Here is a 51,938-nt window from a genome sequence, read left to right on the forward strand (position 1 = left end):
ACAAGGCTGTTTCTTTTTTTACTTTTCTGTTTGGTGAACTATTGGAGTTTTTTAAACTCTCTTTCATTACTTGGGATAAATGAATACTAAAAATTTAGGGGTTAGGGATATGTAGCTGAGTCAGTAAAGCACTTGCTTTGTGAGTATGAGGACTGGGTTCAACCTCCACATTAAAAAAAATCGCAAAAACCATGGTGGTACGCATTATGCATTTTTAATCCCAACTCTGGAAGTTGGGGGCAGGTAGATGCTTGGGCCTGGCTGGCCAGCCACTCTAGACTGCTTGGTAAGTTTCAGAGCAATGAGAGATCTTGGTTCAGACAAGGTGGACGGCATCTGGGGAATGACTCCTGGGGTTGTCCTTCACATGCACACACACAAGAAAAACTGAAATGACAGCCTAAGCTAGGGTATTCTGTCCCATTCACCAAAAGTAAATTAGCAGAGACTACAATTTCTAGATCACTGCTGTCTACAGCCACAGTGAAGTGAAATTGAGGCTTTGATGCCGGTGCAGACATTTTTTCGTTTTTGGTCTTTCAAGATAGGGTCTTGCTCCAGCCCCAGGCTGACCTAGAATTCACTATGTAGTCTCAGGGATGGCCTCGAACATGTTGATCCTTCTGCCTCTGCCCCGAGTGCTGGGGGGATAGTTCAGTAGTTAAAGGCTCTTACTTGCAAACCGGCAAGAATTCAGTCCCCCCCCCCACCACCACCACACACATGAAGCCTTAACAGCATACATCTGCAGAGGCAAGCGGCCCTGGCATCTGTGTGAGCGCGCACACACACATGTGTAAATAAATAAATAAATAAATAAATAACTTTTTAAAAATAGCTCTGATGTTCTAGTTCAGTGACAGAGCACTTACCTAGTATGCACAAGGCCCTAGGTTGGTTTCCCCTTACCCACTAACCTCACCCTCAAAGAGAGGAATTGGGCAGAGGGAAAAGATGAACTGAATCACAGGTCTGTAGGTCCCCTGCATCAGAGGGGAGGGCTACAGTGAGGGTCTGCGAAAGTTGCCCCTCACTGATGGCTGACCTGTGCAGGCTGGATACAGAAGGAAGGGCGTGACCTCTGCTGCTCAGAAGAGGTGCTGTCAGCGGGAAGCTGCGTGAAGTTCACCCTCGCCACAGCTCAGAGAGGCTCCCATGCCGGGGAACACGTGCGGCATGTCTTTGGTCCTAATACACCACGCCGCTGATCTGCGGTGCTGATGTGCAATAACCATCTGATAGAAAGTGTATTTTGTGGAAACTATGTGTGGTCAACTGAGCATGCTGTCGGCTGGGCTATGCTCCACAGAAGCTGGGAGGAATGGCTTTGCTAGTGGATTCAACAATCTGCTTCTGCTCAAGAATTTTGTGAAAATCCACAGCGTCCATTAACTTGGGACTAGTCTCTTGTCTACTCCTAGTGTCAGTACATCTTCTCTCTCCCTCTCTCTCTCTCTCTCTCTCTCTCTCTCTCTCTCTCTCTCTCATGTGTGTGTTTGAAGGTTTAAAAAATTTTTTTTGTGGGCTGGAGAGATGGCTTAGCGGTTAAGTGTTTGCCTGTGAAGCCTAAGGACCCTGGTTCGAGGCTCGGTTCCCCAGGTCCCACGTTAGCCAGATGCACAAGGGGGCGCACGCGTCTGGAGTTGGTTTGCAGAGGCTGGAAGCCCTGGCGCGCCCATTCTCTCCCTCTCTATCTGTCTTTCTCTCTGTGTCTGTTGCTCTCAAATAAATAAATAAATAATATTTTTTAAAATTTTTTTTGTTTACCTTTACTTATTTATTTGAGAGCGACAGACAGAGAGAAAGAGGCAGATAGAGAGAGAGAGAGAGAATGGGCACGCCAGGGCCACCAGCCTCTGCAAACGAACTCCAGACGCATGTGTCCCCTTGTGCATCTGGCTAACGTGGGTCCTGGGGAACTGAGCCTTGAACCGGGGTCCTTAGGCTTCATAGGCAAGCCCTTAACCACTAAGCCATCTCTCCAGCCCGAGTGTTTGAAGTTTTTGAGGGGAGACTGACACAGAGTTTCTCAAGGTTGGTCTTCAACTCCTAGCTCTCCTGCTTATGCTTCCTGAATGTTGGAATTACTGGCATGTACCACCACACACAGCTGGCTTTGGTTCTCTACCTAGACTCACCTGTTTCAGACAGTTAGATTGTCTTAGGATGATACTTGAGCAACCCTACCAATGGTTGTTCAAAAGCTGCAGACCAAGGTCTAGAGAGACGGCTTAGCATTAAAGCACTTACCTGCAAAGCCTAACGACACAGGTTTGATTCCCTAGTATCCATGTAAAGCCAGATGCACAAAGTGGCACAAGTGTCTGGAGTTCATTTGTAGTGGCTGAACACCCTGGAGTGCCCATTCTCTCTCTCTCTCTCTCCTTATATTTTTCTTCTTGAAAGTAAATAGATCATACATACATCCGCACATACACACATTTATATGAGAGAGAGCTGCAGATCAATAGACACGTCCCTAGTGCCCTTCCTCACAACCTGCCTTGTGAGAAGCAAGGCCTCGCACGTGCAGGACCACTGAGGCTGAACAAGTCAGGGAGCTCGGCTAAGACAAAGCAAATCCATCTTCAGCTAAGGTCGGTTTGGAGGTCACGACACTCAAGCACTTCCTCAGCAGGTGCCTGGGCCTGCCAGCTCTGTTTTCCTTACAGGAACCACTGCACTTTCTCAAGTCATCCGCTTGATGAGCATCACTCACCTCTGCGCACCTGAGGGGGTCACAAGGTCCACCAGCCCATCTGGATGTGGTGATTGGAGCTGACAATAAACTTTGCTCCAGTTCTACCAGAAAATATTGAAAACTGCTTTCTCTGCATGAAGAGTGTTCAGTGTCCAGCTATTTTAAGCCTTGATTCAGCCATGCCCAAAATGGACATTTCAACCGCAAGAGTCAGTAAGCTTTGCCTACACTAACCTGAAATGAGTGTTTCTATTTATGCTAAAAAGAAAAATGTCCGTGTAATACGAATCTTTCTCTCCATCTACTGAGTGCCAGTCTCATTAACTTGATGGGAAACTCACTGCTTCTTCCACACAGTCAAAACCTCCCTGATAGGTCTGCCCCTTATTCTACCCTGCAGAACCATGTGGGGTATAGGCGTCTGTCCAAACATTTCTCTACTTCAGTGGTTCTCAAACTTGGCAGCACATCAAAATGAACTGGGAAAGTTTAAGCACCAAAGATTCCAGGACCACACCCTAGGCTTACAGAATCAGGAATTCTGGGAATTCTGGGTTTATAGCTAAGGAATTTGTGTTTCTAAACAATCTTAGATATACAGATTTAATTCACTGTCAGGTTTGAGTTGCTGATCCACATCATGCCCGGTAATTGTTTTAGTGGATTGAATAAGTTGGCTGGCTGGCACACAGCCATGCCCATGTCTCCTACATGTTTGCATTGCATTTTTCTACAGATCTAGCGGAGTTCAAGACACAAACGTACCAGCTGCTGAAAGCAACAAGCACGTCTAGAGAAAGAAAATCTGAATTTAAATGAAATGTGGAGTTAACCTGAAATTAGTGAAGCTTAAAGGCCTTTACTTGAACTTGTAAGGGCTCCCCTAGCCACGAATTCTAAAAAAGTATTTGGGGGCTGGAGAGATGGCTTAGTGGTTAAGCGCTTGCCTGTGAAGCCTAAGGACCCCGGTTCGAGGCTCGGTTCCCCAGGTCCCACGTTAGCCAGATGCACAAGGGAGCGCACGCGTCTGGAGTTTGTTTGCAGAGGCTGGAAGCCCTGGCGCACCCATTCTCTCTCTCTCCCTCTATCTGTCTTTCTCTTTGTGTCTGTCGCTCTCAAATAAATAAATAAATAATTTTAAAAAAAGGATTTGGGAAAATGATGGTGTTTAACTGCAAATGCTTGAGATCATGGTCTATTTCCATGTCAATTTCCTCTTGGCCTTACATCCCCATGTTACATGACATGGGAGCTACCAAAGGCGTTTTTGGGCTGTGGCTAAGGACATGGTTGAGGTTAAGTGTAGTTACTGCTGCGTCCAGGTTGCAGAACAATTCCCAATGATACTCCACTCCTGTCACAACCAACCCTACAGAATGAAAGTGCCAGTTCAATATGACCTCATAGTGTGTCGCAGCTTTAGAGACAGGGAAAATCTGATCAGTGAGCACTATCTATTCAGGGCATCTACAGTGACTTCCTGTGAGACTGGGGAGATGGATCAGTGGTGAAAGGCACTTGTTTGCAAAGCCTTCAGCCTGGGTTCAATTCCTCAGCACCCATGTAAAGATGAGCACAAAGTGGTGTATGCACCTACAATCCCAATGCACGTACAGCAATGAGGGGCAGAGCCAGGAGAAGCTGAAGCTCCAAGCCAGCTAACCTGACATTTATTTGCAGTCTGGCATTTGGTGGCAGCAAGAGACCATGTCTCAAAGAAAGTGGAGCGCATGTGTGCACATGCGCACACAAGCACACACACACACACACACACACACAAATAAAAATAAAACTAGAAAAACATTACTATCTGTAACAGATGATCCAACCAGTGATTAGCTTTGACATCTTCCAGTTCATATATTAAAGTCAATTGAGAGAAGTGATAACAAGGCGATTTTCACACCACATGGGAAATCTAAGGCATATGGGACTCACCATGCCACAGGGAAGCTGAGTCTCTGCAGAAAGCATGACAAAAAGGCATTGTTGTGAATGAGCAATCAAACAGTATGCAGACAAATACTTGTACTGAAGGGTGTGCCAGACAGATAGGCAATCAACAATTTTTTTTTTTGATTTTGAGATCTTTCCAAAATTGCTCAGCCTCAAATTATTTTATGATTTCTGTAAACATTTAATTTTTTCTTACTTAGTAATTTGAATTATTTTTAAAAGGCCTTCAGAATTGTATAAGCTTTAGGCCCACAGGCTTGTCATGGCTCAAGTGAGAACCTCACCCCCGCAGTCTGATAATGGATGTGAAAGACCCTAATGGATTTGCCCTTTCCAGCTGCCTCAGTCTCCTGAAAACCAAATCTCCTCATTATTAAGTCAGCAAATGCACTGTTGATGGATTATAATGACTCTGAAGGAATCTGTGTGGGCAGAAAGATAAATAATACATCGTTTAAAGGGTTTTGAACTCTTACAATGTTTTGGAAGAAGCCATTCTCTAGAATAAAAGAGAAATTAGGAGTAGGGCTATATCATGGTCAGGGAGAAATACGTGTGTGTGTGTGTGTGTGTGTGTGTGTGTGTGTGTGTGTCTAATTGTTATTAACCATGTAAGATGAAAAGTGATTTATCTCAATCCAGGGGAAAAATGACAAAATCAGTTATGTGTTCATCACTTAATCAGATTCCATCTCACAGACCCAGGCTGACTCTGCTCAATTCACCCTCAGAATCTTGGGGTTCTTGTTCTGCAAGCAAGTGAGAGGGTAAATGGCTTCCTGGAGAAGATGGGAATAGCATGGGAAGACATTGTCCAGTTTCTTTTCTTGCTGACCCATCCAGGTCTACACGCATGGCACATCTCACTCCCAGTTTATGACAGCCACAAAGAGAGAAATCAAGTTTCCTTATTTCCCGAATCATTTTGAGCATTCTTGGTATTTTCAATACTCCAGCACCAGAAAATTGTTCATTTAAAGTTCTCTGCCTTTGGTGCCTTCAGTTTTATATTAGACTTGTGAGATTTGCTAAAAATAATTTGTGTTGCCATAAAAGTTTGTTATACACTGGATTATAAGACATTGAGCTGACGTTTTTTACATCTCTGCAACTCTGAGCATTTCATAATCAATCTTCAAATGCAGAATGTAGAATGTAGTTTGGAATGTTTCCCAAATTGCTAAATCACAAAAATATTTTTTGGCGGAATTAACATTTCAGGGGCTGTAACTTTGGTAAATGCCACTTTGGATCACAAAAAAATGAGATAATGGGATGTGAATGCCTTATATAGCATAAAAAACAAACAGATTATGTGATATTATGGTAATAACCATCATTATTATTACCAACTCCATTATGGTAAATGGAGTTAATTATTCTCTGATTCATTCTTTTCTACTGGGGCTCATTTGAACTATCTGCTTAGATCTGAGAAAAGGGTATGATAGGACAGTTGTGTTTATTTGCATAATTTTCTATCATGATAGTTTTATTTTATAATGAGGTTGAGAAATATTATCCATGTTTTTACATTCAAGCTTTTATCTGCTGCTTCAATAAAATTCATTACATTTTTATATTCTCCACTACACTTATTAAAAACTTCAGAGATTGTTAAAGCAACCACTATAAAAATCCCAATTGTATTTTTTGAAAATAAAAAAATCATCCTAAAATCCATATGAAATCTTAGGAGACACCAATAACCTAAGCAATTTTGAGAAAGGATATACTTGGAGGACTTGTGTTCAGGGGTCGTTCCCGATTCAAAAGCATAGTCCAGAGCTACAGAAGTCAAATGTAATAATTCTGGGCTAGGGATATACCTCAGAGGCATAGTGTTTACACAGCAGGTATCAGGCCCTGGGTTCAATCGCCAGCACTGCCCACACCTCTAAAAATGTAGTGTTAGAAGACAAAAATACTAATGTAGAATACGGAGCCCAGAAATAGACTTCTATACGAATAGTCAGATCATCTTTGGCATTGGCAAGGATGCCAAGACCTGTAATGTATAAGTGACAATCTCTTCAACAAACTGTGTTGGGGAAAGTATAATGTGTGTGCATAAAATGAATTTGGACTCATACCATATATTAAAAGTAAATCAAACTGGATTAAAGACTCAAGAATTTATATATTTATTTAACTTTTAGTGAAAAGACCGAGCCAACACCTCACTCTAGCCCAAGTTGATGTGGAGCTCACTCTGCAGCTACAGGCTGGCCTTGAACTCATGATGATCCTCCTACCAGAGCCTCAAGAGTGCTTGCATTGGGCTGGAGAGGTGGCTTAGCAGTTAAGCGCTTGCCTGTGAAGCCTAAGGACCCTGGTTCGAGGCTCGATTCCTCAGGACCCACGTTAGCCAGATGCACAAGGGGGCACGTGTGTCTGGAGTTTGTTTGCAGTGGCTGGAGGCCCTGACGTGCCCATTCTCTCTCTCTCCCTCTTTCTCTCTCTGTCACTCTCAAATAAATAAATAAAACAAAAAATTTTAAAAAATAGTGCTTGCATTAAAGGTGCATGCCACCACACCCTGCTAAGACCCAAGATTTTAAAACTCTTAGAGAAAAACAAAGAAAATCACGACATTGGTTTTGGCAATGGTTTCTTGGATATGATACCAAAAGTATAGCCAGTAAAAACAAAATATATAAACAATCTGACAATCCATCCAACTTAACAACTTGTGAAGCAAAAGGCTTAACAGAGCAAAAAGGCATGTATCTGATAAAGGAGCAGTATCCAGAATACAAGAACTCCTATAACTCAACACTAAAAAAAAAAAAAAAAATCAAAGAACCCAGTTTATACCTGGGTTATTTGGGTGTCCAAGTCAGAAATGCTATACTCAGGGCCAGCAAGGGTATAAAAGATGTCAAAAGTCATTAACTATGTAAGAAACATATATCAAAACTGGAGATGTCATTTCAAATGAATCAGTATGGATGCCACCACAAAAAAATGGAAATGGGGTTGTAGAAAGCTACAAGACTATGGAAAATAGTATGGTGTTTCTTCAAAAAAAAAGGTAAAAATAGAGTTGCCATATGACCTAGCAACCCCACTTCTAGGCATATATCCTAAAGAGTAGAAAATAAAAATGTTGAGATGTGTGCACTTACCATATTCACAGTAGAGTTATTTATAGCAGCCAAGAGGTAGAAAACTCCAAACTACCCTTCAACAGAAGAATGGATTTTTAAAAAGTAATATGGACATAGGATATAATATTACTTAAGAAGGAAAGAACTTCTGACACATACTATAATACAAATGAATAACCCGTGTGGAAACCTACTCTTTTGGTCAGTGGTGCACCAAGAAGCCCTAGATTGTTACTAGAAAAATTTCAGTGCCAGAGATGGGATACCTTCCAGTGAGTTGTTGGCCATGGAGACCCTTGATGCCCCCAAAACATTACAGGCTATTGCTGAGGTTCTTGGTTTTCCATCAGGAATAGATGGTAAGACCCTAATGCTGAACACTTCACATGCTTGGGCTGCAAAGTCACTGAGAAATCCTGCTGGAGCTGAGCTGAAAATCTCCTTTCTGTAGACTAGCTGACAAAAAGCTGGAAAAAGCTACACTGCATGCAGTTCTATGGGAGAGAGAGATAAGTCATAAGCGGAGATAAAAAACAGGAGACACTGCAAGCCTTAAGTTTGGCCAGGCCAAGTGAGCCAATGGTTGCAATACTGGCATGACTGTTATGTGGAAAACAGCCACTCTTCAACTGTGCTGGAGGCCTGCTCCACTGGAGGGAATAAATGGTTGGTACTGAAAACCTATGGCAGGGAGGTCATGAGCCCCAGGGCCGTAACGTCCGCTGATGTCTGGCTAAATGCATGTGTTATACTCACCAGACTGCCCAGTAAGCGCTTGTCTTTACATACGTTCTCACACATTAATGCTACTCTCACTTTAGGTGAGAGAAACTTCTGTTTTCACATGGCAGTGACCTCTAGAATGACTCAAATGGCACCATACGGCTGAGAAGAAGTGACAGAGGAGTGCTCAGCACTGAAGCATCTTTATCACAACCTTCAAAACTCAGGGTGCATTGCAGAAGATGAGACAGAAAGAATGTAAGAGCCAAAGGAGGGGTAGGAGTGCTTACAATGTATTTTTCCAGACACAAAATGGCCTGGATGTCCATGACCTCACAGCACCTGGCACTACCTACAGAAACCGTCATAAAGGAGGAAAAGATTATGACATCAAAATAAAAGAAAGACTGATTGAGAGGGTGTAAAGATGTGATGGAGAGTGGATTTGTGAAGGGTAAAGTGGGGGAGGGGAGGAAATTATCATGTATATCTGTAATTATGGAAGTTGTCAATAGAAAGATATCAGAGGGCTGGAGAGATGGCTTAGCGGTTAAGCGCTTGCCTGTGAAGCCTAAGGACCCCGGTTCGAGGCTCGGTTCCCCAGGTCCCACGTTAGCCAGATGCACAAGGGGGCGCACGCGTCTGGAGTTCGTTTGCAGTGGCTGGAGGCCCTGGCGCGCCCATTCTCTCTCTCTCCCTCTATGTGTCTTTCTCTCTGTGTCTGTAGCTCTCAAATAAAATAAAAAATGAACAAAAATATTTTTAAAAAAAGATATCAGAAAAAGAAGGGGAAATGATTTTTTAAAAAAAGCAGAAAAAAAGGACTGTTTGAGTCACTTGAACATGAATGTTGTGAGATGTGTGACAAGCAGAGGTTTCTAGGGGGAAGTCAAGGGGAAAACCAAGTTTAATGCTTATGAGCCTTTGGAAAACTTTAACACTGGGATGGCCCCTTATCACCGAGGTGGATGATGGAGATATCAGTGAGCCCACTGTGCCAGCTGCTGTGGAGGAAGGAGCGCTTGTGAATGGAAACCACAAGAGCTGAATCCCTAGCAGGGTGGCCACAGCTGTCTACAGGATAGGATCGTGCAGGGCAACTGGAGGCTATATGCTGTATTGCAGATTTACTGGTCCCCTATTAGTGTGCAGACTATCTGGGCTTGGGGGGATTCCAGAACCAGTGTGCCTTGGTATCTGCCGAGAGTTCAAGGCCACCCTGAGACTACATAGTGAATTCCAGGTCAGCCTGAGCCAGAGTGAGACCCTACCTCGAAAAACCAAAAAAAAAAAACAAGTGATGGAAGACTGTACTAATGTTTTTCTTTAATATTCCCTTAGCTGCTGACTCCTGAGACATTAGGGATCCTGTCCACGTTTTGGGAAAAGGTTTCATCCCATGGGTGTCTTCAGGCTGACCTCCAAGTGTTTTACAGACTTGTAAAGACATCTGAAGGAGTGGTAGAAACAGCAGTTTAGAACTTAAAAGAAGGCATGCACATGCTTGAAAATGGGAGCATTCCCAGGATCACTTAAGATTGTTGGATGCAATAAGAGGTGGGCTACCTCCCCATGATTTTTTGCTCAGGGAGGCTCCCGAGACTCCACAAATCAGAAAGGCTACTGCCACTGCTGTTGGTTGCATGCCAGAAGTGAGTGGTGGGGCCCACTGCCGGAGCTCTGGTTGAAGGACACGGAAGAAACAAAGCTGAGACTGAGCTGAGAGCTTCCCTCCACACTCAGCCCCACTGGCTGGCTGTCGTTGTGTGGAGGGTGCCATGTCCCCAGAGCTCTGCTCCGTTATGGACTCTTCGTATGACACTGAACTACATTGTCAGCACAGGAGGCAAGACGAATGCACAGGTACAACAGTAACACAAGCGCTATGGGTGCAACCAAGTGCTTCCTGGTTGGATTTAAGACCCGCTCCACGTGAGGAACCTGCCATCTGGTACTGAAAGCCAAGAGAGAATCCTGTGGCTGGAGAGGTCATAGAACCCAGTGGGGAAATAGTCATTCTTTTATTAAATGGATGTAAAATGCCTGTCAAGTTACCTTGCAAGGAGTCGTGCTTGTGCCCATAGCTTGCTGATGCTCTCAGCCTCAGTAAGGCATAGCAGGAAACCTCGTTTTGCAGTGGGTGATTTACTGTGGACACTACTTGTTGACTTCCCATGACTAAGTGATTGCTGCTGTGCCATAGTGCTCTAACATCTGTATCAGCCCCTCAGAGGCTCAAGGAACAGTGGAGAAGCAGTTGGGAAGTAGATGGAAAGAATATAAGAGCCAGAGGAAGGAATGGAATGTTGGATAGTAATTTCCTGCTAAATGAAACAGTCCATCCTTGAGTAAAGCTCGTTAGGAAGTTCCAGATTGAATCATAGTTTCATTAAGAGCAAAGCTTGTTAAGGCCCAGGAAGTAATCGAGGTTCAAGTTGTAAACAGATCACAGGGAAGATGGCTGAGGCACTGACAAGGAAACTTACAAGATTCACAAGGCACATCCACAACTTATATAAGGAATTAAAATTGCTTGGGAGAAGAGACTCTCAAAGCAGCAAGCTGCCTGCAAGGTGTGCAGTGTGCTTCTGAGATGTGCTTCTACGAGGAGTGACCTGTGTCAGGGTGGGCTTCTCAGTGACAAAGCTGCCTTTGACTCATTCATGCTCCTGCAAGTGACCAAGCTGGACTTTGCAGTGATCATGTCTTTGGTCTGTTGCTTGTGTCCAATCTGGGGTGAATGAATGTTTGTTCATGTCTCTCCAGGAGTAGTTTAACAAAACAAATGGCGCCATGGGGTCACTTACAACATGAGTTATTGTTATACCCTATGACCTTGAGACCAAGGTGATCCCAAAGAAACACCATGAGGGGAATAAGAACACAGATTGGGGGGACGGAGAGAAGATAGCCACTGAGTCACATGGCAAGATAGCTGTCATTGACATGTCTGAACTCTTCTGAACTCTGAAGGAAAGCATATGCCTGAAATTGCAATCACCTGAGTGATGGGAGCTAGTTTGCATGTGTGTGTACAGTATGTGTGAGGTGTTTTGTGCTTGGTATATGCACATGTGCAAGCAGATGCACATATTACATAACTTTCATGGAGAAGCCAGAAGAGAACATCTGGTGTCCTTCTCTTAATTGTTCATCAGTTTATTTCCTTGAGATGGTGTGTCCCTCAACCCAGAGCTGCTGCTTGGCAGTAAGCCTCAGTGATTCGCTGGTCTCCACCCCTCTGTACACTGGGGTTATAGATGTGTGTGGCCATGTCCTGCTTTCTATGTAAGATCTGAGGAGTCGAACTTGGCAGTCTTAGGACCAAGAGGCCAAAATTAAGTGGCAAACACTCTTAAACACTGAGCCATTTCCCCAACTACCACCTGCTATGGGTGGAGGGCTGCTTCTCCAGGGAGCAGGATGACTTTGGTTACAGGAGGAGGCTGTCAAGAGAAGAAATGCAGTGCAGGCAAGTGTGAGTCAGAGAGGTGTACTGGAAGTGGAAAGGTCAAAGGAATATAGCTGAGGAATTGCCAATGTTTGATATACCCAGGACTCAAAAGACCTTCTCATCTCTTCTTGTGACAAAAAATCTACCCACATGTCATTATATATTTATGGCAGAACTTTCTAGCTGGTATACCTTAGTATTTTCAGGTGTCATACATGGAGATGGAGATACTGAACACCTTAGTCCATTTGTGATTAAGTGGGGTCTGGGGAAGATCAACCAAGGTCTAGTCACCCCAACAGTGAGTAGCCTTTGTACAGAGGAAAAGCTTTGAGGGTAACAGAATAATGATGGCCGACAATATCCATACCATAATCTTAGGTACCTATGACTATCTTGTATAAGGTATTTATTAAAAAACAGACTTGGGCTGGAGAGATTGCTTAGTGGTTAAGGCACTTGCCTGTGAAGCCTAAGGACCCCAGTTCGATTCTCCAGGTCTCACACTAGTCAGATGCACATCGTGGTGCATGTGTCTGAAGTTCATCTGCAGTGGCTAGAGACTCTGGCACATCCATTCTCTCTCTCCCCCCCCCCCCACCATCTCTAATAAATAAATGAATAAAATTTATTTTAAGAAAAACAGTCTTTCCAAAGTGATCAACATACATATGTCAAGAAGGGGCAAGGAAAGGGCACGCATAAATGGGTTATTTATGTGGATGCAGTGTAACCCAAGCATCCTTATAAGAGAGAGGCAGGAAAGTCAGTGGCAGTGTGAGAGGAACATATGGTCAGGAACTAAAGAATTCTGTAATTATCTCTAGAAGTTAGAAGAGGCAAAGGACAGATTCTCCCCTAAACTCTGCAGAAGAAATGTAGCCTTGGATTTTAGCTGAAATCACCATGTGGTCCTGTGTAAGCAAGTTTGACGTTCATGTTCTGCATTAGCACCCTTCCCAGGAAATGATAAGAGAATGACATAGGATTTACCACATGTTGGTATGAAGCTCTGTTATGGCTTACAGTGCTTGCATGTAAGCCTGCCAACTTGTTTGTTCTTCCTGGTGCCCAAGTAAAATCAGACACAAAGTGGTGCATGCCTCTGGAATCCCAGTGTGACTATGGTAATGGGAGGCAGAGCCTGGAGGATCTGGAAGCTTGTGGGCAGCCACACGGAGAGACCCTGGCTCCAGCAAGGTGCAGGGGGAAGAAAAAACACCCTGAGGTTGTCCTATGACCACCTGTGCATGTGTATACACATACATACACAAATAAATAATAAAAATATCTTAATATTTGTTAATAGTGATGAAAGCTTTTTAAATCTAGAAAACATTTTTAAACACAGAGTTTATGATACTTGTGCTCATTTTTCATCTTGCTTAAACCGAGTCCCATTTAGCTGGTACATGTAGACATCTGATGGCCCTTGGTGACCACTCCCTGGCACAAATACCAGTCACAGAACCAATCAATCTACTGGGAGGCATAAGCTTTGGGCACTAAAAGCCTCAATTTGCATAAGAAATGACAATAGCCAGGGTTCTGAGTACTGGCACACTTTTTGTAGGGGTCACCTTTACTAATTCCAGTGACCAGAAACTGAAAACTAAAACATGCAACTTCTAATAATCTCTAGGGAGGACAGGAAACATGCCTTTTTTTGTGCTCAAACGATCATCTAAGACCCAGCTTCTTACACGGTGGGCCACAACCCCACATGTGGTCACGCAACTTAATGTAAGGCTTGCAGAATATTTGGCAACAATAAAGTGTTTCTGAATATGCAATTAGGTCAAGTGTGCAGTGAATCGAGGTGCTTATCTGGCAGAGCTTGCCCATGTCGCATAATGCGACATAACAGCAGCCGTGGTTCTGAGCACACCCCATGCGTACCTTGCATGGCCCGTGCCATAAGACCACTGAACACTACCACTGCCTGAAATGCATGGGTTCCTGTTCAACACCATTATGTGTTATAAAGTGCAGCGTTTCCTGCTCTAGTAGAAGCATAATGACTTAATTACAGAAAACAAACACAGTATTTTCCCACCATCATTCTTCAGTGTCTAAGTACTAAGTTAGAATGTCATTGGATTGAACTGTACCAAATGTTGGCTTTTTAAACATGCTGTTTGAGTTGCTGGTGTGTTTCATTAAAAAAAAAAAACCCAGACACAAAATGGCCTGGATATCCATGACCTCACAGTGTCTGATACTACCTACACAAGACCATTATAAAAGGAGGAAAAGACCATGACATCAAAACAAAAGAGAGCCGCCGGATGTGGTGATACACACCTTTAATCCCAGCACTCAGGAGGCAGAGGTAGGAGGATCGCCATGAGTTCAAGGCCATCCTGAGACTACGTAGTGAATTCCAGGTCAGCCTGGGCCAGAGTGAGACCCTACTTTGGTTAAAAAATAAATCAATAAAAATAAAAAGTAAAAGAGCGCCACAGGAGGCATAGATTGTTACTAGAAAATTTTCAGTGCCAGGGATGGGATACCTTCCACTGAATTGTTGGCCAGGGAGATCCCTGATGTCCCCAAAACATCACAGGTCATTGCCGAGGCACTTGCTTTCCCACCAGGAATAGATGGTAAGATCCTAATGCTGAAGACTCCACATACTTGGGCTGCAAGGTCACTGAGAAATCCTGCTGGAGCTGAGCTGAAAACCTCTTCCATGTAGACCAGCTGACAGAAAGTTGGAAAAAGCTACAGTTCATGCAATTCAATGGGAGAGAGAAATCACCAGGGAAGATACTCAACAGTGGGCACTGCAAGCCTTATATTTGGCCAGCCAGGCCAAATGAGCCAATGGATGCAGTCATGGCATTTCTGTAATGGAGGAAGCCAATCACCCTCTAATTTGACTGGAGGACTGCTCCATGGGAGGAAATACATTCCTGATACTGAAAACCTACAACAGGGGTAGTCATGAGCCCTAGGGGTGTAATGTCTGCTGCTGTCTGGCTAAATGTATATACTATGCTCACCAAACTGCCCAGTCAGCACTTCTCTTAATGTTCATACCCATATATTAATGTTACTCTCACTTTGGGTTAGAGAATCTTCTCTTTTCAGATGGCAATGACCTTGGGATGACTCAGAAGGCACCATGGTGCTGAGAAGAAGTGACAGAGGAGTGCTTAGCAGTGAAATATCGCTATCACACCTTCCAAGGCTCAGAGTCCATTGCAGAAGAGGTATTGGAAAGATTGTAAGAGCCAAAGGAAGGGTAGGATTCCTTACAACGTGCTCCTTCTGACACAAAATGGCCTGGATATCCAAGACCTCATAGTGCTTCACACAAGATCATCATAATAGGAAAAGATCATGACATCAAAATAAAAGAGAAACTGATTGAGAGGGGGAGGGAATATGATGGAGAGTGGAGTTTCAAAGGAGAAAGTGTGTGTGGGGGGGAATTATCATGGGTTATTGTCTACAATTATGGAAGTTGTTAATAAAAATACAATAAAATAAATATTGTTAAATAAATTTTGGATTAGGATTTGAACATTATTTCCAACAATTTCTAAAATGACCCTACATATACTTCTGCTATTTTGAACTGCATGTTTAAATGAAGTAGCATTCTTAGCATTGAGGATTATAAAAGCAAATATTGATCATCTCTGAAAAATGTTGGAGATGTTCTATATCCTGTAGTCTTAAATATTCAGCCAATAAACAAGCACATCCATCTACTGGTGTGCACTTTTGCTTTTGTCTTTAATAAGTGGTACAATTATATGTATACCACATAATTGCTTTAAAATAAATTTCTTTATGATTTGTTATCAATGAATAGTTGATTTGAATATGTGCTTTATTTTATTTTATTTATTTATTTGAGAGAGAGAAAGAGAGAGAGAGAGAGAATGGGCACGCCAGGGCCTCCAGCCACTGTAAATAAACTCTAGACACATGTACCACCTTGTGCATCTGGCTTTATGTGGGTTTTGGAGAATTGAACTTGGGTCCTTGGGTTTTACAGGCAAGTGCACTAACCACTAGGCATTCTCTCCGGCCCTGAATACTTGTTTTGTATGCCTATGTGTCCTGAGTCATGTAAAAAGTTCTTGGGCAAAAATGGGTCACGAGATGAGGATGTCTCAGAAGCCCTGGTCTAAGCAGAACCATCCAAAGTCCTGAAGGAGCAAAGTGCATGGAAGAGAGTGTGAGCAAGCAGCATTTATGGACTAAGTGGGAAGGCTGACCTCTTCTTCCTAGACTCAGAGCTCACTGAAACAAAATTAAGAACAACCAGTAGAAAAGAAATGGTTTCAACACGAACAATGGACTTGAAAACAAGGAAGAATATCCCCCTTTCACTAAAAAAAAAAAATTCTCCATGAGCATGAATGTTAGAAGAATAAAAGCACTTTCTTATGTGATTAAATGATCAAATGTATCAAGTTGTCAGAGAATAATCAATGTAATGTAACATCATCTGGACAATTGCATTTACTAAATTACATTTTTGGAAGACAATGAGCCACAGAAATTCTACCTTGATAGTCAATCTTAGGGAATTAATACAGAGACAGAAGAGCTATGTGATGATAATTTCTATTGCCACATAATCTATAGCAGCAAAATATTTTACCTGGGGATCCACTGATGGTTGTGATGATGACTCTTTCTTTCCAACTTGACAGTGTTTGGAATCACCTCAGAAACAGATCTCTGGGTGTCTTTGGGAAGTTTCCAGAGGGGTTTAACTGAGCAGGGAAGACCTTCTGTAAATGTGAGTTGGATACATGGGCTATAGTCCCAGACTCAATAAAAAGAAAAAAAAACCCGGGCATGGTGACACATACCTTCAATCCCAGCACTCGGGAGGCAGAGGTAGGAGGATTGCCATGAGTTCGAGGCCACCCAGAGACTACATAGTGAATTCCAAGTCAGCTTGGGCTAGAATGAGATCCTGCCTTGAAAAAAAAAAAAAGAAAAAAAGGAAAAAAGAAAGAAAGAAAAGAAAACACCAGTGGAGTATGTGTACTAAATATTAATTAGCCATTTTAAAAAGTTATATTTTAAAAATATTTCTTGCAATTATTGAACATTAAGTGCTTTGCTAGGCATTAGAAATATGGCAAGGAACAAAACAGTAGCCATTACCTTTACCTGTGCGGAGGACTATAGACAGCAAACCCAGTCATGGAATATATGACGTACATGTACATGATGACTTCACAGGTGCCCGGCGGGCCCTGTGTCCAGAGGGCCTATACTTACTGTAATGTCCTGCTGACAAACCTTCCTGAGAGTCTTAATTTCTTAACAAAGTCCCCACATTTTAAGTTTCTCCAGATAGTCAACCATGTAGTCATGAAATCAAATCCATTAGGATAAGAGGGACAGGAAATGGGAAGGGTGATGCTGTTTGAGACCAGATGATCAGAGAAAGCTTCACTGATGTAACATTGAGCGAGGACGTGAAGGAGGTCTTGGTTAGAAAAGCCATTAGTATTGAAAGGTTTACATATTTATTAAATTAATGGTTTCTATTGACTAGAATATGTACACTGGAGTGTCAGTTTCTCTGTTGTTGTGACTAAATACCTCACATGCCACTGCAAGGGACAAAGACTTTACTTTGGCTCAGAGCGGGAGGGGTACCGGCTGTCATGAAGGTGAGGAGGTGGGATTCAGGGAAGCAAGAACACGTAGACTGAGACCCCTCGCCTCTCCCTGGATCAGGAAGCTCTCAGAGATTCTGCTGAAGCAGTGGGGCAATAGCACCCACCCTCACCTTCCACCTGCCCCCCCCCCACCAGAGACCCACTTCCTCCAGCTAGGCCCCTCCTCCAAAGCTTGACAAAATAGTGCACCAACTAGAGACACGAGAGAGTTTTGCTTATTGTAGCTACGGTGGAGATTCTGGTCAAAACTCTGGAAAAACGTTGGAGGTTGCTTGCTTTCCCTATCAGCTTCCCTTTCCAATTACTTATGGGGTCCGGTCTCACCATGCTGTCTGGGCCCAAGGCATACCTGTCTCATTTATTATTTCTCAACTGACCCACCTATACAGGCTGCCTATGTCTAAACTTGACCCCCGCCCCCAGTCTTTATTTTGGAGGGGGGTTAGGCCTAGGGATTGTATTTACAATTTTGTCCATGCTAGGCAGATCTGAGGTATGCTCTTCACCCTCTTTTTTTCTTCTTGAGCATTGTGGTTTGCAGGTGAAATGTCCCCCAGAGACTCAAGTGTTTGAGAACTTCGTCCCCAGCTGGTGGCACCATTTTGGAATGGTTGCAGATCGTTTCAGAGGAAGTGCATCACTGTGGACACTTCTTGAGGTTTTGTGGACTGGCCTTGCTTCTCCACTTCCTGTTCTGTCTCTGCTTCATGGCGGTGGATGCAATGGGATCAGCTGGCCTCTCCCACTATCACGGTCTGTGTCCCCTGGAACTGTAGGTCAAAATGAACCTTTCCTTCTTTAAATTGCTTCTTCTTTTCAGGGATTTGCTTACAGTAATAAGAAAAGTAACTAGTTCACAGAGGGTCTCACTAAGTTGCCCAGACAAGCCTTGAACTTTTGATCTTTCTGCCTTGGCCTTCTGAGTAGCTGGGATTCCAGACCTGTAGCACCAGGCCTGTTAGTTTTTGTTTTGAGACAGGGTCTCACTCTATAGCTCACACTGGCCCCACACTCATGGCACTCCTCCTGCCTCAACGTCCCAAATGCTTCCCAAATGATTACAAACCAGCATGCCCAGCACAGTGAACCTTCTGAAGCCAAAATCAGATTCCATACCTTTCCACTTAAAACCCTCTAATGGCCTCTCTCTTACTCTAATGTTAGAACTCTTTAACATGGTTTGTAAGTCCCTCATGATTGTTTCTGCCCTATCGCCTTCTGTGGCCTCATCCCCTGTCCCCTCTCCCAGTTAACTGTTTCTGCCATCAGCCCCTTTGCTATTTCTATAACATTGCAACAACACTCTACCTCAGGACTTTTGTGCATAATGTTCATCTTGCTTGGGACAGGTTTTCTTCAGAGGCACATATGTCTTCCTCTTACTTCCTTAAGAATCTGGCTCACTTAGGTAACCCCAGCCCAGAAAGCCAATGTCGCATGTTCTCTCTCATATGTGGATCCTATCTACAAATGTATAGACTTGTTTGTGAGCTGGAACAAAAAGTCGGTAGCAGAAGCCAGTAAACTAGAAAAAAGCTGTAAGGGAGGGAGGAGAGGGAAGCACTTAAAGGGATGGTACTGTATATATGTGAGTAGAAGAACAGATTACAGGGAGGGGAAAGGCCTAAGCAAGGCCAGGGGAAGAGATTGTATAAAATAGTGGTGGGGGGGGTCAATCAAAATTCAAGATATTCTGAATAAGACATATGAAAACCTACTTTTTTGAATAATGTCACATCCTGAAGCCATAGATTATTACTAGAAAATTTTCAGTGCCAGGAATGGGATACCTTCCAGTGAGCTGTCGGCCAGGTAGATCCCTGTTGCCTCTAAAACTTTACAGACTCTTGCCAAGGCCCTTGGTTCCCCTGGAGAAACAGATGGTAAGACGCTATTGCTGAAGACTTCACATGCCTGAGCAGCAAAGTCACTGAGAAATCAAGCTAGTGCTGAGTAGAAAACCTTTACCCTGTAGACCAGCCAACTGAAAGCTGGAAAAAGCCACACTGTTTGCAGCCCTATGGGAGACAGAAGTCATTAGCAATGAAAACAGTGGATACTGGAAGCCTCAAGTTGGCCACACAGGCCAAATGACTGAACGAGTGCAATAGTGGCATGTCTGCTCTGGGGGAAACCAACTGTTCTCTAATTGGACTAAAGGACCACTCTATGGGAAGGAATACATGCCTGGTACTGAAAACCTAATCAAAAGTCTATGACAGGAGAGGTCATCAGTCTTAGGGGTAAATCCTGTTCTTGTCTGGATAAATGCATATATTATTTCCACCAAATTGCCCTGAAAGCACTACAGTTAATGTTCATACTCATATTAATGCTACTCTCATTTCTGGTTAGAGAAGCTTCTCTTTTCAGATGGTGATGATCACTGAGATAACACAAAAGACAACACAGTGTTGAGAAGAAGGGATGGAGGAGTGTCCAGCACTGAAACATCTTACACCCTCCAAGGCTCAGGGTCAACTGGGGAAGAGGTGGTGGAAAGAATGTAAGAGACAAAGGAAGGGTACCACTCCTTACATACAACTGTCCAGACAGAAAATGGCTTTGATATCCATGATCTTGCTGTGCTTAGCAATACCTACACAAGACCCTCAGAATAGGAGAAAAATATGGTGACATCAAATTAAAAGACAGACTAATAGAGATAAGGAGGGGATATGATGAAAAGCAGAGTTATGAAGGGGAAAGTAGGGGAGGGGAGGGAAATATGGTTTATTGTCTGTAAGTATAGAAGGTGTCAATAAAATATATATATTGAAATATATTAAAATATATTTATATTAAGATATATTAATATCTATCTTAATATATATTATATAATTATATTATATTTATTATTAGAAAATATATTAAGATATAATTATTATATTATATATATTGAGATATAAGTGTTATATATTATATATTAAGATATAATTAATATATAAGATATATTAATTATATCTTAATATATATATTTTAAAGACAAAAATTTGCCAGGTGTAGCAGCATATGTCTGTAATCCCAGTGCTTGGAAGGCTGGCAGGAGGATCACAAGTTCAAGGCTACCCTGGGTCCTAGAGAGTAAGGTGAGACCTGTCTTTAAGAAATGTCGCAGTAAGCATTAAAGCCAGCAAAGAAGTTGATATCAGTCCAAACTGGAAACAACTTCAATGCCTCATGACAAGTGTAAGAGAACTTGAATGATAGAAGTGACAGAATACTCACAGAGCAACTCCCACATCAGTGAGTCTTTAAAAACACAAGGATGAACCTCACACGAGTCGGGATGACCAAAGGAAGCCAAATGTAACAAGAGGAACTACGTGCTACCAGATGCCTCGAACGTATAATTCTATAAGATTTTACAACAGCCGTCACTAACCCTCGTCTTAGAAGCCAGGAAAGGCTCAACCTTGGGGGGTGATGTCTACAAGAGATCCCGAGAGGGTTCTGCAGTGCAAGTCATGGTAAGTTTCTGGATCTGGGTGCTGTTCCCCAAGAGTGCTCACTTTCCAAAGATGGCATCATGCTACACACATACAACTTTGCATACGTTTAAAAAAAGAATTTGGCTCACTTTATTAGACTGTATTTCCTGGCCACATTAGAAAGGCAAACCACGTCCTGTCCTTCATCTTTCTCCTTAGCACTTTCCTCTTCCAGCCATATCTTGTATCACATATCCATCCACTGTTAACTGTCTGTCTTGTACAACTAGAAACCCCAAGAGGATAAGCATTTTGTACACCCCAACACTCTATCTGGCATATGGTTAGCACTTTTATGAATAAATGTAATTAGAATGAAGCAAGTGTATTATTTCAACTTTGTAACGTATACCTACGAAAATAAATTCAAATATGTTAGTAGCCATTCTGAAGCATGGGATAGACATAAGTGGGGTTTTAAATTTCCTTCCTGAGAGTTTGTAGTTTGCTAGAGCACTTGCCAAGAGGACATGAGGCCCTGGCTTCAATCCCTAGTACTACTGCGAAAAGAAAAGCAACTTGCCTTTTGAGTTATCTTTAAGGTAATTGTGTAACTTTCATATGTTTTGTAAATTACTCTATTGTATTTTGTAATAAGTAGTATGATATCCACATGTAATAAATACTCAATAAAATGTTCTCTTGGAAATATTGAAGTCTGCTTATGAAATTTCACTTCAAGGGATGGTTCCAATGATCTATAATACTTAAGGGATATTGCAGAGCCTGTGATTGCAAATCCCTGTGAAATATCTATTCTTTTAAAAGCAAACTAGAAACAAATATCACATTGTGCCCCTGCTATGATCTGGGCATATGTCCCCCAAAGGTTTAAGACATCCACCGTGCCCCTGCTGTGGTCTGGGTAACCCCAAAGGCTCATGTGTTGGCTTAGTGCTGGGATACTCCCAGAAGGTAATGGAATCTTTAGAAGGTGGAGGCTTAGTGGAAGGGAGCTAGGTATTAGACTGTGTCCTTGAAGGTGAATGTTGGGCCTCTATCCCCTCTTCTTCCTCTCTTGGCTGCCATGAGGTGAACAGTTAGTCATGACGTACTGCCCAACACAGGCCTGAGAGCAAATGGCCCAACCTTAAGCCTCAGAAACAAACCTTTCCTCTTTGCAAGTCTTTAGTTGCAGAAATGCAAGGCTGACACACACACATCTCCACAAATACAATGAAAATTAATGTTTTCCACTTTAGAATGACAGCTTTAGATTTATAGAAACTTTCAGAGACTCCCATTGTTCTCAAAATTAGCACACTTACCTTCTTCTACTATTTATGTACTAATATCCTACATTAATCATAGCTAATGAACCAATGCTGACACACTACTGTTTCCTAAAATGATACACTTTACTCTGATTTCCTTAAGTTTTCCCCAATGTCCTTTTTCTGTCGCAACATCCCCTCTAGGACAGTTGTAGAACACTAAACCATCCTATCTCCTCGGGCTCCTCTTGGCTTCCTCAATTCAAGTCTTGGTTCCTGAAAGCCAGGTGTCTGCCCAGTACCAATGTCTTCTGAAATAGGACCCCTGTAAATGGTTGAACTGAATTGATCAAGTTTCTATTTTATATTTTTTAAAGATTTTATTTTTGTTTATCTATTTATGAGAGAGAGACAGAGAGTGGGCATGTCAGGGCCTCTAGCCAATTGCAAACAAACTCCAGACACACATGCCACCATAAGAATCTGGCTTATGTGGGTCCTGGGGAATTAAATCTGGGCATTGCTGGCTGCAGAACTGTGATGCATGGCTAGATCCACAGGACAGCTGGTCCATTTGACTGACATGCTACCTGTGTCCTTAGCTCTGAAACAGCAGAACTCACTGAGCACTTCCTGCTACTTTTGGCTGCTCCCCCTTGAACTGGGCCACAGAAGGCTCTGAGCTTCTCTCATGTTTGTGAGAAATCCCTAGACCAGGTACAGGAACTCCAACATCAGTAAGGGACTGAGAGCTGTTTTACATGTTCTGTACCTAACACATCCGATCCTCACATGTTATGCGAAGCCATGTTCCTCACCAAATCCTTTATTAAGACAGCAGCTCCCAAAACTAGCATGCTCATTACATGGTTGATGGAGACAATGTAAGCAAGAGGCTGTTTCAGACCACAGCTGTCTACTATTTATTATGGGTCTCAAAAAGTAAACGGTCCACCATATAGTACTTAGCAATTACCTTTTCATTTCTGGGGGAAAAAAAAATGCTCAACCAGAAGCAACTTATTGACGGAAAACATTTATTTTGGGCTTACAGCTTCATCCTGATGGGGGAAACGCGGTAGAGCAGACAGCTGGGCGTCATCTTGTCACATAAACAGGGTGAGAAAGAGAATGACCTGAGCGTGGTAAGTGGGTGGACTACACAACCCTAAGTCATGAGCCCCTTCCAGGGACGCACTTCCGGCAGTACAGGACCACCTCCCACAGCCTTCCCTAACACTGCTGCTGGCAGGGGTTAAACATCCACACACACGGGCTGAGGAGATGGCGCAGTGGTTAAAAGGCACGTGTTTGCAAAGCCTGACAACTTGGGTTTGATTCCCCAATACCCACATAAAGCCAGGTGTACAAAGTGCAGCATGCGTCTGGAGTTCCTGTGCACTGTCAAGAGGCCCTGATGTGCCAATATACACAACACTCTCTCTCCTTACACATAAATATATTTTTTAAAAAAGCATTCAAACGCATAAAGCTGGGGGATATTTTATTCTCAAACCATCACCAAGTCGTATCTGTTATAGCTAAGCTATGATCAGCATTTTGAAAAAAAAAAAAAAACACTCAAATAAGGGCAAAAATATTGAACACCTTGTCAGTGACTAAAGTTCCAACTCAACCTGTGTTTCTGCCCAGGGAAGCCCCAAGTCCAACAGCCTGGCCAGGCTTTGGCGTCAAAAGCTCTCAGTCATGACTAACTCCCATTCGCTGCTTCCCCACTGGCACTTACTGGGTTCTTTCCGCCCTTTAGTTAGTCCCTCGGGACACAATCACTGTCTGGGGCATCTTGCTGTCTTCAGTAGAGAACGTGGACCGAAGATGAGAACATCCTCATCTCTCGAGAATACAGCATCTTACAACGTCATCCTCTTCCCCTCCCTTGCTGGGAACACGGAAGAGCGGCAGTCGTGGCCACAGGTCACAGCAAAGGCCCTCGTGTGCCCTCTTCATAGGGTGAGGTCCCACCTGGAGAAACAGGGGACAAACTTTGTGGTTAGGAATATCTGAACTTCACTCTCAAGTGGTCCCCACGCCCCCACCACTCCTGTGTCCTACCCAGAGCTCTTTACAGCATCTTGGTGTGTGGGTTTCCACCAGTTTGTATTCATTTACTTCTTTTTTGCTAAGATCAAAGTCTGGCCCCTGTTGCTCACAGAGCGTTTTGCTCCACATTTGATGATCAAGTTGAAGTGCAGCCACTCGGCGAGTGACGTCACTTACGAGGTTTGTGTCGGACTTTCCGAAGTCTGTCTCCACGCTGCACGCTCACAACTAACTTCTCTCATCTCTGCCTGTGCAAATACGCCGACCCTGGAAATCATCTCCATCTGCAGTGGTCCGCGGCAGGAGCGGAGCAAGACCCTGCTTCCAGTGTGGGTCTTCGTGGCTCCTTAAGCGTCTACAAGCAGTATTTCAGATCAGGAAAGAAGGGACTATTGAGTCCCCAAGTTCCCTCCAAGTGGGAAAGGAAAACGCCACACTCCCGCTTCCACTCGGACGAGCTCGCTGCAGGGCCGCCGAGGCTCTGCTAATAAAAGCGCAAATCGAAATGGCTTGAGGATTATTGGCTTTCGCCCTTGGACGGAGAAATGAGATCACCGAGCTTCACCAGGGGAAGGAACGGCCGCTGCCAGGCTGCTGAGGCGGCCGATTCCCCTCCCTGCCCGGGCCCCGCATTACATCACCGGTGAGCTCTGGCTGGTAGGGGGAGAGGAGGATTCTCTAGGGGCCCCAGCCCCACACCGAGGACCGTACCGTGGAGGGGTGGGTGGGGCAGTGTGGAGGAAGAGGGAGGAGGAAAAGGCAGGTCCCAGTTTCTCACCATTTGGGGTGAAGGGTGTGTGCACGGGCGAAACGCAACAGCTTGAAGCAGCTGCGTCCTCAAATGCGCCCCCGCGCCTCCTCGCAGCCGCCCGCAGCCCCCATCGCCAAGTCCAACCGAAACCAGTTTCCTAGGCTGCCGGGAAGCGGCGTGGAGGGGACCTAGCGGACCTGCAGCGAGGCACCCTGGGGCTGGGGAAGGACCCAGGCGCCCTCGCCTGCTGGGGTGGGGTGGGGTGGACCCGAGGGGGAGGCGGTGACTGCTGCTGCGCCCCCGCCCGGCCGTGCCAGCCGCGCCTCCCCCGCCAGGCGACAGCAGTCCGGGCGGGGGGAGGTGCAAGCACCTCGTCCCCACCCGGAGCCCAGCGGACCGCTCCGGGGGAGGAAGTCGCCCCGCCTCGCCCCCGATGAGGGGCGGATCATGCCATGGCAGCGCCCGCGAGCGACAGCGGCGGCAGCGCCCCGAGACCGAGCGGCAGCCCCGGGGGCACCGAGGCGGGATCCCGAGACGACCACGGGGACACTGGAGTCCGGGACGCCGCGGCGACGGCCCCCAGCCTCCCTCCGCTGGAGGATTACGAATGCAAAATCTGCTACAACTACTTCGACGCGGACCGGCGCGCCCCCAAGCTGCTGGCCTGCCTGCACACCTTCTGCCAGGAGTGCCTGAGCCAGCTGCAGCTCCGCGCCGCCGCCGCCGCCGCCGCCGCCAGCGCCGCTCCTGAGCGCGCGCCGCGCCCGCCACCTTGGCACGGCCCGCCCGGCGCCATCGCGTGCCCGGTGTGCCGCCACCGCACGCCCCTGCCCGACAGCCGCGTGCACGGGCTGCCCAACAACACCAAGCTCGCCGAGGCCTTCCCGCTGGCCCTGAGGGCTGCCCAAGACCCGCTGCCCCAGGACCGGCTCCCGCCGCTGCCCGAACGCCGCGCGCCGCCCTCCGCCGCCCTCGCCCCGCCGCCGGCCCCGGCCCCGCAGCCGCCGCCGCCACCCCCGGGCGAGGACGCGGTGCCCAGCTCTCGTGCCCGGCCCGGCCTGCGCGCTCCGGGCGCCTACGAGAGCTGCCAGAACTGCAAGCGCGCCGCGCTCACCGCGGGCTGCGTGTGCGTCGTCTTCTCCTTCCTGTCCATGGTCGTGCTGCTCTTCACCGGCCTCATCTTCGTCAACCACTACGGCGGAGGGGGCGGCGGGGGACCCCCAGGAGGCGGAGCGTCCCCTGGCCCGGCCCCAGCCACCGGGTCGCCCTCACCTTCGCCGGTGGGACCCATCTGCCTGTCGGTGGCCAGCATCCTGGCGCTCTTCTCGGTCGTGGTCACCTGGGTCATTTGCTGGCTTAAGTATCGGCCCGAGGGGACAGCGGCGGGCTCGGCGGCCAGCGGAGGCGGAGGCCCGAGGGCGCGGGCGGCGGCGGCGGTGGCCGGCAGCGCGCGGAGGAGCGACACGTAGCGGTCCACGCTGCGCTCCCTCCCGGTGCACGCAGGCCAAGCGGACCCGGCCTTGGGCCCGGTGCCTCGGAGCCTTGCTGCCTCCCCCTGCCACCCTGGGCGCTCCCGACGCACGTACACAGCCCTCGGGCCGCCTCGTCTCTGCGGAGCCTCGGTTTCCCGCTCCACCTCTTTTGTCTGGAGTCAGAAAGGGAAATAGAGGAGTCAGGGATGCTGATGCGGCATCCCTTGTGCCCCAACTGTGCCAGGACAACCTTCGCTGCGTGCACCGTTCCCACCCTCGCCAGAGCGCGCGGCCGCCTCCTCCCGCAGGGTGACGGTGTGCAGAGGGGAGGAGAGCTGGTTTTCTGGCGCCTGGGACTTGGGAGTTCCTTTAAGGGAGCGCAAGTCCGCAAGGGTGGGAAATGGAACTTAGATTGCCTAAAGGAGGAATAAGTAAGATGTAAGCGCGAATGACCTTCTTACTTCTCCTCAAAGAAAGAGATCGCGAGGACCTCACCCCACACATCCAGGATGCTCCAGGCAGCTGGGCAGGCTAAACACCCGCATCCCAGGGCGCTTTGGGCAGGTGCGCAAAGCGCCTGCGCGTCCTGGGCAGCAAGGACTAGGGAGAGGCTGCAGTTTGCACAAGGCTGTGCGATCCGCCGCGCACCGCCTGGTGGCTGGAGTGGAGCCCAGAAGTCCCATCTTCTGGAAGCCTGCGGTTGTTTTATTCACGGTGTTACTGCCAGGAAGTCATTTCTTCTTCTGTAACTGGACTCTGGCAGCTTAAAGAGCTTGACCTCCCTTCTCTCAAAACTGACTGACTGTTGCCCCCGCCTGGAAGATAGGGAAATCTATTTATGCAGTAATACACTATAGGCTTCCCCCTTTCCCCGAGACTTTTTTCCCTTAATTTTACTTAAAATAATTTATTTTTGAATATGTAAATCTGGAAATTTTACACATTGAGATCTCCAGAAAAGTTGCTTTAAGTGATGACATGTATCTCACATCTCTGATCCAAATGCATTTCAAAATCAGCAGCAGAAAATGAAGGTGTGTTGGTAATTGATTCAAGATTTTATACTGTGAAACAATTGACTTTCAACTATATGAAGAATATAAATAATAGTTCCCAAAGATGAAACTTAATGTCTTTCTGCCTCTGGCTACAAAGATATATATAGTATACAGTTATGACTCAACTATGTTGAATTTGGTTGATTGTTTTCATGGGAATCACGTCAACGTTTGCATAAATGAAAAAAATCTGAATTTTTAACTAAGATAACTTGTGAGTATATGTTGCAGATGGGTTAGTTGTCTTTTTATGAAGAAATGGTTTTAAATATACTTTGTATGAAAATTCCTTATTTCATATCTTGTAATTGGATAAGGACAGTTTTCATGCTTTAAAAAAATCAGAAAAGAGGGCTGGAGAGATGGCTTAGCGGTTAAGCGCTTGCCTGTGAAGCTTAAGGACCCTGGTTCGAGGCTCGATTCCCCAGGACCCACGTTAGCCAGATGCACAAGGGGGCGCACGCGTCTGGAGTTGGTTTGCAGTGGCTGGAGGCCCTGGCGCGCCCATTCTCTCTCTCTATCTGCCTCTTTCTCTCTCTGCTGTCGCTCTCAAATAAATAAATTAAATTAAACAAATTTTTTAAAAAAATCAGAAAAGAGACAGGGGGTATGCTATTATTCCTCATATATTTATGCAAGCCATGTGCATGATATCCTGACACTATTCTATTAACTGAACTTGAATGAAGCACTTGTATCTATCAAATGAGTGAAGTTATTTATTGGCCATTGGTAAGTGGTGTGGCCTCGATTTAGGAACTATCATGTGATGTTCTATGTCTGCATTGTCTTAATAAAAACAGGAAGTATTTGTAGGGGAAATCCCTGTTTTGTGACATTTTATTTCATGGTGAAATTAATCCGAGTTGTTTGTAAGACCTTCCTCTTCCTTGGTAGATTCCCTATGCATTCCTGATTTCACATTTTAAATGGGGCTGAGAGAGAAGTAACTCATATGTGAGATGGACGTGGCTTAGATGGACATTTACAGAATGATTTCAAAGGTTCCAAAGGACTCCCTACAGGCCCAGTGAGAACTTTTGTAGCATCCCAGAGGGAGAAACAGTGTGCCAATCTGCACCCACAAAGCCAAATTCTGATGTCATACTCTGTTCTTGCTTTTTGAGAAATGTCTTCAGGCCCCACATAATCAGAATCACATTTCAGAGGTTAGTTTTGATTTATTTATACCCTCAGCATTCTGTCACTTCCATATTTATTTACCTCTTTTATTGACCATTTGTTTACCGTCTGTGCCGAGAGATTTTGTTTCCCATTATTGTAACAAAAATGCTTCTAAGCCAGGCATGGTGGTGCACAACTTTAATCTCAGTCCTGAGGAGTCAGAGGTAGGAGGATCACTGTGAGTTCGAGGCCACCCTGAGACATAGTGTAGTCCAGGTTATCCTGGGCTAGAGTGAGTCTCTACCTCAAAAAAAATGCATTTATACATGAATATATTCTGTATATGGATGCAGGTAGATGCCATGTTCACACTAATGACAGAACTTGGTTTTGTGGACGCAACCATGTGCACATCCACATGTGTTTGCTATTTCACTTCCTTAAAGTAGAACTCTGCCTGAAGTTACTTGGGGACGAGCTTACTTCTTATGATTTATTTATGTTCCCCAGAAGTACGCAATGACATAACCTAAGTTATTCCTCATAAATACGAAGTGCATCTTTGAATTGCTTGTTGCAATGAAAACCACATTTTTTTCATCTTTCATGGATTGCACATGTAAGTTTCTTGTAATGAGAAATTTGAGTCAGAATCTTTGAAAATCAAATAGATGCCATGTAGTAGTTTAATATTTAAAGATATTTTCACGTGGGTTTGCTTCATCTCTTAGTTTGTGACTTTGTTATCAGAAATTTGGTGGCAAGGATGATGAGAGCATTTGTTTGGTCTCCAGTCATTCCTGACACTGAGGTGTGTGAGCTGCTCCCCAATCCCCACTGCGCTGGTCTCACTTAGTCATTCCTACCCGGCAAAACAGGACCTCAGACAAAGCCGGAGCTTGGAAGGTAATTAGTGAAATAATGACTGAGCTGTAGAGGGCTCCTGGTGGTAATGGAGGGCAGTCCTCTCTTTCTATGGCAATTCTCCTCTCTTCATCTTGGAAGAGGGAGCCTCAGTCCTTGACACATCCCCAGTCACTTAAAAATGCCAGACTTGGGGCTAGAGAGATGGCTTAGTGGTTAAGGTGCTTGCCTGCAAAGCCTTGGGACCCAAGTTCAGTTCTCCAGTACCCACATAAAACCAGATGCACAAGCTGGCCCATGCTTCTGGAGTTCCTTTGCAGTGGCTAGGGGCCCTGGTGTGCTCATTCTCTCTCTCCCTATCTGCCTCTTTCTCTCCCCCCTCTGTCAAATAAGTGAATAAAAAATATGATATTTAAAAATTCAAGCAAAATTTATTCAGTCCTGCACATCTGCGCGGAAGCATGGAATCCCTGTGGTTCTGTTTGTGTGTGGTGCTGGGGCTGAAGATTCGAACTATGTCATGCTTACCTGGCCTTTTGAGTGAAAGCAACTCACTTGATGCAGATGAGGAATTAAGCCTGGCCTCTGAGTGCAGCATGATTTGATGAACAGCATCCACTCCAGAAAGCACATTCAATTTGGGTGGTGGGGGGGTGAGAATCTGAATACTGGCTCTCCTCTTACTTGGAAAGATGTTAGGAAGTCACTTAATCTCTTTGGATCTAGTTTTCTCGTCTATATCTCTATCTCAAGAGATTGACAAGATTTATACACTTTCAGCAGATGGCTCCAATGAACTTATTATGTTCTCACTTTCATTTAAGGAATTTTCACTGCCCTAGAGAGCTGGGCACTCACTACTATCTGTCCACAGGGACTATTGATCTATTTTCTTAGTAATGTTTGTAACTGTCTGTGGTAGTCTTATTTATCTACTGCATGTTTTGGTCATTTTCTTGAAAACCAGAATATAATGTCAAGGATAGGAACCTTGTTGGTCTGATCTTCCTACAAAGCATCAAGGAGTTCTTAGCACAAAGTAGGTGGATGACAAATACTGTGTTGAGTGTACTGAAGGAGAAAAGTCTGGAATAAATGCTGATCATATTGGTTCCCAAGACTCATTCTGTAACTTAGTAACTCCTGAGAACTGAGACCCCAAGTAGACAATTACTTTCTCTTTTTGAAAAATATTTCTTTTACTTTTTGAGATAGGGTTTCATAAAGCCCAAGCTAGTCATATCTCCACCTCCCAAGTGCTTGTATTAAAGGCATGAACCAGGCTGGAGAGCTAGCTTAGCATTAAGGGGTTTGCCTGCAAAGCCTAAGGACCCCAGTTCAATTCTCCAGGACTCATGTAAGCCAGATGCACAAGGTGGTGCATGCATCTGGAGTTTGCAGTGGCTGGAGGTCTTGGAATTGTGCCCATTCTCTCTCTCTCTCTCTCTCTCTCTCTCTCTCTCTCTCTCTCTGTCTCTCTCAAATAAAAAAATAAAATATATATTTTTAAAAGTCATGAACCGTCTCACATCCCATTTGTGTGGTGCTTGGGATTGAACCTAGAGCATTCTGAATCTTGGTCATTCTAAATAAAGTATTGTTCATGAAATTGCTAATTTTATTGTCTTCAATAACTGGATGACTCATTTACTCAGTGATCCAACTTTTACTCTCTGGTCATTTAATTCCTCTTAGCTAATATCTGCATTTTACATTTCTGTTCTCATATGAAGATTATGAAATTCATGTCTTGGCCAATGAACTTCTCCTTGGTAAGCAGGCATTTGCATTTTTCTCCTTTTAATGTCATGATTTATTGCATATATTAGGACATGGGTTAGTTAGAAGACTAGTTATTTTTTAATATTTTTATTTGTTTATTTGAGAGAGAGAACGAGACAGAGGAAGAAAGAGAGAATGGGCATGTCAGGGTGTCCAGCCACCATGAAGGAATTCCAGATGCATGACCCAGCTTGTGCATCTGGCTTACATGGGTCCTGGGGAACCGAGGTCCTTTGGCTTTGCAGGCAGAGCACCTTAACCACTAAACCATCTCTCCAGCCCAAGACTAGCTTTTTTGTTTTTTTGGTTTTTCGAAGTAGGGTCTCACTCTAGCCCAGGCTGACCTGGAATTCACTATGGAGTCTCAGGGTGGCCTTGAACTCACAGCGATCCTCCTACCTCTGCCTCCCAAGTGCTGGGATTAAAGGCGTGCGCCACCACGCCCGGCAAGACTAGCTATTTTTAAGATGAGTGTTAGAAAGGAACGCTGCCACCATCACCGTTCCTCTTTCAATTTTGATTCTCAGCCTTCCATTCTCTGATGCAGACCTAAAATCTGCCAAAGAGAAGCAATTTAGTTTCCATGAAATTCACAGTCGTTCCTGGTCATAAAATGCATTTGGGGAAGTGAGTGTTTAAATTGCACTCACCAAGAATATTCCTAGGAGCCCACGAAGAATGTGGACACCTCCTTCAGAAAAGCAGTTATCTTTGTACGTAAAATTGGATTATCTTTGGTTTGGAAATGCCACTTTTCCAGAGGCAGGTTGGGGGTGGGGGGCTGAAGTAAGAAGAAAGAGGATAGAATGGACTCCCTAGCCTCTAATATTACAAAACAAATCATGGCATAAACAGAAGAGAACATGTTTAATCTTCAGAACAGACACTTTTGTTTCTACCATTACAATTTCAGAATGCAAGGAGTGTATGCACTCATGGCTCTATCTTTTACCACAGAAGTGCTGTGCATTCTCTATTGAAGTTAAGTTGATAATTTCATTTGGCTTTACATGGGTGCTGGGAAATTGACTCCTGGCTGGCAGCCTTTGTAAGCAAGTGCCTTTAAGTGCTTAACCATCTCCCCAGCCCTAAGTTGATATTTCCATTTCGGGTAAATGGAAGAAAATATTTGGAGGTCAAACTTGAGTGATTGAGATTAACCTCTTTAATTTTGAGGAACAGTTAACTTGCAAGTTAGGTAGTTTGGGTTGGGAAATTATGGAGAACCAAATTGTGCGAGGCAAATGATTTATCTGTAAAGTCTCATTTTAATTAAACGCCCAGGGCAAATACACTGGCGAGGTGGCTTTAGGCGAGCTTCTCCTCCCTGCTCTCCGGTTAGCGGTTAGCGTCACCGGTGTGGAGCTGAGCTGGGTGGAGGCTGGCATCCCACTGGTTACTTGGTCTGCGGGGAAGGAGGAGGTGCGTGGTTTCTTTTCTTTTTGAAAAGGTGATTCTTACAAGCCACTAAATTTGAGAGCCTTATACATTGCCACGCTTTGATTGAAAAGTGACTGTCTCTCTAATCTCACTTTAATGAACTTTTCCTTAGAAATTCTTTGAAAGAGTCTGGGATTAGGAAGTGGTTATAATTTGGATAGCCAAAGGAAGGATACTTAATAATCATTTAATCTATCGTCTGTTTAATGGTTTTTTTCCCTCTCTCTCTCTCTCTCCTCTCTCGCTCTCCATTCCCATTTGATGTGCTGATATATATGTATTTTTCTCTCTCTCTGTTCCCGAGCCAATTTCGCTAGCAGAATCTTAAAATACCAGCTAGGAGAGTGGTTGAATTCCTTCAAAGGATCCTCTTAAGACTCAAAGAGATTTGCCCTGACACCCAGCTGCCCTGGACCAAAGTAAGTCTGAGATGCCCTCTACCTCTGGGCACTGTCACCCCAAGTGGCTCCTGCAGGATCAGAGAACCTGCCGGGTGATGCGCTAGGGGCTGGCAGGCGGCTCTGGCTACCACGGGTCGAAACCTTGGAGAGGGTTATGCGGGCCCAGGGATGGAATCCCGCACCCTGGCGCCCGCGCCGCCTCTCTCACCCAAGGCCATTTGAGACTTGGGATGCCCGGGACCTGGGTCCGACAATTCCAGACTGTCCCATAGTCCCCAGTTTCCAGCCCAGATGCCCTGGATTTGAGATACGCAAAGGCAGCCGAGGTTGCAGGGAACATTAGGGCACAAAGGAGGGTGACCCAGTCCAGTGATCCCCGCGTGGAGGGAACCCGCTGTCTCTGCGCCTGGTCCACCCAGTCACCTCATAGTCCAGTACTTTTAAGCCTGAGGTTCGGAAGATGAATTCGGGCCTTGGGGCGTGGTAGACAAGAGCTCTCCACTGAGTCGCAGCCTGACCCGGTCTTCAGCTTCAGGTCTCGGGATTTGGTGACGTCCCCTGATTTCAGGATCTGAAGGGTAAACTGTTCCTGACTAGACCTTGCACTTAATATTCTTGGTTTCCCACCCACCACTCCCAGAACCTGTCAGCAAGTTCCCCGTTCACATCTATTAGGAATAGCAAAGCCTCCAAAAACAGTGTCAAGAAGAAAGGATCCCGGAGTGCGGAGGTGGCCCTGGGTTGGCGCAGGTTCATTCCTGGAGAACCCAGCCAAGAGTTTGGGAGTTTCATCCACCTGCTACTCCGCAAACTGGTCCCCTGCCAAATGCCCATCTCAGAGTTTCTCTCTTACACAAAGAGGGTGAAGTGACACGAGCCAATAACCCCAGCACTCCGAGGCAGAGGCAGGAGGTTCACCACTAGTTAGAGGGCAGCTTGTTCTACAGTGTGAGTTCCAGGCCAGCTTGACTGAATGACATAGTGAGACCCCGTTTCGTTTTCTTTTTTTTTTTTTTAAATCACAACGTCAAGAGTTGCACAGTCCCAGAGGGCATCGGTGTGACAAGTCCCAACAGAGGGGTGGGAACAAGACTTGGAGAAGGGAGTCTTTGGGGTTCCATTTGCAATTTTTCCAGCTCCCCCAAGGGACACATCTGCATGCCCCTGAGACCAGGCCATTCACGTGGTCACAGCTACTCATTCCTTAAGCCTGGTTTTCTCAGGTAGGCTAGGGGCCTGGCCGTGGTGGACCAGGAAGGAGACAGGTTCCCCGTGAGCTCTTCACCCACAGGTGTTCTCACAGTGAGAAAGCAGGGAGGTGCGAACCCACCCACTTGTCTAGGCCGAATTAGAAGCCCAGGTCTCTCCGGAATTGTCTCCACCTAGAAATACAAAGCCAAGGAGATGTCCCTGAAAGAAGTGGAAACGATTGTTTAAAATAAGCAGAAAGGAGCTGGGCGTGGTGGTGCACGCCTTTAATCCCAGCACTCGGGAGGCAGAGGTAGGAGGATCTCCGAGAGTTCGAGGCCACCCTGAGACTACATAGTGAATTCCAGGTCAGCCTGAGCCAAAGTGAGACCCTACCTCGAAAAACTAAAAAAATAAAAAAATAAAAAAATAAAAATAAAATAAGCAGAAAGCGTAACATGGTTTTATATCACTGGGCGTGTTTTAAATAGTAGCTAACTTCAATCAAATTTCTCAATTCTATGCAAAAGAGATAAACAAGGCCCACATCCCCAGAAAGCATCAGCAGTAGCGTCTGTCTGGGGCTGGTGGTGAGCATTTGGAATCCCAACACTGAGGAGGCTTGAGAAATGGGAGTAAACCTTGTCAGCGCTTCTGGTCCAAGAGGTGGCCGGTAAACCAGTGAGCCTGAGCTGGTCGCGAGAGCTTTCCTTCCAGGGGAGATAGAGGAATGAATGACAGGTAATAGGGAGTGCCAGGTGCCTGAGGGTGTCTATCACCAAGGCGCTGGGACAGGAGAGCTCCTTGACTGAGGGGCACTGGAGTGCAGGAGGGTGGTACCCCAGCCTGCCATGATCCACGCCCCCTCGGCTTTTCCAACCAGTGGCAGCCCAAAGCATCGCCACTGGGCGTGTTTCTCTGCTGCGCACAAACGTCTGCTAGGCGGAGGGCCAAGACCGGGCAAATCCAGGGAAACCAGTTCTGGAGAAACGCCGCGATGGTACAAAGGCAATTTCGTCCTTTAGGACAGGAATGGGACTTGGAACTGACGCCAGAAGACGTAGCGTTTATATTTGGGCTGAAACGCTAGGGACAGTGAACTAGGAACAGACCCCAGGTCCTTTGGGGAGAAGCCCATGCTCCTGCCGCAGGGCTTGGTCTGGTCCCACAGCACCTACTGTGGGCCTTGGATATCATTGTTCTGTGAGTTTGAGCTCGGACCCTCCTTCTGCTCTTTAACCCTACCGAATTGGAGAAATAATCAGATCCAATGGCCCAGACCTAAAACATTGGGAGGACACGGCCTGCTAGGACGGTGTTGGAGGACTGGGGCTGTGGTCGGGGGTAAGACCACAGCAGGTGGAGCGCCCAGAGACCCCATCTTCCAAGTACCCGAGAGGCTGCTCGCAAGGATTCCGAAAGTAACGTCCTTCCCCCAAATGCAGTCTTCCTCCTGGGTGCCGAGCGCTTTCTCCTCCTCTCGGGGAGACCTGGTGTTCCCTCAGTCCAACCCAGTACTTGAGGCAGTGTGCTTGCGGGAGCGTACCCCTGACGACCAGGGGAAGTTGGTCCCCTGGGCAGCTTGTAACGTCTGCCACGCCATTCCTCAGGTTGATTTCATACATGTCAGGGGCGTCTGCACTGGGTCTTTAACTTCTTCCAATCACGTGATCCCAGCGATAAACCAAATGTCCCAAGATTGAGGCTCAGCCTGGGATTTGGGGAGGGGGGGCAGGGATTGGCTTTTGTAAGATTCCGCAGATACATCAGAAATTGGAAGGCACTTGGAAGTTGTCCAAGACCGACTGACCCAAGAGGACAAGAGCGGAGGAAATGGGTCATGGGTGTCTCCAAATGAGCCCTGGGTGCAAGTTTGTTGAGGGGGACTCAGGTACTAGAGGGAGCCCGTATGAGGACCATCCATGGGGTGATGACTTTCCGTGGGGGAGCCGTGGGGCGCCGCAGAGTAAGGTCGCGGCAGCAGCGGCCTGCGCGCGGCGTCCGCGGCCCGGGAGCTGCTGGTCGCGGCGGCGGCGGCGGCGCTGGCATCGGGGCTCCCGCGCGCTCTGGGGAAGGATTAAGCGCCCGCGGAACTTTCGCTTTGGGCGTGATTGATGCGCGCCGAGGGCTGCGTAATTAATACAGATTACACTCGTTTTGTCGAAACGTCTCTCTTAATTAATGTAGAAGGGAGGTGCTGAGGGTGATTGATTTGCATTGGGAAAACTCCCTAGGCAGCGGCGGGCTTCGTGGTAGTAGTGCCTGGTGGGATCCAAGGCTAATTGGCAACCACCCGGCTGAGGGGTTTCTAGTATCCAACCTTCTTTGCCCCGTCGCCCAACAAGCTCGCTTTCCTTGGGCCTCCCCCGCACACCCCAACTCTTCTCTATCTCTCCGGCTTGAAACGAACCTCCCTTAACTCAAAGGACTCGGCTGGACTTGGTGGACTCTCGCTGGCCCACACAAGCTGTCCCTCACCCAAGTGAAGGACATCCTTGGGTGGCTTGCTAATCTATCTGCGTGTGTGTTTCACGAACACTTCACCCTCTGTCCTGCTTTAACGTCCAGCTACCTTAGGTCAGGGAAAAAAATGTACCTGGCCGCATGAAAGTTAGATCTCCCTAACTTTGAGTTTCTCTCCCCCAACAGGGAGAAACGAGTGCTTCCAGCCCAGCAAGAGGTGGGCGTGACAGAGTGGCCCCCAGAGGGCCACTGAACCAGGAAGCAGCTTCAAAGGTTTTGGTAACGACTCCTCGGCTTTTATTTATGTCCCTATTAATACAATATCCATCATGCTGATATTGATCTTTATCCTTTAAACTGATACGCTAAGAATCAATTAGCCATGCAGATTACATTTCCTACATATCCAAATGTTAATCTTTCAGGCTCAGGGCTGGTGATATATATTTTTGCAGCCAGATAGTATTAGATTTCGTTTAGAAAAGAAGAGAAAAGAAGAAGAGAGGCTTTCTGAAGCTCATTTCTCTTGGGGCCACTCATCTTGACTCTTGGTCTGAGGCTGGGGGATGGAATGCCCTTCATGGAATATTTCAGGAGGAGAAGCAAGACTGTGATGGTGACCTGAGTGTGGAGCCACAATAGGGACCTAGGACAGCTATCTATCTGCAAGATGCTTCTGGAAGGGCAGTGCCAGCCGACCACTTTAGTTCCTGTGCAGATAAATCAGTCTCTCTGGCTGCTTTCCTGGGTGTTGTTGTCTGAGGTGGCCAGTTTTCATCTTTTCAGAGTCCCCTCACTTCCACATTTTTGAATTGAAATTACTTCCTCAGCGGCCTTTCGTGGAAGTCCTGCTTACTGATGGAAATTTTTGCCCAGAGAAAGACGGAGAAGATGGGATGGGCATTGTCCCTGGGCACGTGGGACATGGAGAAGAGGTTCCAGCCTGGAGCAGGACAATCTAAAGCTCCACCCAGACACTGAAAGGCACCCTGTTTGGTGTTGGTGTCCAATTCTTTTCTCTTTTCCTTTCCTCTTTTATTCTCCTTTTGTCCCCACCTTTTCATTGTCCTCTTTCTTTTTTTGTTTTTCCTTCACTTTCAAAAGGTGGCATATTCCCTTAAGTTTGTGTCCCAAGATGGGACGGGTGGTTTCTTCCCTTCGTCTGCACACCACACCAAACACTCATGCTGGATGCCAGGCATGAGTCAGGGGTGTCTGGGAGGCAGGTACATGCCTCACGCCTCCTAAGCTTTCCTTCCAGTCGCAGGCCCATGCAGGGCAAGGCTCTGAGCAGATCACATGGGCTTGGTCCCAGAAAACACTGCCTCCTCCACCTGCTGTGTGCCTTCTGCTCAGAACGCTCAGGATCCTGGTTGTGGGTTGCCTGGGGCTTCCACGACTCCTTCCTCTCCCACAGTCCCCATTGCAAGTGACCAGGCTCAGCAAGGACAACCTGGGCTGACCCTCATCCCTTCCACTAAAGTCATCTTGGTCAAAAAGTTCTCTGCCTGTTGAAGTGATTCAAAGCATAGAGGTGGTGGCAGCTCATTGCCTAGGCCCTGGCACCGTGCTGAGTTGGAGGCATGTTTGTACTTATCCAAGCGACAAGCCCCTTACCTCAGCCACACCATCAGTGGACTCCTAAGCCACCAGCCCTTGGATCAGGAAACACAGTCCCAGCTCCTTCCTCTCTAGGGCAGGAGATTCTGTAGTGGTCATTTGCTCAGGTCAATAGCCCTCTCCGAGCCACTGTAGACCTTGCGTCCCTTATCTACTTCTAGCTCTGCTTTTGTCCCACTTCAGACCCACCCCTAGTGTCTCCATAAATCAGGCCCAGGCTGCTCCAGTCAGTCTTCAGGCTCAATATGACCCCTGGCCTTTACTCCCCAACCACGCCCCTTCACACCCATGCATATACACAGTTTCGGAATTTTTATCCTAAACATCAAATCGTCATCCCCATGGATTCCTACCAAATCACACATAGAAGACTCTTTTTTTTTCCTGCCGGAGAATCTCAAGCACCTTGCCAGTCCTTGTTTGCAAATTTCACAAACAGTTGTCTGTGGATGCAGGAGGTGCATGCCTGCTTCCTCCAGTGCTGTTCCCCCCCCCTTTAAAAATTTATTTTTTTTTAAGATCTCTCCTCCACCGCATGTTTCTTTTTCCTTTTTCTCCCCATTCCTTTCCGCTTTCTTTCCCACAAACTCATGTGTTATTTGTTGTGAGCCCAAAGACAGTTCCCTGCGGCTGGGGCCAAGCCCGGTTGGCTGACCCACGCATTTCAGATCCGCATTCAGCTCCGACGTCGGAGCTCCTCCTGCCTGGGTGTCTGAGGGGCGGTCGGGGATGGGAGGGAGGACAGCGGAGAAAGACGCCAACGCTTTTGACAAATAACTGCGGGGGTCCTTAATGACCGTTGCTGCCACAGTGGCAGTGAAGCCCCTTGGGTTTAACTCACATTTGCCAATCCATACCCGTTGCATCTGGCCAGGAAATTCGTGATCAGAAACCTGGAGTTTTAGTTTCCTTCTTGTGAGAGCTAGCAGGCAGCCTTTTTGTAGGACTGAGGTTTTTTGCTTTTTTCTTTTTTCCTGGTTGCCTAACTTGAGGCTACAACCTAAGGCCAGGCGGGTAGCCAGGCGCTTCTTTCCTGAGTACCCCCGGTAGTTTAGAGCTAAGCCTCCAGACCCTTCAGAAAAGGCTCTGGTAGCCTGCGGCCACTTCAGTCCCCTCTCCCAACAGCTGGCGGAGGGCTTAGATTGTCATTTCCTTTTAAGACCCGTGTCCTGCTGGGTCCTGAGAGTGAAGCCCTTCCTCGGAGGCCCCGCAAAGCTTGTTCCGAGACACACAAGCAAGCGGGGTGGCTGCGCGCAGAGGTTAAGGCGCCTGCAGAATTGCTCTCCACAGAAGCCAGCTAGTTTCACCCAGGCCTGGCCGGCCCTCTGGCCTGTGTCACCCTGAGTGTCTCTGAAAGTGGAGGAGGGAGATCCGGAAGGCAGCAATGTCCTCTCCCTTTGTGGGGAGGGTTTAAGTGGTTCTGGTAGTGTCTTGAAGACTTCGGTTTCGTTTCACAAGTGCATCGGTGAGTGGAGGCTGGAAACATTCAAAGATCGTCCTAGGGAGTAGGGGACTACCTGGATGCTTTCCGGGTAATTTATGAATCCGGGGTTGAATCTGCTTTGCCAACCTTCCTGTTCAGAGCTGCAGGTCACTTGCGCTCACCTTCCAAGATCTACCTCTGGGTCACTTCTTTTCCAATAACTATAGGCCTGTATCTGAACTTGGTTGCCAGGGGTTCCACGATGAGAATGTAACCTGGGAGGTGACTGCCAGCTGCAGGGAGCAGCAGCTTCCAGAGATACTCCAGAAGGAAGTTAAGGAGGAGGCCCGAGCCCCCGAAGCTGGGAGGAGTCGCAACATGCAGAAATGCCCAGGCCAAAACCTCGGGTCCGTCAGGGATCCCCAGGCATTCCAGGGACCTGTTGCCATGCTCAGGCGCCACTACTGGGGAAGCATCAGCGCACATCACCGTGCTGGTTTTTCTGAGCCAGGCTTTTAGACCACCAGCCACAGGAAAGTTGGACCCCTGAGATCTTAGGAAATGCCTTAGCTGTCCACAACCAGAAGGTGTCCACCCAGGGCCTTCCAGATCCCCGGGGAGCCTCTGTGTGAAGAGGGCTGAGCTAATCCTTTGTGCACAGACCAGAGTGCTGCACTGGGAAGGGGAAAAAAACAAAACACAACAACAAAAGATTAGTGTCCCACCCAGAAGCTTTAGGTCTTCCCCTTCACACATCTTCAAGGACATCCCATGCACAGTTTCATAGCAAGTGGTGACTCGTTCATGAATGATCTACTGGATTGGCACCCACGTGCACCTGAGAACTAGTTCATTCAGCAGCAGCTCACTCAAAGTTTCTCAGGGAAGTTGGAGAACCCAGGAGGTCGTTGGCAATGAGCTCAAATGCAACGAGCTCAAAATATGCCCGCTGGAGAGACAGATGACTCTGCCTCAGGGACCCCAAGTTCTTGCGCCCATGGAGAGTCAGCCTACTGCTCGAAAATAAACCTCCTTTGGAGGAAGTCGAAACCTTAGGTTTGGGGCTTTTTTTTTTTTTTAACTGATTCTTCACTGATTTGTTAAAATACACACTGGATGGTTCTGCACCAAAAACTTACCACCAACTTTTTCAAGTGCAAAATGGCTCTGTTCAGCCTTTGGGAGGCAGAAAACTCCATAATCTAGCCTCGCAGATGCTATCTGCAAGTGGTGGTTTAGGAAACAAGGACACAGTCTTTGGCGGCCTCTTGTCCTCAAAAGGGAAATAAAAGTCCACCCCCTTGACAAAATTAATTATTTTATATAAACCCCGGTTAAGCTGGACCTTGCCTGCGACCAGAGTCTCGGTTTTGTAATGTGAACGCTTGTGCTCCTCCCCATGTGTGTGTGTGTGGGGGGGGTGGTATATATCCAGACATTTTTCTGGAGTTCCCCTCTCGCCTGCTCCCAGCGTCAACCAAGCTTTTGGACATCAGAGGGAGCACAGAGCTCCCCTGTTTTCCATACCAGGAGTGGGCTCTCAAAGGTCCAACTTGTAGACTGTAGCATGGCTACATTTCATATTCCCCTCCAATCTTGCCTCCAGACTTTGCCTTAATTAGATGGTGGGCAAGTAGGATTGGGGGCCTGAGTTCACGTAGAAAGTGTCAAAGGAGGTGGGGGAGGGATGGGGAGGAATGAAGAACCTCAGAGTAGAAAAAATTCAAAAATCGTAAAAGGAAAAGGGGGAACTTGAAGCCCAGAAGTCATTGTTTCCTTTATTTCAAAGGGAAAAACCTGCCTGATTCTCATCCTTTTGATTGATTAAGGCCCTGAATACCTCGCGGCCCTGGAGTGACAGTCTCTGAATAGACTTGAGGGAATAAAGCGCCGTGCACAACTCGGGGCTGGCACTGGGAGTGTAAAGGAGGCGAGTTCGCTGGCACTTACCAAGTTATAAATAAAAGGCTATGCACAATGGTACCTTCTCTAAGGACAGACAGTCTTTACAACACTCCTGGCGTCATATCCTGCTGGGGACACTTCAGCTCCTAGCCAAGACTTTGCCCCTTTTATTTTTCCAGCAGTTTAGTCTGAATGCCATAATAAATTCCTGAGAACAAACGCAGCCGGGGCAAAACTTTAACATATAGATGCATCTCTGTATGTGGAGTGTTAGAGCGTTGCGTCCTAGAAGGGTTTAAAGCAACACACAACCACAAAACAAAACACGAAAAGGAGTTGACTCCATCCCAGCCTTAAAGACAAAGTTCCAATAGTGGGGGTGCCTAGCCAGGGCTTTTTGACCTGTAAGCTCTCCTACCTATCCTTCGGGTCGCGGAATGAGCAAAGACAGTTTGGGGCACTTCGGAGTCACTTCCAAAGAAGAGCCATACCCTACCCGGAGGCTCCTGGAACAAGCTTAGGCCCCGGGTCACTGGCAGACCAGAGGAGAAGAGTAGGTAAACACATCTGGGCTTCCTCAAGTCTCCTGGTGGGAGCTGGTCCCCTCCTGCGTTAGTAAGCCCAGACCGAGGTGAAAGCAGAGACTGATGGAGTGAGAGGAACAGTCGGGAGATGGAGCAAGACGCCCACGGAGAGACACAGACAGAGACCAAGACAGAGAGACAGAAACCCAGAACCCAGGACAGACATCCTGGGGGGGGAGAGAGAGAGAGAGAGAGAGAGAGAGAGAGAGAGAGAGAGAGAGAGAGAGAGAGAGTGTCCGCCAGCCCCATCTCCACCCTCGGCCATTCTAGTCACCCTCAGGCTGTCTCTGTCAGTTTTCACGGGTCCACCCTTCTCTGTCGGGGAAGGGGTGCAGCGCGGGTCCCCTTCGGGGTCGGAGGAGGCCCGGGCGCAGTCTGGGATGGGAAGAGAAAGTAGCCGCCGTCGCCCAATCAGCGCGTGTCTTCGCCACCCGGGACGGTCTCCTCGTCGGCCAATCGCAGCTCAGGGCTCCTGACCAAGCTTTGGGTGAAGAACTAATAAACGCTCCCTCGTCGGATCCCCGCACTCGGTGTCACGACGGGAGGAGACTCGGGCCCGCGCTCGCGCCTGGCCGCCCCCCGCCGTCGTGGAGCTCTGAGCCGGCTTCCCCGAGCGCCCAGCCCGGGGGCCCCAGGACAGCCAGGCGCGCACGCAACGTGTCTCGCGGGCTTGGGCTCCTGGACTCTGGGGACTCCTGGCTCGCCCCTCGCCCGGGTTCCGTCTCCCGCCGCAGAACCTGGAGCTTGCAGCCCTCCTCCTCGAGTCGCTCCTCTTTTTTTCCCCCCCTTTCTTTCTCTCTCCTGCCTTTTTTTGGAGGGGGTTGGGGAGGAGCTCTTCACGCTCCAGAGAGTTCCCGAGGGTCACCCGCCGCGTCGCGCTCGCTTTGCCCGCCTCGCCTTCACCTGGATATAATTTGCGAGCGAGCTGCCCCCAGGATGACCACGTTGGCCGGCGCTGTGCCCAGGATGATGCGGCCTGGCCCCGGGCAGAACTACCCACGCAGCGGCTTCCCATTGGAAGGTAAGGGAAGGCCCTCAACGGCGCCGGGATCTTTGGGGCCTGGGATCGGCGGCTGCACCCTATCTCGGGTCTCCTTAGACTCCCTTCTCCCAGCACTTCCCGACTCAAGAAGCAAAGATGGGGGTGCGAGGCCCCTCTCCACTTTCCGACTGAGAAAGAGGCGCGGGAGAGGGGGGGGTCTGCACCGCGGCTCAGAGCTCCGCGGCCAGGCCTGCACCCAGCCCAGCCCAGCCCCGGCCACTGTTTTGGAGATTGCGGTGGTGAGGAAGGGGTTGGATAAGCTTCCGGGCAGCAGAAGCCGCTTCGCCTTCTGTCCACCCAAAGTTGTTGTAAAGTTGCTCCGGCTGCGCCAACACTGGCGAAATTTAATTCATTCTAGTTTGGCCAGAATTTCCTGGTGGTTAATTCAGCGCGCCCATCCTAGTTGGAAGTTTTGGTGGTAATTAATTAAAGTTGCATTTAAGTCAAACAGCACCCCCCCCCCAAGTCTGTATAATATGTTTGGGGAATGCCTTTCTGTTCGATTGAAGATTGTAGCTATCTCTGGGAGGTAGGGACCTGGAGACCTTTGCAAACACTTTCGCCTTCCATCCGGAGTTGAATTCAATGCTCTGCACTCATGAATGGGGCTAGCTTGTGTTCAGTGACACCCACCACTGTGTCCCTACGTGTAACAGGTGACTCGCAGCCGCCTGTGCCTCCTTTCAAGATCCAGGTTCCCTCCCTGACCCTTGCTGGTGGCACTGTAAACCGGGGACCCTTAGGCGCTTAAAGCTGCCTCGCTGGGGCCGGGATTGAGGGCAGCTACCGGTCCAGGTCTTCCTCCTGGGGCCCAAAGGAGGACGGTCTCTCAGGAGCCAGTGAGTTCTTGAACCGTAGCTGCTCTCTTTCTACAAGGTTTTATGCCCCGAGCTGGTTCATCATCTGAACATATATACTTGAAAGAGGGTCTGGGGCTGGGAGTCTAATGTCCAGAATTTTCAGCCTTGGGTCTGTCACATGCTGTTTGGCCTGAAGGATGCAAACTTAGGTTTGCTTTATCTTACTATGCTCTTCAAGTAATTTTCTTTTTCTTTTCTTTTTTTTCTTTTTTTTTTTCCCCTAACTTTCTTTCTCCCCTTCTCCCAGTGTCCACGCCCCTGGGCCAGGGCCGCGTTAACCAGCTCGGTGGAGTATTTATCAACGGCAGGCCGCTGCCCAACCACATCCGCCACAAGATTGTGGAGATGGCCCACCACGGCATTCGTCCCTGCGTCATCTCGCGCCAGCTGCGGGTATCCCACGGCTGTGTCTCAAAGATCTTGTGCAGGTACCAGGAGACCGGCTCCATCCGCCCGGGTGCTATCGGAGGCAGCAAGCCCAAGGTGAGCTCCTGGGCCTGGCCTGAAGCCTGCCAACCTGCGACCCGCGGGTCACTGAGTGGGGAAGAGCGGGCAGGGAGCGAAGGCTGCAACTGGAGTTTTTCCGAAGGAGGGCTTTTTCAGATTCAAGGAGGCGTGTGTGTGTGTGTGTGTGTGTGTGTGTGTGTGTGTGCTGTGGACTTGTTGAAAATTCAATTGTCATGATTGCTGGTGTCCCTCGATGCCACGTGAAAGACCCAGCGTTAATGCAAAGGAAAAAAAAATCTTTTTAACTGACTGAGAACCCTCAAACTTCATCAAATTATTTTAACAAACACGTAAAGCAAGCCCACCTGTTGCTGATTTCTTTCCCAAGTGTCTTCTCAGCATCCTCACCCCACACTGTTTTTTGACAATGAAAAGACGACCCCCTCTTCCATGTTTTTAATGGGTTCACTTCCAACTTTCCATCTTCCCAGCACAAATTGTTTACAAGGAGCCAAAAAGCTAAGATGATTAGTTTCCTTTATAACAAGCCTCATAACTTTTTTAAAAAGTGTTTTATACTATCCTCAAATTATTTTGGTCCTCTTTAAAAATTAAGAGAGTCAGGCTGGCTGGGGCTGAGTCGGGAGACTCCAGATGGTTTGACTTGTCTTCTGGTTGTGGGGAGAAGCCCCTGTGATTTTCTACTTTCCAGGGGGCAAAATCAAACAGGTTACAGTGCGCAGAAGACTCCAAGCACACTTCCTTCTCCTCTTCCTCCTCAATTCCTCTCTTGACCTAAGAATCTTTGCAAACAGTTACATCGAAGTATGGGGGGGGGGGGCGCTGGTGGGGAAGAGCTAGTCTCTCAAATATCCATAGATACTAATTAAAAAAAAAACACTAGACACTCATCTTTTGCATCTCATTCTGTTCCTTCCTTTAGCTAAAACCTTGGGTCTCCTAGAACCCGTCAAGTTATGTTTTTCAGCGGCTTTTTTTGGGAGCAGTCCCTCTTTTAGTTTCGATTTCGTGTGGAGAGCTGCGTCTCTTCCTAGGGAATCAAAAGTACCAACTTCACCTCGAACATACTGGGTAGTTCTTAATTTAATCCGGTCCTCCGACTTTATCTGGGCAGGTGGAGGGTCCCCAGCGCGCTCGGGAGTAAGGTGCTTTCCTGGTCGCTTCTTTCTAATGTGGACTGCTGCAGAGTTGGGGGTACTCTGGCTAAGCAGGACGACCTTGCCCGAGGATGAGGGCAGGAGCGGCCCCAACAGACCCGGGGGCAGTGGGGCCGCTGCGTCGCGCTCCCAGTACCCGGGTACCAACGCAGGCCCCGCCTGTTCTCTTAAAGCAGGTGACGACGCCCGACGTGGAAAAGAAGATTGAGGAGTACAAACGGGAGAACCCAGGCATGTTCAGCTGGGAAATCCGTGACAAATTACTCAAGGACGCGGTCTGTGATCGGAACACAGTGCCCTCAGGTACGAGGCCCATTAACGTCTCCCAGAGGCGCGGCAGTTAGTTGCTGTTACCCGGGAGGGGCCTCTGCGCCATAACCCCTTCCCCCCAAAATTATCGACCCTGGACATTGGGACGAGGCTTCTCTTAAGGCCCTGAAATATTTACAAGCCAGGCCTTCTTGAAGTTTTATGGTGAACGGCTTGTCCAGGGTTGGAGGATTGGGAGACAATCACCAAAGAGGTCTCCCCCCCAAAGAGGATTTCTATGAGAGGCAGAGGAGGGGACCCGGTGAGAAGGCCAAGCGTTTATTAATAGTTAAAGAGAAACAAATGTTTTGGTAACCCTCACGAAAGGGAGCCGGGGCACTGCCAGGGGAGATTCCTTGAGGAAAGCGTCGCTACTGCCCCGATTTCCCCAAGATTCCCAGAGTCCATCCGGCGCCCCAGGGCAGCTAGGGGAGGCGGGGGAAGAAGAGGGGGCCAGCGGGAGGGCGCGCGGGAGAGTTTGTTTTTAATTAAAAGGAAACTCCCTTTTTCCCTCTGCGAGAACGATATATTTCAGAGCATGGATTTGTTTACCAGACTGGAATCTGGAAAAAATAAATGGGGGAGAGTGCATTTTTCTTTTGATTTTTTTTTTTTTTACAATAGGAAATGATTCTGCAGTTGAAATTTAAACCCTTTATAGACTCAAAAAAAAAGTTGCATTGCAGGCGACTGGCCCTATGTGGTCCATCTTTGCTCGAACCGCGGTCCCAGTACGTTCAGGTGGGGAGATGGGAGGATGCTAGCGTGGGCTTCCTCTTTGGGTGTAAGGAGGCAAGAAGCAAAGTTTCTTGGGAAGAGAGAGGCAGAGGTGACATCTCTGGGCCCTAAATTGGGGGCGGACGCTCCCCAGGCTGCGGGCTTCGAGCTCCTCTGCGCTCTGGGCAGTCCATCCAGCGCCTCGGAGGGGTTTTGGGGCTCCTTCGCGGTCCGTGCATCTCCATCGTTTGCACCCCTTCCTCTCTTTGAACCCCCAGTAAGCTCTATCAGCCGCATCCTGAGGAGTAAGTTCGGGAAAGGTGAAGAGGAAGAGGCTGACCTGGAGAGGAAGGAAGCCGAGGAGAGCGAGAAAAAGGCTAAGCACAGCATCGACGGCATCCTAAGCGAGCGAGGTAAGCCAGGCCGGCGGTTGGGCTGGGCGCTCTCGGCCTTGGCCGGCGCAGGTTCTCGAGCGCTGCGCTCCTCTTGCAGTGAGTCTTCGCTCCTAGCCTTTACACTAGGGTAGCGACCATCACGTGAAAGACCAGAGCGGTATTTGGTATTAAAACCAAAATCTCCTCTATTTTTAATTTTGTATACTTATCGCGCTTGCCTACTACGCGCCGGGCAAGGTATCGTCGAGTAGCACTCAACAGGGCAGCATGAAATTTCTTGTGCTCTTCTTCCAGGGTCCTAGAGTCCAGAACTCTGAATTTCACTGTAGGTGGTGACCTCGGAGAGTTTGAAGTCACTTCTGCACTGTGATGGGGGAGGGTGTAGAAGGGGGGGGGAGAGATATCTGGTGTTTTATGCCTTATAAATGTTTTGTGTGTGCATGCTAGCTGTTTTTCATTGTTTCCAAGTATGGGATTTAATCTGAGTATGTCTGGGAATCCATGGAGCCCAAGCTCTGGGTTACAACTCAAAGAAACCTGTGTTCTTGGACCCTTAGTGCTGGCACCCTCGCTCCCCTGGGGCTGTGGACCACCCACTCCACGTTGACTGTAGCCTGTCAGCACCAACAGAAAATCTCTCCCCTGGGGAGCAAGAATGGCAGGCTGTTTCTTTAGTATCTGCTCAGAGTCATCTTTGGACTTAAAAGTTACTTACACACATACACAGAGAGAGGGGGGTGGAAGAGAAAGAGAGAGAGAGAGAAAGAGGAGAGAGAGAGAGACAGAGAGAGAGAGAGAGAGAGAGACAGACAGAGAGAGAGAGAGAGAGAGAGAGAGAGAGGGAGGGAGGGAGAGGTGGGTGGGGGACTGCCAGTGCTTTGTGGCCTGAGCAGGGCAAATATGGCCCGGCCGGAAGAAGGAATGCTTCAGTGCCTTTAGTTTTGAGGATGGTGCAGGCTCCACTCTGAAAATGGTCAGGCAGTGGCCTGATGCCCTGCCTATGTCCGCAGTCCCTTGGTTTGGGGTTCAGGGTCTGAGCTGAGTTTTGGAGTTCCCCTGGAGAGGCCAGCGACTCTCCAGGTAGACTTGGAGAAGTCTGGCTCTGTGACTGGGTCGGGGTTCTGCTCCTGGAGGAGCTGTGGCTGAGGAAGTTGGTGGCTCTGGTGTGTAACCCTTGGTGCGCGGCTGACCTTCTCAACCAGCCACCTCTAAAGGAGTGTACAGTCTGCACGAGGGCAGCACTTAGATTGGAGTGAAACAAACCCAGGAACCTGAGTTTGAGAATAAGCAGAAGTATATATGCTCTGGGACACACATGTAATCAAGAAAAGACACCCCAGAATGAAGGAAGTGAAGTGGACAGGGAGATAATATCCTGTTGTTACTTCCTTTTCTTTTCTTTACAGCAGTTGTCTCCTAAGGACTCATTTTAAGCCTTTTTGTTTTTGTTTTTGTTTTTGGAGGCCGGTTTTCGGCCCTGGTCTTTGAGAAAACACCTCTGCTTTTTCTCCAGTCCTAGCTACAGCTAAGCCCTTCTGGGGAAGGGGGCAGGCAGGGAACCAAAGAGTCAGACTTCCTCAAACCCAGCGGGTTCCTTGAGGCAGTGGCCGGACGGGGAGTCCGGAGTTGTTGGAGGGGCTTGCGGGGACCCATGGCTTGGCTACTTGTTGCTGGAAACGCCAGCCAGCCGCGCAGATCAGCCTCTCCCTTATAGCACAGGCAACCAAGGCACAGGAGACAAAACGGCCCAAATGAGCTGGTCAAACATTTGTACAACTTTTCCAGCTTTTACAAAGAAGGCCTTCTCTACACAATCTACACTTGGAGATGAACTTGGGAGACAAAGGCTGGAGAGTCCATTGAGGCTCACACTTTAGCTTGGCCCAGACAAAGCTCCGGCTCGGAGCAGCTTGATGTGAACAAAGGAAGGCAACCTTTTTATAATTCAAGGAGAAAAGAAGAGAAAACAGCTCCACAAAGGGCCCAGAAGAGACATTATGGGCTTGCAATGAGGGATGAATTATTCAATGAGCCCCAATAGCTGCTGCGCCAGGAAGTTTTATGGACTCTCCAGCGTGGAAAAAGTGGCCATTTCACCTACAAAATGTTTCTAGTCTTTTGGGCCGCCTAGCTGGGCCGGTTGCCATTCAAGGGCAATAGCTACCATTTTTAAAACCAGAGCCGTTCCCCCACTGGGGGCTGTGCCGTTAAGTACACACACACACACACACACACACACACACACACACACACACTCCTCAGAGACTGAAGCCTAATTTAATTTGGGGTTGTCAAGGAAGATGCAGCCTGGGTCCCTTCAGAGCCTCCACCTTCCTTTTCGGATGAGCCCCGAAGGGCAGAGGGGCCCCAGAGAAAGGACCGAGTGAGAAACAGTTTGAAGTCTAGAAACCTCAAAAATTTCCCGTCTGTTGTTTGGGCATCAAAAGTTTCCCGGCTGCCCGTCTTGTAAAACGGAGTGGATGTTAGGAATGGGCACCGAATGCCCTGGCGGAGAGGGAGGGAAAGACTGCTGCCCGGGGTGGGAGGTACTTTGGGGTGTCCTCCGCGAGAGCTCTCGTCCCGTGGGCTTGATGGGGGCTGCTGAGACGAGCTTTCCCGGGGACATCTTTGTCCGGGGATCAGGGAGAAAGGCACCTTGAGAGAGGTCAGAACCACCTCCGTTTTTACTCTCCAGGGTCCCCCCCCCCACCTTTTTTTTTTTTTTTTTTTTGCCTGCTCAACTTTTTCCCTCGTCCAATCCCAGAGCAGCGCGGTGCAGCGCCGCGTGCGGACCCGGTGCGCAGGAGCTCGCGCTGGGCACGGGGCGCCCCGCGGAGTCCATCCTTTCCGCAGCGGGGCGCGGGGACCCGCCGAGGGTTGGGACCGGCCCCAGGCCCTACCATCCCCCGGCCCCGTCCCCGCCCCCCGCCTGGCCCTCGCGGAGGTCGGAGCAGGCTCAGCCCGAGGAGCCCGGCCCCGGCACCCCGGGGCTGTGGTCACTGCCCGCTCGGCGGCCGCTCAATGGGCGCCTGTGTTCCACCCCCGGCGCGGCCGAGCGCGCCCGCGGGCGCCGCCACAATGGCCGGGGCCCCCGCTCCAGCGCCCCGCGCCAAAGCGCCGCGCCGCCGCCCCCGCCCCTGCGCTCCGGCCGGCTCGGAGCTTAGCTCGCCGGGCTGCAGCCGGCTCAATTGCCTCCTTTATGCCTTCTCACTTTCATCTAGACACTGCCCGCCTCCCCCTCCTTCTCCTCTCTCTCTCTCTCTCTCTCTCTCTCTCTTTTTTTTTCCTCCCTTGCCTGAGGCTCACATTAGTGAAATTTCTGCAACCTCCCCCATTTTTTTCTTCTTATTTTAAAGAAAGCCCTTAACACAAAAGCGGTGACTAATCAATAGAAACTGCTCCTTCATCATCTCCTCCTCCTCTCCCCCCCCCCCTTCTACCAGCAGGGTGACGCTTTTCCTGTTTGTGAGTTTTGGGAAACATTTTTGCTTTGTGCCGTAATGGAATTAGAGGACAGATGAGGACTGTAAACGGACACGCGACGGCAAGACTCTCGCTTAAATATTTAGATGCAACGTTACAATTACTGACTTGTTACAGTGGCTTTGAAGTCGCGGTCCGGGAGCGCTAGGCGAAAGAGGCCAGATTGCCACACTGATGTTTAGATTGGGGCAGGAGACGCGCTCTTCCTGGATTTGCCCCCTGCACAAATCCCCAGCGAGCGTGGGTGGTTTGCCACAATTTCAAAGATGGAGTGAGGAGGATTCCAACCTAGGAAGGTTGGGAGTCCGTATTCCCTTCACATCTCTAGCCTTCAATTTGACCTTTGTAGAAAGCACTTCCCCTCGCTTCTAACTCTGAGAAAGTAACAGCGACAAGTTTTGCTTGTAGGCATATGAGCTTTTCTAAAATTAATGACGACAAACGATGTCAATTTTTTTTAAAAAAAATATAAGCCAGTTAACACGAAAAGTTTTAAGGTCCTTGAAACACTTCACTTTCGTGAAAGGAACATTTTTTTTTTTTTTTTTAAGTGAAGTGAGTTGTGTCGCTAGGGGAAAAGTTAGCAGGAAGGAAATTTTGTTGTGAGGTTGGGGTGAAGGGGAGGTGGAGGATGAACTTTCCCACAGATGAAAATAATGCGGTATAAGATCATAGGTTTGTGGCATTGGACCTGAAGGGTACTGCCAAGGACACTCAAGTCCCTTTGTCAAGATCAGGGACTTTTCATCAGCATCAGCTTGGGGCAAATTTAGTATTTTTTATTTTTTAAGCCCATGCAACTCTCGATGTCACGGGCAAGAACGTCTGGGAGGTATCAAAGCCTGAATTAAATTGGAGCACGGTGCGGTGCTGCGCTCACCCCCTCCACCAGCGGTCAGGAGGTCCCCTCTAGGAGAGGCGCTGTGGACCGCCTGCGCCTTTTCCCCCCCCTCTTCCTCTTGTTTAGTTGACTGTGGTGACTACTGTATGCTTACTTTCTAGCCTTATTGAAAACAGGCAGATTTTCTAATTAATGCTTGAAGTCATATGTTTGTTTTTGG

The 51,938-nt window shown here is 47.7% G+C and overlaps 2 protein-coding genes and 1 long non-coding RNA gene across 3 annotated transcripts; 2 read left to right on the plus strand and 1 right to left on the minus strand.

The window, feature by feature from the left end:
• Positions 1 to 23,796: 23,796 nt before the first annotated feature.
• Positions 23,797 to 24,556, minus strand: LOC123460179. Its single transcript, XR_006636833.1, has 2 exons — positions 24,383 to 24,556; positions 23,797 to 24,292 (listed from the first exon to the last, which is right to left on the minus strand). It is a non-coding gene; the product is annotated as an uncharacterized LOC123460179 (long non-coding RNA).
• Positions 24,557 to 25,528: 972 nt separating this feature from the next.
• Positions 25,529 to 26,590, plus strand: LOC123460023 (RING finger protein 225-like). The gene has a single exon (XM_045146712.1). It carries the CDS (start codon positions 25,574 to 25,576, stop codon positions 26,588 to 26,590), a length of 1,017 nt encoding a protein of 338 aa, XP_045002647.1. The 5' UTR covers positions 25,529 to 25,573.
• Positions 26,591 to 43,382: 16,792 nt separating this feature from the next.
• Positions 43,383 to 50,558, plus strand: LOC123460104 (paired box protein Pax-3-like). The gene is made up of 5 exons (XM_045147375.1): positions 43,383 to 43,467; positions 44,596 to 44,831; positions 46,147 to 46,276; positions 47,278 to 47,521; positions 50,159 to 50,558. The coding sequence occupies exons 1-5, from the start codon at positions 43,383 to 43,385 to the stop codon at positions 50,556 to 50,558; spliced, it is 1,095 nt and encodes a 364-aa protein (XP_045003310.1).
• Positions 50,559 to 51,938: the final 1,380 nt, after the last annotated feature.

This window comes from Jaculus jaculus, chromosome 4 (genome assembly GCF_020740685.1).
Source record: "Jaculus jaculus isolate mJacJac1 chromosome 4, mJacJac1.mat.Y.cur, whole genome shotgun sequence".
NCBI lineage: Eukaryota > Metazoa > Chordata > Mammalia > Rodentia > Dipodidae > Jaculus > Jaculus jaculus.

Coding starts and splice junctions, on each gene's coding strand:
- LOC123460023 (XM_045146712.1), top strand. CDS start 25,574: ATGGCAGCGCCCGCGAGCGACAGCGGCGGCAGCGCCCCGAGACCGAGC.
- LOC123460104 (XM_045147375.1), top strand. CDS start 43,383: ATGACCACGTTGGCCGGCGCTGTGCCCAGGATGATGCGGCCTGGCCCC. Junction 43,468..44,595: donor CAGCGGCTTCCCATTGGAAG/GTAAGGGAAGGC, acceptor CCCTTCTCCCAG/TGTCCACGCCCCTGGGCCAG. Junction 46,277..47,277: donor TCGGAACACAGTGCCCTCAG/GTACGAGGCCCA, acceptor TTGAACCCCCAG/TAAGCTCTATCAGCCGCATC.